The following is a 72,089-nucleotide window of genomic DNA, read 5'->3' as shown; positions in this document are numbered from 1 at the left end:
AAAGGATTAAAAGTACAAAGTAGAAAGTATAGACAGTATCTGTAAAAACTGCCAACTAATGCAGCAGGCTGTCACATGAAATCGTGAATTCTCCTATAAGACTTTTTTTTAACAGAAATTGTCTGGTCATCTTCAAAGATGCTCTAGTGGATTTTAGATTGAGCAGGAATAGCAGGGTAGGAATTTGGTAACATCTAAGATAAGATTCTATGAGTTATTCAACATAATTTCACTTTTTGTGCCTCAATTGAAAAGTAGTTTTTCCTTACAGGGCAAGATTGAAACCTAACTTATTGTAATCAGAGCTAGCTTTCTCATTTTTTCATGATTTCAGAGTCATTATAACTTCCAGGACCAATTTTGAGATATTGAGTAAACTTTGAAGCTAACTAATGCTTTAATAAAGTGTATAATGCTTAGTGAAGTGAATATGAGCCAGCAGTGTGCAGCAGTAGCCAAAACAGCTAATCCTGGGTTGTATAAATAGAGATATAGAATCAAGATCATGTGAAGTATTAGTACCACTTTATAAAACCCTAGTAAGAGCACACCTGGAATACTGTAACCAATTTTAGTCACCATGCTACAAAAAAAAATGTTGAGACTTTGGAAAAAGTTCAGAGAAGAGCAACGAAAATGATCAAAGGCCTGGAGACTAAAACATATGAAGAATGGCTGCAGAATTGGGGTTTGGCTAGTGTAAAAGAAAAGAAGAATTAGGAGTGACATGATAGCAGTATTCGAGTATTTGAGAGGCTGCACAATGAAGAGGGGGTCAAATTACTCTCTAAAGGTACCAGAAGGCAGGACAAGAAACAATGATTGGAAACTAACCAGAGAGAAGCTACCTGGAATTAAGGATAAACTTCCTAACAGTGAAGACAATAACCAGGTGAATAGCTTGCCTTCAGAAATCATAGTTTCTCCATCACCGGAAGTTTTTATGAAGAGACTACAGAGTCACTTATCTGAAATAGTATAGGTTGTCCTGCTTGAGCAGGGGACTGGACTCGAAGATCTCCAAGGTCTCTTCCAGTTCAATCTATTCTATTCTAAGTACATATCATACCAGAAACAGGAGCTGAAGAATTCAAGAAGCTGTGATATAGAGCCCAGTCAGTCCCCAGCATATAGGGATTACAATTATCATGTGGAAACCCTGGGTATAGCTCCCGGAACCACAACAAAGAGTGATGAAATATATTCCAGATTGCCAGGAGGGGGGAGTGTATTCCAGAGCACCAAGAGACAAATCAGTACAAGTAGTTTGTGTGAGAGAAAGAGGGTAAAGACAGCTCATCCCTAATAGTTCCAAGAGTGTATGCTCTATGGGAGTGTTAGTTTGTTTTAGTTTGAAACCTATGCTTTCTTTCCAGCAACCCATGGGATATCCAAAAATTGCACATTCAGTCAATCTATACTTGAAAACATTCCCAAGAAAAGACATGAAAGCAGGTAATGTGTGCTATGGTACCTCAAACTCAAAAGAGGATTGATATCAGATTTTCCATTTGCTAGAAGAGGAGAGCCACATAATATATGGTTCAGTCTAGAACATGGGTCTCCAAACTTGGCAACTTTAAGACTTGTGGACTTCAACTCTGAGAATTCCCCAGCCAGCCATCCAAGTCCATAAGTCTTTAAATTGCCAAATTTGGAGACCCCTTATCCTGAAGCATGAACCATTGACCAGAATTTAGAGAAGTACCATGCATTCTGTTGCGCCAGTAAACTGCACCGGTAAACTGACCTTTTTTACTTAGTGCCACAATTCCCAATCTAATAAATATGATGCTAATCTGGCATATACCGTATTTTTGGGAGTATAAAATACACCAGAGTATAGGATGCCCCAAAATTTTGAAGAGGCAATTTAAAAAAAAAAAAAGAAAAGGTTTTGCACTCTGCAGCCCTTCCAAACCTTCTGCGTGCCTCATTTTTTGTGAAAAATGGGGCATGCAGAGAGTTTGAGAGGCCTGCAAAGTGTTCCTGGGGGCCAGGGGAGGGGCAGAAATGAGCAAAAATGTGCCCATTTTTTGCCCCCAAAGGGGGCATGCATAGGCTTTGGGAGGCTTGTAGAGTGCTCCTTGGGGCCGGGGGCAAAAATGAGCAAAAAAAGGCCTGCTTTTCGCTCATTTTTGCCCTCCCCAGCCCTCAGGAGTAATTTGCAGGGCTCCCCAAACCTCTGCATGTTCATTTTTGTGAAGGGGGTGGGGTTTCATAAGACCAAAAATGCTGTATTCAGTGTATCCGGCACACCCAGATTTTCACCCTCTTCTTTGGGAGGGGGAAAGGTGAGTGTTATACTCTGAAAAATACAGTACTTAACCATATGAATAGGTGTTTCAGTATCACATAGCTGATAGAAGAGGAAGGTTCTGAACTTTTTGGCTTTGATTAAGGATAGAAAAGTTTAAGAGGAGCTCCAATTCTATCTATCAACTTTTTGAAACAATCTAAAAGATAACAACACCCAGTTGGAAGAGCAAGATCTGACGTCTTCAGCATCCTTTAGATTTCTCCATAAATTGTTCTATTATCCCATCTCTGTGAGAACTTTTGATTGATTATGAATCATCAAGGCAGTACCAACTCTTAGTGATCACATCAATAGATGTTTTCCTTGATATTTGGTTCCCCACCTAATCCTTTAGGTCTTCCAACAATTCACCCATTGCAATTGGAACTGAATCCACCCACCTTGCTGCTGATTATCATCTTCTTCCTTTTCCTTCTAATGCTTCCCCTCCCCAGCATTAGAGCCTTGTATAAGAGCTACAGAGGGATAAATCAATGTGTTTTGATTTTTCTCACCTTTTTAAAAAGATATTTTAATTGTTTCTAAAATAATGACAACAAAGGGAAAACAAAAATATGAAGAGAGTTACGATAAAAATACATTGTCAAAGAAAACAAAAAAATTCTCCTCCTTTAAATGTATCAAGTCGTAAATTTAGCTTAGTCTATTACAATATAATTTTGAGGATTTTTTTTTAAAGCAACTAAAATTGGTAAGGCGATAGTCTGTACATTTTTCTTTACTATTTGCACCTAATACACATAATCATATATTCAATTTCTCCAATTCATTTGATTTCATTCTTTTCACCATGATAAATATTATGTGATTACTACCCTAGTGCCATGATGGTGAACCTAACGGCATGCATGCGACAGGTGGCATGCAGAGCCCTTTCTGGGGGTACGGAGCCATCACCCCAGCCCAGCTCCACTGTACATGCATGTGTGACTTCTGCTGGCCAGCTAATTTTGTCCAGGGGTCGCATGCACATGCGTGGGATGCGGAGGGGTGCAGTGCCCCATCCCCTGCGGCCCGTTTTTGCTCCCAGGAGGCTGGGAGGTCTACTAGGCCCAAAATAGGGTGAGGGGGGTCACACGTGCATGTGCAGGGGGTGCACATACATACGCAGGGGGCGGGGCACAGGAAGGTCATGCACGCACTTTTGGCATGCAACGACAAAAAGGTTAGCCATCAGTGCCCTTGTGTATATATTTATAGGGATCGGAGTTTAGCAGGATTTGGAGAAGCATAGGTTTTATACAATAAAATTAGATAAATGTGCAGAAAAATGTGAACTACGACCATTTTTCTACTATCCCTAGGGCCAAATCTGTCACTTAAGCTTGTAACGTTTGCCTAGAATAGGCTGCAAAATCTGTGTGTGGGTGTGTGTGTGTTTGTCTCTGTAATCAAACTTTGAACAAAATCAGGTAAGCCTGTGTGATATTTGAATGTTATTTATTTATTTGGATGGATATTCCACTTTTCCATCAAAAGTATAATCGGGATGGCTCTATTTCCTCATCAGTGTCTCATTCAGCTCTGCTAGACGCTCACGTTCATTCAAAAGCAGTCACTACAATGAAAGAAAAAGTGTTCTGCATCTTCAAAAGCTCACCTGAATATGTTCATTTATTGCAAAGGGTGGGGAAGAGGGGAGGAGAGAACAGAGAAAGAAAGAGAGAAAGCAAAAAGCAAGAAAGAGGAAGAAAAAATAGAAAAAGAGAAAGAGAAAGAGAAAAAGAGAGAAGAGAGAAAGAGTGGAAAAGCAAGGAGGCAATAAAGAAAGAGAGGAAAAAAGAGAGAGAGAGAGAGAGACTGTATTTTTCGGGGTATAAGATGCACAAAGATTTTGAAGAGGCAAATTAACAAAAAGTTTTTGCACTCTACAGACCTTCCAAAAATGGCCTGTTTTTTTTGCAAAAACAGGCCAATTTTTTGTCCAAAAAAGGGCATGGATAGCCTTTAGGAGACTTGTAGAGTGCTTCTGGGGCCTAGGGGGACAAAACAAGCAAAAAATGGCCCATCTTTCACTCAATTCTGCCCTCCCCAACCCCCAGGAGCACTCTGGAAGCCTCCTAAATGTTATGCACAGCCATTTTTGCAAAGAGGGCAGGGTTTAAGGAGGCCAAACATTCCGTGTATAAGATGCACCCATATTTTCACCCTCTTTTTTTGAGGGGAAAAAGATGTGTCTTATACTCTGAAAAATATGGTAGTTCTGGAGAACTGGGCTCCAGCAATCAAAACCCATTACAATTTTGGTCATACAGCCTGCCTAATTTGGAAGAAAAACACATCCTCTCCCATCCACTCACTGTGTCCAATAGCTCTTCTGCAGTCAATTAACTAAGGACAACTGATTATTCTGAAATTGTATCTGCTTCTTTTCATAAGCAGAGGCTGTTGACGGCTGACATGACTGTACACACTGCTGTTGGCTGAAGCTCTGGGCTGTCATCAAAGCTATGCAGCTGCCAGGAGGGGGAGGCCAGGAATCTCTTCCTCTTATTGCTCTGTCCCCACCCCTTCCCTTTATATGTCGCTATACCTTCCACAGACTGCCTTTTGTCATTGCCATTGGTGGGAGCATTCAATACCAGAAGCCTCCTAAAATTGGTTGGGCGGCGTTCTTCACATGTCCACAATTGATTTGATGTTTGGAAATCAGACAACTGTTTGCCTTCCCCATGATAGGCATAAGTCTAGATAAAAAGAATGGGGGGATTGTACTAAAGCAGGGTCTCCAACCTTGGCAACTTTAAGCCTGGAGGACTTCAACTCCCAGAATTCCCCAGCCAGCTGGCTGGGGAATTCTGGGAGTTGAAGTCCTCCAGGCTTAAAGTTACCAAGGTTGGAGACCCTTGTACTAAAAATGTTTCTTGGAGGACAGGTAGGTTGGGAAGAGCAGGAAAAGTGCTGAAGTAAATTAAAAATGGAGGAATAATTTGTTCAAAATCCAAAGCTGGGATGTTCAGCTAGTTGGGATATTGAGTTCCTAGATGGAAAGGGATTTAACAGCTACAGAGGGATTGGCATCACATCTAAAAAAAAAGGATTACTTTGTTCCTCAGACATGAAACTGTGGCTCAGACATTTTTGTGGAAGTCACAATGTAGACCTTAACCCATTTCTTAATGTTTCCACAGGCGTGGAGTCTATGGTGCCTAATCCTTCATTTTGTGAGGTGGTGTTCTTTTCCAGGGCTGAGAACTGTACTAAACCTGACGATGAGGATCAGTAACAGGGGAGTGTCTTCGGTTAATCCTTGATTGTGATTTGTCCCATTGTGGGCTCTTTTCAGCAGGTTAATTTAAGGCAGGAATACTCTCAGAGGAATAAAGCATGAGCTAATCTAATTATAGGCCCTTTTCATATACAAAAATCACTTCAGATCAGGCAATGCCTTGGGAATTGCAGGATGTATTTCATTATTTTCTCTGGCTTGGATCTGATCTTATTTTAGCAGTGTTAATTCAGTAACAGAAAGGACTTGATTCCCATTTTGTTCCCTTCTTCTTGGCTTTTCTGGGATCTTTCTGCCAAAGGATCAAATCTTTCCTGTACCTTCTTGATCTACATTAGGAATGCACTTTGCCATTTGTGTTAGAGATTGGATCTGTCTGTCTGTCTGTCTGTCTGTTATCTATCTATCTATCTATCTATCTATCTATCTATCTATCTATCTATCTATCTATCTATCTATCTATCTATCTATCTATCTATCTATCTATCTATCTAGCCAGCCAGCCAGCCAGCCAGCCAGCCAGCCAGCCAGCCAGCCAGCCAGCCAGCCATCATCTAATCTAACTATCATCATCATCTATCCTCTATCTATCATCCATCTATCATCCATGTCTGTCTGTCTGTCTATCATCTATCTATCATCCATCCATCATCCACCCATCCATCATCTAATCTATCTTTATCATCATCATCTATCATGCATCTATCATCAATCTATGTCTGTCTGTCTATCATCTATCTATCTATATCTATATCTATCTATCTATCTATCTATCTATCTATCTATCTATCTATCTATCTATCTATCTATATATATATATATATATATATATATCCATCTATCCATCCATCCATCATCTAATCTAACTATATCATCATCATCTATCATCCATCTATCATCCATCTATCATCCATCTATGTCTGCCTGTCTATCATCAATCAATCAATCTATCTATCTATCTATCTATCTATCTATCTATCTATCTATCTATCTATCTATCATCCATCCATCCATCCATCCATCCATCCATCTTATCTAACTATATCATCACCATCTATCATCCATCTATCATTCATCTATGTCCGTCCATCCATCCATCCATCCATCCATCCATCCATCCATCCATCCATCCATCCATCTATCTATCTATCTATCTATCTATCTATCTATCTATCTATCTCCATTTCATTTTGGTCCTAGTTGTGACACTTGAATCTGGTAAAACATGCCTTGAGCAATGTCAACATAACCAGAACTGCTTATTATGTAGCCAATACTCAAAATTCCAATCCCCTATTAATGTAAATTGCTTCCCCCACCCCACAAACTAATTACAAGCTAGACAGACCAATTTATCATTACCTTAATGAAATGTTGAGAGATGATGGTGATATTGGCAAAGCCCTTGTAGAAAATGTCTCTATACTAGTCAGGCAGCTCTGGGAATATCTCAGGGGTCATCTCAGGCTGCTCCAATGTGTCTTAAAGAAACAGTCAGCAAAATCCTCTTGCATGGCATGTGTGGAATGTTGTGTAGCAAACACATCAATTTATTCTTTCTCAAACTAATTGTCCCTTTGGTTGTTCATGCTGCTTCAGTGTGGTAGGAGAGTGTTACAATAGCCCACGTTTGCTCCAAGCAAGGAGGTTGGCCAATCATACAGACCCAGAAGCACCAGAAAGAGAGTGGTTCTGGTTTTGCTCACATAAGAGCTTTGATTCAAGTTCACCTTGTGCAAAAGCAGAGGAACTGATTAGTCTCCCACCCCCCCACCCCTGGCAAGGAAAACCGGGTGGGTGAGATGCAGAAAGCCAGAAGGAGATTTGAGTGCAAATCCAAATGTCGATTTGTAGACATAGCGAGGAGAGCCTGCTGCTGACAGGCTGATTTATTGGATTCTTCCATTTAATCACTGCCGGCCTATGGCCAAACGGATCTCCAGCAAAGCTGAAAGGCAGCTGAGGGAAACAGGCTTATAAGCATAAAGCCGCATAATGGTGTTCAATGAAGTGTGAGACTTTTAGTTCAGTCTCACTGAGCCGGCCGCACTGCCGGAATGTCAAAGAGGGATTGTGGGTGGAAAAATTATGGATTTAAACTGCTAGCTGTAAATGAGGTCAATATGTCTGGTTCATAAACAGTCCGAGCCTATTCCAAGAATGCAGTGAGGGGGAAAATTAGCGTGAAGCCAACGCTGTAGACAAACCTCATTGAGATATAATTGCGGCTATAAATACAAGCGAAAAGCTTACTGTGTGCAATAAAACACAGACAAGCTTTTTTTTAAAAAAACCTCTCCCCCTTCCATTCCTCTCCTTTGATTCTATGAATTTGTTAAATGTTGTGCATCTATAATCAACTGCCCCCCGCCTTCCACCGACCCCCTCCTCCCATCATTCTCTTGTGACATCCAGTGTTGAAATTAATTGAGTGTTCTTGATCTCCCATTCCATTTTATTCAGAGGGGATTAGAAGAGGAGGGGGGGGAATCAAAAGAGCATGTCTGAAGCATCGACTTCCTCCCCAGCTTTTCTGTTTGAATCAAGTTGAAATGTTTCCCACCCCCACCCCACTCCTTAATAATAATTTAAAAAGGCACTGTATCTTTTTTCAAATATATTTTTTAAAAAATAGAGGTCTTTTTTTTAAAAAAAAAAAGAAAGAAAGCATGCTAGATTGTTTAAATCTCAATATGTCTCCAGAGAATGCTGTGAAATCAAAGGCAAGATTTTTGCGGAAGATCTTTCTTGTGTGATATACCTCCTCATGAAAGATTTATGGTAAAGCAAGATAGAAGGGGTGTTTCCTGTTTTTAATGAAACGCCTCCTCCCGTTCTCCCCCAATCAACTTAGGCCTCTCAGAATTGCCTGCCTGCTCTATCTTAAGCTGAAAGGGGAGGGAATGGCGAACAGATGCTAGGAACTTGGTTCATTCAGAAACCAATACAGTAATAAATTAATGATAATCACTGCAGTCAGGTGGTGTTCCCCCTCAAGTCAATTGATTTAAACAGCAGCAATTTGGCTAGTAAGGCTAGTCCTCTTTAAGTGAAAGCCATTAATATAATAGCATTGGTGTCGAAAGGAATCCATCTGGTACTAGAGCCATTCCCGGTCAGTGGTTTAATAACTGGACAGGGAAGCCCTCAATGTACAATATCCAAATAAGAAGGAATTGGTGATTACAGTCAGGACTGAAAGGGGTGTCTGTCTGTGTGTGTGTGTGTGTGTGTGTGTGTGTGTGTGTGTGTGTGTAGGAACAAGCTATTGATAGTAAAGTAATCTCTCTCCTTTGTTATAAGAACCGAGGTGGCGCAGTGGTTAGAGTGCAGTACTGCAGGCCACTTCAGCTGACTCCTAGCTGCAGTTCGACGGTTCAAATCTCACCGGCTCAAGGTTGACTCAGCCTTCCATCCTTCCGAGGTGGGTGAAATGAGGACCCAGACTGTGGGGGCGATATGCTGACTCTGCAAACCGCTTAGAGAGGACTGAAAGCCCTATGAAGCGGTATATAAGTCTAACTTGCTATTGCTATTGCTATGTTATATAGACCAGGTGTGTCCAACCTGCAGCCCACAGCCTGGACAGTTAGTAATGTGTTCCAACAAGATGATAGCACACATGGGCTTCGGGGGGTGGAGCCTGCCGCCGTCGGGAGCTCAACGGAGCTCCTCTCAGGGTTCTGGTCTGTATATCTTATAAGATCTATAGATATCTCCCCTTTCTGGCAGAAAGGGGCAGGGAGAAGGTCAGTCGTTAGGATCTCTTTGTAATTCATAGCTTTTTTTTTTGCTGTGAATGGAGAAGAGGTTCAACATTAGCTGAGCTTTTACTCCAGCCAGTTCTCCGCAGCTGCCTTTTTTGCAGCCCTAGGCAGATTGCCCCCCCCCCCCCAGGACAAAGCTAAGCTATTTAAAAACTAATCCGGGCGGGGACCATTCCTGAGGAATTTTTTTTATTACTATCTAAAATACCAGCTTCAACTTTGCAAAAGGCTCCCTTTTCTAGCTGCGTCACAAGATGGCGATCTTATAGTTTTTGTGTTTGATGTGACGTACTTAGTCAGCCCTACTCTCCTGAAGGCTTCTCCGTATTAACTGTTAAAAGATTAACTGAGGGGAGCAGAGACTTTGATTCTTGGCTAGCCTGATTGCTTGTCTTTTATTTTTATTCTGGAATGGCTCCCAAATCTAAGCAGAAGCGCTTCCTTAATAACATATCTCAAAAAACTGCTATGAAGCCGCTACCCTTGCCTCCTACGTCCTCCACTGGAGATTTGTTAACACAAGAATTTCTTCTCAAAATGCTTAATAACTTCAGACAGGAAATTAATCAACTGATATCGGATTTATATGATCAATTTGATGCTAAAATTGCTCAAGCAAAGGAGGATATGATCGGAGTAATGACAGTCATGACAGATTATATTGCTGAAACGGAGGATAAATTGGAACTTTTGGAAGAAACTAACTTTAATTTGACATCCAAAAATCAAACGTTACAACAGGAAATTGAAAATGCTCAAAAACAACTTGTCATGATAAATTATAATAAGACTGCCTTCGCAATAAGAGTTAGAGGACTGCGTGAAAACGAACAGGAGAATTTGAAACAGATCTTCTTTGAGGCTCTTAGCCGCTCGGTGGGAAGTCCGGGACTTAACTTTGATTGGCAGATTCAAAAAATTTACCGCCAGAATTCGTGGGTAGCAAAACAGCGACAGCTTCCGAGGGACATAATTATATACTTTACCACAAGGGAATCCAGAAATGTGATAATACAGAAGCTTTACAACAAGAGGTTGAGAATTGATGGACAGGACTTGATTGTTTTTAAAGAGATACCATCTCAAATATTAAGAGCAAGGAGAGATTACATTTTCTTAACTGAAGAACTCAGAAATTCTCAGATTCCATACAAATGGGAAGTCCCAGCTGGCATTACAGTTACATTTGGCAATCAAAAACACCGCATTAATTCTGTCTGTGAAGCCCGAGAATTTTATTACAAGACCCTGAAGGCGGGACTTCCTGAGTCATCCGGACCTGGAGAGAGACAAGGAGAAGGAGAAGACAAGCAGCGAGACACGTGGCTACAAGGCAGAGGGTGTTGCTTTCCTCTTCCGGAAGGGCAGAAGAGTAAAGAATAAAGACTTAGCGATGTTCTTAAAACTTTATGATTTCTGCCTGGGATAAAATGGAAAAGTTGTATATCGACGATGAGACATGGAGACTGAAAGAAGCGTTGCTGATTGTGGACACATATTGTATATAAGATTTGTTTGAACTCTAACTCAAATTGCGCATGAATTATTTTCCTAGGCGAGGAGAGCGGAGATCGCGATCTTTTTGAGTTGTGGTCTGGGACGAACGGAGTTGGGAGGCGCGTGGGAGAGGGAAGGGTAGCGAAAGCTTAACTAGACTACTTGGGGCTAGAATGCAAGCTGATGTTTGTATCAGTTGCTATTTCAATATAAGGTTAAGAAAGATTAGTCAGAGAGTCTCCAGGAAGGTGGAGTAAATATGTGAGGAGCAATGGACGCGGATAAAATATATATGTGGATATGGATAAAGGCAGGGTGGAAGGTAAAAAAAAATTTTACATGTGGATCTGGGTAAGGATAGAATGGGAGGTGTTGGAAATGAAAAATGAAAGAAGTACTTGAGTTTAATGGTTTTATAGAAAGGTTTGGATATTCGGATAAAAAAGAGATAAATTAAAGGTCTGAATAGATAGATAAAGCAATGAGACTTTTAGTTGGGGAATCCTAATTGATTAACTTACCTGGCTCTAACACTGTTTGAAACCCTGCAAGTAGTAAAATAACCGAAATTTGGAATGAGCTACATTGTTTAAGATTTATAGATGATGGGAAGCTGTGTTAATGTAGTGGGTTTATTGATCTTTCTTGTTTTTCTTTTTTTTTCTGTGTGTGTTTTTTTCTTTTCTATTTTTTACTATTCCCTTTTTTTTTTTTTTTCTTTTCTTTTTTTTAACTTTAAAGTTAGCTGGCTTTATTATACTCAAGTGCTTGTTAAAGAACTATGCCGGGTATGGGACCTGGGAAGCCGTAAGGGGGTTAGGGAGGGGGGATTATAGGGGGGAGGGGGGAGGGTGGAATTACAGTTTCAATTCTTAGAACAATAAGAATTCACTTGTATACTGCGGCTCGTTTTCTTTTTTTTCTTTTTCTCTTTTATTTTCTAAAAAATAAACTGAATAGATTAATTGTAGGGATACACCAAAGTGAGGAGAAGAGGGAAAGAAGAGGGAGAAGTAAAGAGGGAGCGAGAGGGGAATGTAAGGAGGGTGAGATGGAGGGGGGGGAGATGTCTGAGGGGGAAGGGAAGTAGAAGAGGGGAATGCTGGAGGGGAGAAATGAAAGTTGGAGGGGGAGAAGAAAGGGTGTATTGAAGTGTCATGTTGGGTTTTTTTTTTTTTATGGTGGATTTTCTCCTTTTTTTTGTTTTTTGTTTTTTGTTACACACAGTATATAAGTGATTGTATAAAATGAAAATGAAAATGAAATAAATAAAATGTTTATAGAAAAAAAAAAAGAAAAAAAAATATAAAAAAAGATGATAGCACACATGCATGTGCATGTGTGCGCGCACACACACACATCAGCAGTGGGATTCACTTACCTTCCCTACCATTTCTCAAATTTGAGTGAGCGCGCATTACATCATGGCAGGTGGGTGGAGCCTCCCGCAGCCACCGCTACCAGTTTGGCTGAACTGGAGAAAATGGGCTGAATACGATGACCCCTTCTTTCTTTCTCTCTCTCTCCCTCTCTCTCTCTCCCTCCCTCCCTCTCACTCACACACATACACACAAATTGATTGATTTATTTGTATCCCATCTTTTATTATTTTTCCAAATAACCCAAGACAGAGAACATGTCCAATACACCTCCTTCCTCCTACTATTTTCCCCACAACAACCACATTGTTAGGTAGGTTGGGCTGAGAGACAGTGACTGCTCAAAGTCACCCAGCTGACTTTCGTGGCTAAGACAGAAACTGAAATCATAATTTCCTGTTTTCTATCCTGGTGCTTTAACCACTAGACCAAACTGGCTTATATTATATATTTTATATGTGGTCCAAGACAATTCCTCTTCACTCAACATGGCCTAGATGAGCCAAAAGGTTGGACAAGCCTGATGTAGATCATGCAATGCCTCTCTTGAAATCTCATCATGAATTTCCCTTCTTTTTTCCACCTTTCACACCTTTACGCTCTTCATCCATGTATTTTGAAGCTCTCCAAGTTGCTCCCTCCATCTTTTATTTCTGTCCCCACCTGCCTAAAACCTTTACTACTTAGTTCAGTGCAGAGGGTCTATTAAAACTCTACACTAAATTTGGGACAGAAAAAAAAGTGAACAATGTCTTCAATCCTAAAGGAAAAATTGTCTAGCTGTCTGTCCCAAAGACAGAATCTGTCCTCCACTTAGCAGTGAGAGTAGTATTCTTCCCTATTCATCTCCTAACCTATTTTGCCTCAGTTTTCCACATGCTTTTCCTGCCATTCATTCATGCTGCCAAGGAGCTCTTAGACCAGGGATGGCAGCTATGGCCCCTTTATGACTTATGGACTTCAACTCCCAGAATTCCATGCTGGGAGTTGAACTCCATAGGTCATAAAGGGGCCATAGTAGCCCATCCCTGTCTTAGATGAAGCTGATCCTTAAATATCAAAGTAGCACTTCTGTTCACAAGAAAATAGTCAGCCATTTGTTTTGTTTGGAACTTCCTGCCCATACTACTTTGTTTGCTAAGTAACTGCTTAGCATTTGCTGAGGATCTCTTGAGCCCTGAAGCGGATTTTAAGGTAGGCTTTTTTCTCACATTTTCAAACTTGACCAAGTCAAGTTTGTTACACTTTGACATACTCTCTATCAAATGAAGAGTGAGTCTTCTTCCAGTGAGCAGAACAAGTACGCACTCTCCTGGCTCTGCATTGCATGAAATGCTAACTGAAGCTTTTATATTGTTCTACCCTCAAAGATGTTTACCTCTCATCGTTGATCTTCTCATAAAAGGCCCCATAGTATAAGCATGCAAGGAGTTCTGATCTTTCTTAGAACTTGGCTAGAGTTCAGATAAACAGCAAATGAGGATGTCAGGCATTCTGTGTGCAAGCCAATGTAGGATTCATCTAATAGTAGGACACAATTGTTGGTAGAGAAACAATAAACATGAGAGAATGCTAACTTTTCACTTGCAGCTTTTTCACTGCACATTTATCATGGTAAGCAGAGATCAAATCAGTCAATTCTAAAGCAAATTAACCCTGCTTGATCTTTGGAAGGACAGATACTGAAGCTGAAGCTCAAATTATTTGGCCACATAATGAGAAGAAAGGACTCATTGGAAAGGAACCTGATACTGAGAAAAATTGAAGGGAAAAGCAGAAGGGGACAGTAGAGGGGAAAGTGGTTAGATAGTATCATCAACACAATGAACACAAATTTGAGCAAACTCTGGGAGACAGGGAAGGACAGGGAAGCCTAGTGTGCTATGATCCATGAAAAGAGTCCAATACAACTTAGTCTGACTGAATAAAAACAAATCATGGTGAGTGCAGGAAGGTCACACATCACTTCCTCATATGCACTCAGTTTGGGATATTTTCTAGGGTGTGTAAAAAGTAGTACGTCCTCCCATCACATTATTTTGCCAAAACTGGACCCAGAGAAGAGAAGGGGTAATCGGACTGCCATGATTTCACCATGTCCAAACCATAGTTCAAGCTAAAATCATGGCACTAAGGAATTTATCTTTTCTGTCAGGAAACAGGGCAAATTAGTTAGGATCAGGGTACATGCAGTCACTAGAGGAAAGGGAGGCGGAGCCTCACCAGTCTCCTGAGAGAAAGGAAAGAATTTTAAATAATTTTTTTAAAATAATTAAAGCCAGGGTAGTTGCTACCAGATTTCAAGTCACAGTGGCTTGATGTCTGCTCTCAGTATTAACTAGGAGGAGGCCAGAGAACTCGGGGCCTCCTTTGCATAAGGAATTTTTCGCCTTTTAAAAGTTAAGAAAGGGTTAAAAAGCAAAAACTTTCATATGCAAAGGAGGCACTGATTCTCCCGCCTCCTGATCAGGGAGCAGCGAATCATGCCTTATGAGCACGCTTATGTTGAGCACGCTTACGTTGGGCGAACAAGAGGAGAGTTGAGAGAGTTTCCACAACAGGAAAAGGCATGTGGATTGGACGGAGGGAAGGGGGGGATTCAAATTTATTGTAATTAAATATGTAATTTTTTTATTGTGGACTGTGTGTGTGTGTGTGTGTGTGTGTGTGTGTGTGTGTGTGTTTCTTTTTTCACAGCAGTCCAGTGGGATCGGAGGAGGCGGGGGGTGAGGTGGCGGAGCGCGGAGGCGGCAGGGACGTTCTCACCGCTGTGTCCCAACAGGCCAGGCATCTCGCGTTTATGTCCGCCATAAATGTGAGACGCCTGGCCTGTGGGACACAGTGGTGGCAGGGAGAGGAATGGGCTGGGTGGGCTGGCTGGCTGGGGAGGGGGGAGCCCTTTAAAGCCCTGCTGCCATGTCTTCCCAGCAAGACTTCCTTTCGGTTCGCGGTTTCCCTTGCCTGCCTTAACTAACTTTAGAGTGCCGGCAGGCAGGGCTCAGCCTCCATTCAGCAAAACATGTTTCACTGAATGGCGGCTGAGCCCATGCCTTTAAAGTGCCGGTTTGCCTTCTGGGCCGGCTGGCGCGGAAGGCAAGCCGGCACTTTAGAGCTCGGCCGCCATTCAGTTTCGCTGAATGGCGGCCGAGCTCTAAAGTGTTGGCATGCCTTTAAGTGCCGGCTTGCCTTCCGAGTGTCCCGGCTCCATCTGAGATGCTTCTCGCCGCCGTTGCGCTCCACCGCCTTACCCCCCCGCCTCCTCCAACGAACAATCCTGCTACCCCGGCCTGCAGCCAGCCCAGCACCGAGCGGGGAGGACAAGGAGGAGGAGGAGAAGAGTGGTGAGTCCTTGTGCCAGCCGGCCAGCCAGGCAGGGAGCAGGTCGGGCGGGGGTGGGTGGGCTGGCTGGCTGCAGGCCGGGGCAGCAGGATTGTTCATTGGACGAGGCGGGGGGGCAAGGCGGTGGAGCGCAATGGCGGCGAGAAGCAACACCCCCACCGCTGTGTCCGACAGGCGTCTCACATTTATGTCCACCATAAACGCGAGACGCCTGTCGGACACAGCGGTGGGGACGTTGCTTTTTGCTGTTGCTGCAGTCTTGCCTCACCAATGGTAACCCTCACCGCACGTCACTGGTTAGGATGAAGGCATTCATGCATTTATTTGCCACAAGCATGTATTTCCCTCCTTTTCCAAGAGGCATATTTACATTTAAGTTTCAGAACAATTTTTTTTAGACATATATTAGAAGGAGAGAGAGAAACTTATCTGGATTGAAATTAGTTTTAGCATTATATATAATGAGGTCATTGCTTCACATAACCAGAATCATCTAACTGTTCCAAATATTTAATATAGTGCATGACAATGGGCAATGCAGAACTTGGACAGCCCTGGAAGGGACCATGCCAGGCCTGGAGTGAGAGGTCCTTTGGATTCAAAGGATGTTCGGCTTCCAATCCATTTCTCTATCTCCAACCTCAGAAGATATCCAGGCATTGGGTTGAGTTCAACTATGTCCTCCCATCACTTGCAGTGCAGAGAAATGCTTTCAAAATATCCAAACATTTCCCTTCCCTCACTTCTTCCCTTCAGTTCTGGTCACAACACAGAGCTCCAATGTCAAAATGTTCTGTTAACTAATTGATTTATCTTTCCAGAAACGAAAGAAAGAACTTCTGGTATTGTTGCCAAATATATGACAAAATAACCAGATCTTTCTGCACTTGAACCAAGGTGAAGAGAGTAGATTCCATTTGCTGATCTTCTCCAGAATATCTTAGCCATTCTATGAAATTGGTGGCATTCTTGCCAGAGAACATGTGGTTCTCTGGCCCTAAGGAACAATTGGCCCTCAAAAAATGCAGCTATTTGAATGCTTTAGAAAAATTTGTAAGAGTTTCAAATAAACAATCTTGGCACAAGGTAAATAGTTAAATTCAAGTTCAGTTGGTTTTATCCGGAAATCCCTAACCCTTGTAATATTAGCAACAGACCATCTTTCTCTAAATGGGAAGCAGAATAGGGTATTTTTTCCACATACCTTGGAACTGATTCAAGGTTGGCCACATGTAATATTCCCCCACTTGATTTTCTTCGGCAAGTTCTCTTCTTGCAACTCTGGAATATGGAAAGGTTCACAGAACTGAAAATTGAAACCTTCCGTGTATTTCATTTGCTTTGTATGAAATTAAATTCATGAATGATGTTTCAAAGGAAAGTCATTTTTCTTTATTTGTGTACTTCTGAATTTCTGTTGACAAAAAGCAATCTCTTGACATAGCCAATTAAAATGACTAGTTTCTTCACAATCTGCTATTCCTCTACCAAGCAACATCTCTATTTTATTTAAACAAGTTTTAAGATATATACATGAGTAGTCACCCATACAGAAACAAACACAGTTTTTACATATATATATATGTGTGCGTGTGTGTATGTGTGTGTGTGCATGCATATGCACATATAAGCCGACAGACAAGCAAATAAATATTCCATGTGCATTAATATATTCTGCACTGTGCCCTTTCATAAATATAAACTTGTGATGTAAGAAAGGGTGGCATATTTTATTTTCATGAGTAAAGAACGACTACATAACTCACAAGTGGCAAAGCACAGCTATGCCATTAATGGATTGTGTGCAGGCAGCCTTACTGAATGAAAATAAAAATCTATTATGCTGCCCATCATAACACATTATATATACACCCTGCCAGAGGGTTATGTCTGCAGAGTAACCAAAATTTTTGTTAGAGCTAGCTGAAATAATTAATACAGTTGAAGAAACAAAAAGATTTAGAGCTAGTGTTTATTTCCCACTGGCAGGTTCTAAATATGTATTTCACAGCAGTCAACATGTATGCACATTTATAATGGGGTCTGTCCTTTTTTTCTCTTGACCTGTTTCTGGGAATTACTTAGACGAAATTCAGCCATTCCTTCGATATGAAGAAATATTGGAATGTTGCTCACTTTCAACAGGATATCTTTATTGTAATTTTTTCTCCTTAATATTAAAAACATTTCTGCAAACTAGGAGCAACCCCACAAATATGACACTCAGTTAAATCTGATGTGACCCAGGTATGTGTTTTGAATGTAGAACCACAACATGAGGCAATCATTTGATTCAAACTCCAGATTTTATCATGGAAATTGGCTTCCTGGTAAGTTTATCTATCAGGAACATAGTCATAAAGTGAAGCATCATTTGCTAGGACTATACATTGTGGATTTTTCATCATTAGTTGCAGGCTCCAATAAAGAATTGTGTGCCTTTAGAGGAGAAATTATTTGATGATTTACTTGTTGAATGTATTATGTATTTGAAACCTCAAAGAGCATAACTCAATAGATGAGATTCACAAACAGAAGATAAAATTGGATGTTACTATTCTTTTCTTCAACACACACTAAATTCAGATTTATTAAGGAATGGTCAGTACCTGTAGAATGTACAATGTAGAAAAATTCACCCATAGAATTGAAACAAACTGAAGTACATAGATTGAAGCAGAGTTAACTACAACTGATTATATTTAAATCTAGCACCCATATTTATTGCACAGTGTTATGTCTTAAAATCACCTTCAGAACCAGAATCTACTTATCTTATGCTTTTATACTTTGGAAAATACACATTCATGTAATAATCAAATGTAATATAGGTAGTTCTGATCACGTGACCATAGGGACATTGTGATGGTTTTAATTGTAACAATTGTCCATAATTCACTTTTTCAGCACCATCAGTACCTCAAACGATCACTAAGTGAAATAGGCGTAAATCATGCATGCAATGAATGGATTTGTGTGTGTGCTATAATGTGATCATTTCCAGACACTTCCTAGTACCAAATGATCAAGTAACAGTGGTTACCCTCATTTTTTATGAAGTAGCATTCTACAGCCTAAATAAATGATTAGGGAACTAGAGGCTAAAACATATGAGGAACAGTTGCAGGAACTGGGTATATCTAGTTTAATGAAAAGAAGGACTAGGGGAGGCATGATAGCAGTATTCCAATATCTAAGGGGTTGCCACAAAGAAGAGGGAATCAAACTATTCTCCAAAGCACCTGAGGGTAGGACACGAAGCAATGGGTGGAAACTAATCAAGGAGAGAAGCAACTTAGAACTGAGGAGAAATTTCCTGACAGTTAGAACAATTGATCAGTGGAACAACTTCCCTCCAGAAGTTGTAAATGCTACAACACTGGAAGTTTGAAAGAAGATGTTGGATAACCATTTGTCTGAAGTGGTGTAGGGTTTCCTGCCTAGGCAGGGGGTTGGACTAGAAGATCTCCAGGGTCCTTTCCAACTCTGTTATTCTATTCTAAATAGACTACAGTACTTCTTTCCATCCCACATGCAGACACAAATAAGAGTCAATTTGTTTCCTATATTTGAAATTAAGAATTCAAAGGTCCTTCCAGCTCCATCCCTCAAAAAGTACTGGATAATAAATACATCACTAGGTGAGGCCACCATTTAATATAGTCCTTTTGCCATCGGAAATATTGTAAACAACATACTATTTGATCTTGTCACATGTGATTGCTTTCAGGTTTTTTCTGAGTGCTCCTTTGACCTCTGCCCAGTTTTCTTTGTTTGATCTATAGAATGTGTTCCAGTTATGAGTTTAAAAAGAACCCAGTTAAATTGATTTTCCAAGGGGAAGCAATGACTCTAATTTTAAATACAGTGGAATGTAGTTAAATTAAGAGGAATCAGGGTTGCTGTAATGATATTTCTGATCGGATATAAAGATCTATCTCTGTGATGTTGCAGAAGTTTTAATTAAAATGCTAGGAAAAATATACAGCAAAGCTGATGTAAAATTTGTGTAGTTGACTGAAGAGCACAAAATGTATGTAATAGGGTAGTTTAGATATCACAATAGTCTTATCACCAATGGAAGAACCAAAATGGGAAATTAAATTTCCCTCCAATGTAGATTCTGAATTCATTTGGAGGAAGTTGTAGAAAAGGAATGGAGACCAAACAAAAGACCAATAACCTAACAGTGGGTTAAGTAACAATTATACAATTATACACAGTGCCTTGGCATATAATCCTGCTGGCCACTTGACCACAAAAATGTCTTTATACAATGCTGGCTCCCCCGGGCTAAGGAATAGAGATGAGCACTATTCCTAGAGTCAGACACAACTGGACAGGGGAAACTTTTACCTTTATATAATTGTTGTAGAACATAGCCATTTTTTTCTCAATCTCAGCAACTTTAAGATGTGTGGACTTCAATTCCCAAAATTTCCCACTTGAAGTCCATGCATTTATATACACTTGATTTGAGCTAAAAAGTTCTGAAGCAAAAATGCCTTAAAGTCCTGAAGGTTAAGAAATCTTGGAACAGAATACATGTCTATTCATTGTAAGAAAAGAATCTTAATATGGTAGGGTTTTTTTACAACAGAAAATAACCTGCCACTTGCAAAATGTATTCAGCCATTTATGTTACATTCAGTCTCTTATGACAACCTGGACCAATTGCCTCAGGTAAGACATAGCAAGTTAGCAAGTACGTCAAAAAACATTTTTTGAGTAGTGGAAAGAGGTTCCCTCTGTTGTAAGAATGATGAAGATTCACAGTTTTTAATCTGAAGATTGCATTTTTATTTATATTTATCAAATCTATGATGTTTGACAGTGTACAATTTAAAAGCAGCTATTTGAAGAATACAGTAGATACCATGGCAGAGAAGACAATAACACTGCTTTAATGATGGGACCTGGAGCACACCAACTCCAGGTGGGCAAAGCAATAGGAAAAAGGTAGTCCCTAAGCTACCCAAGCTCTATGCCATGAAAGCCCCTTCCTCAGCCAAAGCTACCCCCTGCTTTTTGAGCAGGAGCTGTGACCTCCAAAATACAAACTAGATGTATTCAGAGGAGTGCTGCTGCATTCAGAACCATAGATACAAAATCCATGGTAGCCAGAAAATCGAAGCACTCAACCTTGGACTTTAAGCTAGGTGCCATATCCACATCGCAAAAGCTTCCAGATACTCAGACATCTTCAGAGATCTTGATGCTTGTGCTTGCTTCATCCAAGGTCAAGATATATAACTGGGTAACAGGATATTCATGTTACCTGACTCTGTGTCAAAGGATGACCTCTTTCAGCAGCTTCACATAGATGTCAAACAAGAGAGGCAAGAGAGTGAAGCATTACATTACTAAAATAACTTCTGGGTCCACAGGCTAATGAGGAATATGAAGGCCATTTTCACCATGTATAGGTTAAACTATTGCAGAAGCAGTTATATTGGCAGGATAGAATAGGATAGGGTAATGCATAATATAATACAATATGATACAAAATTATACAATACAATACAATACAATACATAGTCTTTGTTTCCTTGTTTCTATAAAAAAAAATAAAAAATATGACATTTTAAATTGTGGTAGACCCAATATAATTTTCATCCAACTTCTAAATAAGATTTATGCTCTCCTACCCTTTTTTATTCCCGCACTTCTATTTTCCTTATTTTTGCCTGTAAAGTATTTGCTTTGCTGACATAAGGCTGGTTTAATAAAATTGGCCTTCTTCCTAAAAGTTTACCTGTGAGAACCCTGAACATAATAAAATCAGATTATGAAGGCAATCATATTTACTAGTAATAAATCAAATCTTGCAGACATCAGTTAAGTCTCCCTTACTGCACCGAGACAATATCAAGTATGCATACATCAATACCTGAGGTGCCAGAAATATATTTCATAACTTTGGGAAGGTGGAAGCGGGAATGCTACTTGCACTAGCTGCATAATTATGGAGAGAGAATTTGTAATGCGAACATTATGAAGTACAAAGTGGCTTTGCCCTACATTTAATAAGCTCTGCATGTCAGGCCCACAAACATAATGGAATTTGGAGATGATTTCTTACCATCAAATACAGATTATTGTTTTCAAGGAGAAAGCTTCCTGGAGCTTCATCAACAAATATCTAATTTTAAACCACTACCCTCTACCTTACCAGTGCATTGCATTTCCTTTAAACTGATAATGCAACACCATATTAAAAGAAAAGCAGCGTCAAATGAAACCAGGCCATTTTTAAAAAGTGGACTTGCCTTTCAGTTAGTAAAGCCACGAACCTTTAAAGTCATGAACCTCATGAAGATGTCTTGTTTACTTGTAGAAATTGACTTCCACAGGATTTGCATGAAAAAACTCAACCAAAGCCTTTTTCTTGTATTAAAATTCCACAAACATAGAACAATACTAATGAAACAAGAATAAAAAAAGATTATACTTTTGTAAAGAAATAAAAAACAGAAAATTAATTAAAATTTAATTAAAGAATAAAACTGAAAAATATTTCAGTCACCGAGAAGAGTCCCAGAAGACCTGTAATTGACAGATTTGGAAGGAGAAAAATGGTCAGTCACAGGCCTTTCGGGACTTCCCAGATTGGAAGGAGAAATAATCATAGAGGAGGCAATTCAACATTGGTTTCCCATGAACCTTCTGGAGGACAACAGCCTCCAAATACAAGGACAGAAGAACAAACTTGGATTAGGGAATTTTATGAAAGCTATCAATCTTGCCTGGGTGTGAAAATATGGGGTTCAGGAATAACAAGCAAATTTATTTCAGAAACTGAGGTTCCATGCTGATAAATCCATGATCCAGAAATCAGAGCCAATAGCAATTTGACACCAGTCCAAAGGTTAATCAGGAAATCAGAAGTAGCACAGGTGATAGGTCCAAGGATGGAAAGTTGCTCACCAACTGTTTGCATTTCTCTTTCCTTGAACCATGTTTTAGGATACAAATGTAGCAAATAAGAATGTGTGTATATAATCTCAATGGGCCACAGGTCCATTTCTATAAGCTACAATCTAGAGAGAAGCAGGGGTAAAATTAATTTACCTTCGCTATCGGTTCGCAGATGTGAGCTCGGGTGCGGGCACACTCACTTCGCTCGCACGTGCCATCTCCGCGCATGTGCAAGACCTTACGCATATGTGCAAAGCATTAAAAATGGGACATGATTACGTCCGGGCGGGTGGGCAGAGCCTCCCGCTGCCACCGCTACCGGTTCACCCAAACCAGAAAGAACCAGCTGAATTGCATCATTGGAAAGAGGGGTCCTTGGTTGTTTTCTTGCATACCTTTCATTACCCAAACTAGATAACATCATCATTGCTAGTCTGGAGTGGAGTTTGTTAGCACTCATGATGCTACTTAGCTTGGATAATGAAATGTCTGCAAGAAAACAACCAAGCTCAGAGAGCACCAAGGATCCCTCATTTCAACCGTGAGCTACAGATATTTTCCTCTATCAGTCTATAAAGTGTACTGTAAGCTACATTAAAAATGAAGTTTAAACCCAGGAGTTTTTTTTCTCTCCCTTGTCAATGCCAAAAATAAACTGTGTCACAAAATAACATCCCACCAGACAGAATTCAACAGTAACTTCTACAAACAACCAGAAAGGGGAAAATCAATTTTCCTTCTTTTTTTACTTCCAACTGACCAGAATTAAATTGCTCAGAGCCTATCAAAACACCAATGAGATATCTCATTGTCTGCCACCCGCTAGCCTTAGACAAATATCCACACTGTTTACCAGGTGGGAAGCTACAGTACTTGTTTCTAATCATTTCAGGGCACTTCGTTTTTTTTTGAGGCGCTGAGCCCATTTATTTTATTTATTTATCAGGGTTCATTTTAGTTCTAAAGGTAAGAGAAAGATGACCATGTGAGCTTGCATCTGCTCATTTTACCAGACAACAGTATTTAATTCCTAAATTATATTTGAATCTAAACAACAGTATTGGAGTAACACACACACACACACACACACACACTGTGATATTGTGTATATACGGGCAGGAACACATAGCTATAATCTAAGTAGCTATAGTAGAATTTTACCAAAAAAATTAATTTAGGTATGAATATTATATGGTGGAATCAGAGTAACAAAGTTCATTACAAATTGACCAACATGATCAAGTCAAAATAAACTTTCAATAAAATTAAAATGAATTAATGATTCATAACAAAACTGTTCCAAACTGGGGAAAAGATTAAATTTAAATCAGCATTAGCAAACCAGATAATTTGTAATAAAAGGAACTTTTTTCTGTAATTAGAATTCAAAATGTGTTCCTAATTATTAAAGAGTAATACCTGATTAATGAAATTCAAGATAAATTTCAATTCCAGGAGCCAAGAAAGGCATCTTATCAGACAGTTTGAGAACAAAAAGGGATTTGTCATACCTATATATTAGATTCCGTTTTAATTGTGGATTGGCTATTAAAAATTTCTCAGTTTACTGCAAAAATAGCTGGTTAAGTAAGAAATTTGATTTGCTACTTGAACAATTTGACTGATACATGTCTAGTTTTGCTGCAGCCACTATTATTTGACATTTATAATGCCCTAGGTTTCATACAATGTAGGAATTGTAATGTAGTGCACTTAATCAAGTTAGAGTAAGGGGGATGAACCCCTGAATCAGGCATGGGGTAGGAAGATGTTCAGTAGGTGAAATGATCTTGATTCAAAAAATACTTTTCAGTAATTGAAAAGGTGAGAAGGAAAAGAAGCATCCAACTAAGCAGAAAAGATGAATTAATTCTTTCCCAGAAAAAAAAAATAGAAGAATAGACCAGCTTGTAGAAAAGTGCTGTTTCAGAGAGAGGAATTGGAAGTGGGATTGATGGAGAGTTATAAGAAAACAGGGCAGAAATAATTTTGGAGTCAATGTGATACTTCACAAAGGATTTAAGAAAAGTGATGATGGTATCCTAGAGATTAAAGAAACAGTGGATTTTTGCACCAGTGTAGGCACCGAAGCCAAAGCTCTGGCTTATGTAATAATGAGAATCCTACATGGGGCTAACAGAAACCCTAACACTATCTACCCATGCCAATGGATGGATGATTTTATTTGAAGAGCAGTAGGTCAGCCTAAGGATTGCAAATTGATAATTAACTGAGAGGTTTCTCAGGCAAGAAGCTATGCTGGCCCAATCTTTCCTCTTCACATTGGGTAGACCAGGACGGCCCCACGGGCTGTGCCCGACCACATTGTGGGCTGCATCTGGCCCACAGCCCTTGAGTTTGACAACTCTGGTTTAGTTGAACCTAGCATTTCCTCCTCAAATGAAACTAAAATTGGCTACCTTTATTATAGGGAAAAAATAAAGCGATCAAATATACAACCTTGCAATGGCACACATGAATAAAATTGGTATAGTAAACTTAAACAACATTTCTCTCCATCTTCTTGCCCTGGAGCTAATTAGGAACTGAACCAAAGTATAAAAATATGAAAGAAAGAAAGAAAGAAGATAGTCAAAACTAAGGCGAGAGAAATTGGTTATTGCTTTGCTTTTCTATTTTATTGCATGCTCATTAGTTAATATTGTTCCACTAAAAGACTGACATGTAAATTAAAAAGGAATCCAACTGAAAATGCATCTAAATTCATGTGAAATTATTAAATTGCAATTTATTTATTTATTTATTTTCTCTACTTTGAGCACAGTGACTATTTTAAATAATACACTTGATGTTCCTAATGAGATCGTCAAAATTATACATCAGCATTACCAGCACATTATCATTTACCTGAAAGAAAAATGTTCCTGACTTTAAGTAGATTTACCAATCTAGTCAGTCTTGGTTGCTAACTTAAACTGAAATCAATCCTAGAGTTTGTATCTTTAGATATTTGTATGTATGTGTATATCCAACAAGAATTGTGTCCTACAGAAGGTCAAGATCAAGATTTAAAACTACATTAATACTGATATAATTATTTACTGACTAAAATGAACTAATCCATTCCATTTATTAATTAAATGACCCCCTACCTAAGTATTGCATAAATTCTTTATCACAAACTCCTCACATATAGAAGCCCACTGCAAGCCCACATATTTTGTGTCCATTAAACCAAGCTATCCCATCACTTGCTAAAAACTGTGCTCTCTTTTTTCAAGCATAAAGTGTTATTCATGTTGGAAACTTGGTAATATTATTGGCTGCTTTCACATTTTTGTTTCTGATGTCACTGAACTGAAAGAGTTTTAGTTTATCAGTTAGAACTATGGGAATGCTTAAGGAAGTGAAAGTGTTAGGGATATTCTATTTAGATTAGACTAAATTCAACTGTGTGATGGCTCAGCAATTAAAGATGCTCAGCTTGTCAGTGGAGAACTGACACTCCGGGTTCGAGACCTGAGCTCTTCAAAATGGGGTGAGCTACCATTACTTGCCCCAGCACCTGCCCACCTAGCAGTTTGAAAGCCTGCAAATGCAAGTAGATTAATAGGTACCACTTCAGCATTCTGTGCACCTTTGGCATATAGCCATGGTAGCCACATGGCGACAGAAATGTTCGGATAACATTGGCTCCCTCAGTCAAAAAACAGAGATGAGCACTATGCCCTTGAATCAGACATGACTGACAGGGATCGTGTTTTCCCAAAAATAAGACAGGGTCTTATTTTCTTTTGACCCCCAAAATAAGCGCTTGGCCTGATTTTCAGGGAGGTCTTATTATTTTTGAGGTACAGGAAGCCCCTTAACTTCAGCCTGCAGCCCGTGGATCAGCTGATCCAGGCAGGGCCAGAGGTTCTGTTTCTGGCACACTCTTGTGAGCCCTAGAATTGCTGTGCCTGCTGCTCTTTTTGCGGCCACCACTAAGAGAAGGAGCACAGTAGCTAGGATTTGTGAGAGTGGCCTCTGCGAGGCTGTTCCGTGTGAATGGCAGGTGCATGTGGGGTGTGTGGGGCATGACCCCCCAGCTGTGCATGCAGTTAAATATTTTTGGGGAGGGATTATTTTGGGGGGAGGGATTATTTTAACACATGCGCTCAAAAGCCCTATTAGGCTTATTATCTGGAAAGGTCTGATTTTCAGGGAAACAGGGTATTTTTAATTTCTATTTAGAACTTAGAATAGACACAGCAATGTACCTGCAGAAATGCACAAAATCAGAATAAAACCAAATGCATTGACACCTCTTCAGGGTTCTTTCAGTTATAGAATGAAAACCAGTTCTATTAAATAAAACAAAACAAAATCTTTAGTGTTTACATCAATTTCTGCTTTATAGCTGGTTGTTAAATTAATATTCACTGACTAACTAGAAGGCCCCAAAATCTCAAGTTGTTTTCAGCTCCAGAAGCATAATTTATAGGTTTTACCAGAATGCCATTTTTTTTCCTATTTGTCTAAGCTTTGACTAATACGTCTTGACTTCACACAAGCAATTGAATCAAGCGATGATTCACCTTCTTTATAGCGGAAGCATTAAAAAAACCCAACATTTCTGATGAATAGGTTATTTTTATTTTCTCCTATTAAAGTTAACAATGATATAATAGACCTGTTAAGTTGTATTCTCGCATTTAAAACAAAACTACTCCAGAGAATATGAAAGGAAGTATGTAACGTTATCACAAAGGGGGAGGGAATTAAAATTTCAAGAATTACACAGTTTGAATCATTTTTCATGATCACCACATCATGATATTCCTATTTATTTGCTCATGTAATAGGCAAAATCAGGTTGGATAACACAATGGGGGAAATGGAGAAAAAAGAAAATGGACATCAATTGTCCTTACCAAAGGTCTTGATCTTTGGTCCAAATCTTCAAGGCCATTTGAAATATCAATAAGACAAACCCTGTTCAAATATGGTAGGGAACCTCATTCCAGAGGTTCCTCTTTACATGAATTTCCTAAAATACTTCTGATTCCCATCCTACATTCAAGAGTTAGATGAGGGGTGTCAAACTCATGGGCTGTAGGCCGGATGCTGACCGCACTCATGCCTATTGTGGCCCGCCAGCAGCCAGCGGAGCTGGCAGCAGAGTCGGACATGGAGAAGTTTGGGGAGGAACATGGCCAGTCCTGGAGGCTGGGGAAGGCTCGGACGAGGACTAGCAATAGCAATAGCAATAGCAATAGCAGTAGACTTATATACCGCTTCATAGGCCTTTCAGGCCTCTCTAAGCGGTTTACAGAGAGTCAGCATATTGCCCCCAACAATCTGGGTCCTCATTTTACCCACCTCGGAAGGATGGAAGGCTGAGTCAACCCTGAGCCGGTGAGATTTGAACCGCTGACCTGCTGATCTAGCAGTAGCCTGCAGTGCTGCATTTAACCACTGCGCCACCTTGGCTCTTTTGACTCTGCATCAAAGGCAGAGATGGGGCCAAGGCTGTCTGACAGTTCTCAGCTGCCTTTGGAGGTAGACAGCAGTGAGGCAGAGAAACATCTGGAGCCTGTTCCCAGTGTGCGCATGCGCAGAGCTGCCAGAAGAAAAGAACAGCTAAGAAATGAGGGTTGATTTGGGAGTAAAGCCACAGGTGGATGGTGAATGGCCCCTCCCATAGGAAATAAAAGAGACACAAAAGGGGAGTGGGGTTTTGCAGGAATCAATTTGTTCATTCGTTCGTTTCAAGAGTGTGAAGATCTGCCCATAAATCTCTTTAGGATTGGGCACCATCCTGATCTTTTAGCACTGCCTTATCTCCATAAATGCTCCGAGCTTTCTATACTATTACATTATAATAAGCATAACCAGGGTTGATGGACATGACCCCAAAAATGAGAATAACTTTTTAATTAAATGGACTATTCTGCTTTGATTATTATGCATATTTGGATGTGTCTTCATTATAAAGTACACATTACTTTATCTATATAGTGACAAATACATCTGAACTAAACTCTGCCATCTCTTACATCAAAAATATTCCTGGTCGAAAGCACATCATCCAAACTCCTATACTGTTTTTTTCCTTTAAAAATGCTATTTTGCTGAAAAAATGTTTTAACTATTCTGTAGTTATTTTGTCTAAAACTTCCATTTTGGACACTACATATTCTATGTATCTTAGAAGCAAAATATTTATGTGTTCTTGTCCAAAAATATTCCATTGTGACAGGGATAATCGATACATTTCCCACATTTCTTATGCTTCTGAGGCCCTTTTCAATCTGATGTCTTACTTAGGGAAACCCATCTAGAAGTAAAAAGACAAGTTTTTTTGGCTTCCTTCTTCCTTTTTTCCTCCAAAGTTCCTGTTTATTAATAAGAAGCCAGCAGAGCCCCTGTTGCTTGATCCTACATATTGAAATCAAATCCTCGGAGTGCCATCCACCAGCCGCCTAATGTTGGAACCTAACCTTTATATTATAAAGCTAGAGATTACCAAATGAAATTTGACTGAGCTTCTTGGGAAGGAATCCTATGACATAAAACTGTCCTTTCCCTAATCAAAATATCACCTGAATGAAGTCATCATGTTTAGCCTGATTACATTTTTCCCCTCCATATATGTGCAGCTGCATTTGCCTCTCCCGAAATGTCATTTGATTATGAGAAAATAAACAGGAAGGGACTCAGAGGGAGTCGGTACAGGGCCTGCTTGTTTACCTGCCGCAGCTTTCTTTGCCGAAGAACAAATGTCATGTAAATGGTGCGCTGGCAATCAGCTGCCAATCACCCAGGCTTGGCATTCTTGATGATTTGCTAAATCATTTAAAGAGACATGCTTTACTAAATGAAAAAATATCAGCAGCAAGGGTCTGTGTTTAAACACGGGGCTGAGTTATTATCCCAATAGGCCAAAATGAAATGAAGACATCTTCCAATTAAAGCTTGCAGATGAACCAAGACAGTCCCTTCTCTCTCCTCCTCCTCCTCCTCCTCCTCCTCTCCCCCCCATTTTTTTCATAAAGACAGGCAGATTATGATTGGAAGAGAACAGCGGCGAAGACTTTCATTACAAGCTGATTATGGTGATATAATTCCCAGTGCTGTGTGTCTGCGGGCCCAACTTCACATTTGAAGGTTTTTAATATAATTTCCTTAGGGTGAAATGCTGAAGATTTATTAAACTTTATGAAGGGCTTACAGATCCAATTTAAGAGGACATATCATGGGGCAAAACTGACAGATGATAAAATACATTGCAAGGGCTTTTTAAAATATATATAGGTGGTTTTTTTTAAAGAAAGGAAGGAGAACTTTAAGTAGGAAAGTGTTTTTGAAATAATTGCTTATTTTTTTTTCAAGTTTGGTGAACTCGGAGTTTAACACATTCATCATTTGCCCCATGTATTTTCAAATGGTTTTGTTACATTGAGAAAAAGGTCTGGAGCTTATTGAAAACTATTTGATATCTTGAATTATCTTATTACAAGAGAGTTAAGAATAAGCCAGGCATAGTATGATGAAACCAGAATTGTTTCTGTTGGGCTTTGTGGATATTGAAGAAGAAAAGAAATGTGAGAAATTAATACTATATATGGTAACTGCGGCAAGATTAGTGTATGCACAAAGATGGAAGAGTATTAAATACTCACAGTGGAAGACTGGATTATAGAATTGATGGAATTTACTGAAATGGTGAAACCAATCCGGTTGGTCAGGAAGAAATAGTAAAGACCTTTTTAAAGAAAATACTGGAAAACTTATATGGACTTTTGTTGCAAGAAAAAAAGATTGAATAGATGATTTATGGATTTGGTGTCTAAAATGGTTAAGGGAATTACAAAGTAAGAAAAAAAGAAAAAAGGAAGGGAAAAGAGTAAGATGGTAACTCTTCATTGGAAAGAAGGACAAAAGTCATATTTCTGAATTTTCTTTCTTTATTCTTTTCCTTAGCTTTGCTTTGAATCTTTATACTATTATTGTATTTAAAATTCTAATAAAATAAGTAAAAATGAACTAAGTAGCCCTACAGGAGCCATATTTCTCAGCTTTATGGGTGTTATAGAATCATTCTTAAGAGTGGCGTAGTGGCCTACTGGTGAAGGCACTTGCTTCCCACTTGGAATGTTGAAAGTTCAATCCTTGGTAGCAGCAGATGTTTCTTTTTCAGGGCACAAAGAGAAACCTCTGCTACGAACTGAAGGTAGGCATCAGAAAGGGTACCTGGCCAGTAAATGCTTAGTTCACATATCACCAACTAGGAGTATAATGACATACCCAAGATACAAATGTAAGTATATAAGATCAATAGGAACATATTTAAAAAGACAAAAAAGCAAAAGTACCTTTATCAAATCCATATTAGACACTTTCAGATGAGCTAAAGGTGAGAATTAGTGCTAGTTCCTATCATAATCAAAGTAATTTTGACTTTTGTTGGAACCATTTGGGAACTAAACATAGAAAAGTTCCAGATACTCAATTACTGCTGATGATCAAATCAAAATCAGATCCACAAATGAAGAGTTAATTCACTGTTTTATTGTTCATGCCCATAACACACGGATCTTCTCAGACTAGTAGTTCACTAGTGTAGATAAGATTCTAGGTGAATCTAGATAAACCAGACTAGATAGGTTTCAAAGGCATTTAAGGGGGAACTGGACTTTACTCTCTTGTGCCTATGTAGTGATTCCAGACTGATTCCTTGCTTGACTCTTCCTCCTGATTCAGCCAGTCTCTCTCTGACAAATAAATAATATAAGCTCTATTCATGGATTTAATCAAGTGTGGGAAGTTAAAACTTGCCCATTTCCCTCCTAGTTTTCATGCAATCATTAGAAAGCCTGAACAAAAGGAAATGTTTTCTTGAATGGGATAATAATGCAGGAAATTGCTTTATTAGAGAACAGGCTTGCCAAGAGTGCTATGCTTACATTTTGCTTCTTTTGGTATATTTTACTTGACATTTGGGTAAAATAAGAGGCAGAATGGATCAGATACAAGGATAACAGTCATAGCCCGATCCTCTGCTCCAGTTCAAGTCACTGATACATGGAAACTAATGTCTGAACAGAGGTGATTTTTTGTTTTCAAGGAATTAGAAGGAAGATGAGGTTTTACTTAGCATTTTTGGAGCGCTCAAGCCAGCATGGTATTCTTTTTATGGCTCCAATGGAAATTATCATGGGGAACCACAAATAAGTCTGGAATTCTTTACATACCTTGCTGGAATTTAGAACTTGTACTAAATTAATATAGTACTATTTCTATATGCTTCTCAAAATGATATCTGCCTTTAAGTAAATCAGAATTTATCTTTCTCTTCCTTATATTTTGCAGTTACTCTTGCTTCTCATATGTGTACATAGTGCAAACTCTCTTCTTAAGATAATATTTAAAAATGCAAGATTCCAGCAACACTAACCTTGTAGGTGGTTTCAATTAATGTAATAACAGTATTAAGTCTACCTTAAAAAGAAATATTAGCTTACAACATGAGGGTTTAACAAAATTGGTTTGCCTAGGTTGTACACACATAAAACCCAAATATCTAGCTGTTAAAGTGAATATTTAAAAAGTGGCAAATGATCATTATTGTAATCTTACTCCAGTTTTCTTGAAGTACTTGTCAAGAAAATGGCAAATCAGAAACAATACAACTAATCTGACATAAATTTCTCAACTGATCCAAGTTTATATACAACACTAGAAATACTTTGGCATCACATTATTAATCTGCAGGACTCATACATTTATTATGACTTCAGAAGCAGTATGTGATTAGCAGCACTATTGTTAAAATATCTGATTTTCTTTTCCCGTGCATACAATTGAATGGAACATAGAGGTTTATTTAAAAGATGAAAAAAAAACCTTAGGAAAAAAAGAAGTCATATACATTTTATACTACTTTAAGACTTATGCTTCAATTGGCATAAGAAATGATCACAAAAGGCTTTCACATGAATATTATATTATTAATATGGTCTTTCCAGATTAATATTAGAAAACACTGCATCAGAATTATGCAGATCAGTGAAAGATATTTATATCCAGTAACCATGTGGAAAGGGGGGGGTTAAGATCAGTGGTGGGTTGCCAATTTTTTAACTACCGGTTCAGGCGCATTCCTGCGTGGAAGCGTCCGGGTGGGTGGGTGGATGGGTGGAGCCTCCGCTACTTCGATTTGCCCAATTCAGATCGAATCAGGAACAACCCACCTCTGGTTAAGACTTAAAAAAGCACAAAATATTGGACAGAATACAGTAATATATAATATCTGTAATACATATTCAGTTAGCTTTAGTCTAATTCTTTGGGAAGGAATGACAGAACATGGGGTGGAGTGAAAAGAGGGATCAGCCTAGAGTCCCTATATAGCCACAAGCAAACTATGTCCAGCCCTCCTTGAGTGCCCTTATCTAAATCTAAGCAGGTGCTGATCATCGGTTGAGAAGATTATTGCGCATAGGCTTTTCGCAATAAATCAGTTTAATTGAACCTTCACATGCTGGCCTGGTCTTTCATGCCTGACAAATTCCTAGTAATGAAAAACCACCTTACTTTTTTTGGGGGGGAGGGGTGATTCCAGGCCATTTAGAGTTATAATTTAGTTATAATTAAATACTATTTTAACTATAAATAAATTATTGCAAGTAACTTAGTGATCTGTTGTAATAATAGAATTTTCCTCCCCCCCGCCATGTAGCCCAATAATCTTCCTGGCTTAATATGTTTAATCTGAAACAATAAAATTAGCAAGTTTAATTCCAAGGACATCCAGGTTTCTCCACATGTTCTATATAAAGTATTGATTTCAATGGTTCCCCCCCCCAGAGATAAAAATTACACTTTTTGAGAGGGAAGGGAGGTTCTAATGAATATTGTACCCAGGATCATTCAGAATAGGTCAGACCTCCATAATGGAACGCAATATATTGGCCTAGGCTTCATCTTGATATCTTGTTCTTCTTTGGAATAAGTTGATCAACATCTTGGGATCTTTGGTTCCATGGTTACACAGAAGCTTTGTTTTGTTTTCCTATCGTCCTGCAGTCTTCCAAAAACTAGAAGCTGGATTGGATTATTCTTCACAATGTTACTTCTTTCATAACCAATTGATAGGATCAAACTGGTCTTGTATTTGTGAGCTAATCAGGGCAGTAGTAGGTTGCTCCTGGTTTGGCCCTGTTCAACCGAACCAGTAGTAGCAGCAGTGGGAGGCCCTCCCCACCCGCCCGGATGCTTCTGCTCATGTGCAGAAGCGTTGTACACTAGCGCACACAGGCAGCATGCCCGAACCGGTAGTAAAATTATTTGCAAACCATTACTGATTCATGGGGTGTACAGCCATACAAGAACCTCTAAGATGATGACATGAGTTATTCCAGCTGCTCCTCTATCAAAGTGTGAAGAAATTGGCTGCACATTTAATGCAAACTTGTACAATGCGGGAGGCAATTATCTAGTAATAATGATTAACTGATTGTTTTACATCACAATGATTCCTCTGATAGTTAACAGCTGAATTAAAACATCAACAATAAACCAACTTCACTCATATAATATCAACAAGATAAAAATGAAAACTACATCAAAACAATAAAGCAAAGGAACTAATATTTGCACTATTCTGAATTTTGCAGTGGCTGTTTTAAACTGTGCCTATAAAAATCTGCACATTACAGAATATGCATATGCATATGCTGTACATATATACTTACATACATACATACACACACAAACATGTGTGTGTGTGTGTGTGTGTGTGTGTAGATTTTCACAGGTGTAGATATGCTGGTCTTGTTGTATTTGGGTCTTTTCCTGTGTAAGATTGATATATAATCGGAGCTGCCATCTTATAAAACTTGGTGGGTGGGTGTGGAGTGCTGACTTTGTTTCAGTAAGTGGAATGATGGTTGTGTGGTTGTATCATGATTGGTAGTTTGGTGCTAATCGGTGCTGGCTGTGTGTCTATTGTTGTTTTGTGTTGTAATGGCCTGTGTGGTGGGTGGGGCTCGTTTGTTGATTAGGGCTGGTTTCCAGATGTCTGGTAGGCAGGAGGTATCGCCACGTTTATTCATCTTGTGGGGGTGTTTCTCTATTTCGATAGCTTCCATAATTATTCTCTTGTTGAAGTGTTCTGCTTTGGAGATTAATCTGGTTCCTTCAAAATTAATTTCATGTCCTGTAGTTTTAAGGTGCTGGAAAAGGGAGGAAGTGTTTTTTTTTTCTTACTGCATTCTTGTGTTCTGTGATGCTTGCATTTATTCTCCTATTCGTTTGTCCTATGTATGTGGCAGGGCAGATTTTGCATGGTATTTCGTAGACTCCTTGGTTTTTTAGTTGAATTTCGTCTTTGGGGTTTCTTAAGATGTTGACTATTTTTTGGTCAGTGTTGAAGGCTGTCTTGATATTGTGTTTGTGGAGAATTTTGCTGATTTTATCTGTGGTGCCTTTGATGTAAGGGAGGAGGGCAATGCCGTAGTCTTGTTCTGTGTCTTGGTTCTTGGGGGGAGTCTCCCTTTGGGTTAGGTTGGTAATTGTTTTTCTTTGGAATCCGTTGGCAATTAATACACTCTCATAAACATATTAATCTCCAATGGATTCCAAAGAAAAACAATTACCAACCTAATTCAAAGAGAGATTCCCCCAAGAACCGAGATACAGAACAGGACAACGGCATCACCCTCCTCCCTTACATCAAAGGCACCACAGATAAAATCAGCAAAATTCTCCACAAACACAATATCAAGACAGCCTTCAACACTGACCAAAAAAATGGAAAAGACCTGAATACAACAAGACCAGCACACAGACAGACAGACAGACAGACAGACAGACAGACAGACACACACACACACACACACACACACACACACACACACACATATATATATATATGTATATATATATATATATATGTGTGTATATATATATATATATATATATATATATATATGTATGTATATATATATATATATATATATATATATATATATATATACATACATACATACATACATACATATAATGCTATATATAATATGTATGCATATCAATATGCATATTATTAAAAACAGTATAAAGTACAGTATTACTTCCAAAACAGGGAGGACAGCATTTATTCTGAATGAATTCAAATAATAGACATCCTGTTTGAAGCTGGTGGCTGCTTTCACAAAACACATTACCATTATAATAATTTATACCTTAATATCTTTGTGTGATATGTGAACCCAGTCACTGTAGTTCACAAGATACGGTTTATGATTTAACTTTGTGCATGAATCAATTTTCTTTTATTCAGTGACCATGATTAAACAATCCCCCCTGGATCCAGACCTCCAATTTTCATCTGCGTCTTCATTTTTTTCAAACCCCATACAGATGGAAAGCTCACCTAACATCCTGCTTTTTTCTTTTCCTGCCTCTTTGGCTAAATTCTTAGCTCGGCACTATATCTGCTTCCTGACCTCTTAGCGTTTACAAGGTCTGTACACTGTAGGCTTAGACTGTTTTACAAGATCTATTTTATTGCCAAAGTGATCTTGTAAAGACCATTTATTTACACGTACAGAAGGACCTGAAAAGGCAGCTGTGCAAAAACAAACAGAATCCTATTGCTTCAGGGCACCATCTGATTTCCAGTAAGAATCAAACAGAAATACATTTAAGGGCAGAGAGGGGATGGCTAAAGTATATATTTTTTAAAAAAATGATTTTCTTCATTTCTCTGAGAAGTATAGCTCTGCAGGTCTCTCCCATCCCACCTGTAATGACCTGGGACAAGGCACCAAGGTCACACAGCTATCTGAGAGTTCAACCTCACCTTTAATGCTTCAAATTTTCCCCCAAATACTTCTGCATTTTGGCAAGTCCCAGAGCAAAGGGCGCACACACCACAGTCTTGCTGCCCACAATCCAGCAAAACAAAGGAACAATGAGTCCATGCAACAAGGAACAAACAAGGAGTCCATGAAACAAGGAACAAACAAAGTCAAGAACAAGGCACTGAGTCCACAAAGGAAGGAAGAAACAACCTGTCCTGCAAATTCCAAATATCTGTAGCAGCACACCAAGCTCTATCAATCCCGACAAACACCCCTCCCCACAGCATCTCCTTGAATCTCAGTTCCCAGGTATGCCTTGTGAAGAATGGCGGGGCAATTTCCTCCTGAGTCATTGGGTTGGCCTGTGCTGCTCCCATCTTATCTTTACTCTCTGTGCTCGGGGATCAGGAGGGGGTGATCCTTGCTCATCACCTGAGCTCTGTTGCTCCTTATGTCCACTGCTTGCCCTCTATCGGTCATCTTGCCCCCGTTCCTCCCTGCTAATAAGCTGTCCCAATCCTCTGGAGCCCTGGGCTGCTCCTCCCCACATTCCTCTGACACCAATGAAGCCACCCCCTTGATCTCTGTTGTCTCTGGCTCATCCTCCACAGATTTAGGCTCCGACGGGGGCATGACACTACCTTTTCAAACAAGTTCTGGCTTCAGATGGGCCCGGGTCCTGCAAATGAACTTTTGGAAGGGTAATACACATTGATAAGTACTCCTGCCAAAGATAAAGTGGCTTGTATTAAACAGTAGCATCTTTGGAAGCAAGCTTACGTTGATTGCTTTATTCTTTTTGGAGGCTGCTGGAATATGTTCTGAGTCCCAACTTTTATCCTTGACCACAGAGGAAGAAGGATCTAATCAAAGAAACTTTGCATAAAGCATGTACAGGGAGCAGGGTGCTTGTAGATGATAGCTGATGATGATTGCGGTGTGACTGAACCTAGCTATCAAATGAGAAGTAATTTACTTTTCACATTAGGAAGACTGGCAGCCAAGTGAGCTCAAAAGAACTGTTCACGAGCTCTTAGTCACAGGCAGCTGAGCTTCATCTTTCCCAATCTTTGGCAAGTAAGAAAAATGATAAATCTAAGTCCCTATGGCCTGATCTATAGATATAAACATATTGTCTAGGGAGGGGCGGGGAGATTTGAAATGGATTTCTGCTCCCATGGTCATTAATTTTAAAGCTGCAATGTGAAGTTCAGGTCATGAAAAGCTTTGCTTTAAGGCAAAAGCTCTGATATGATGATTCTGAGTTATCTGTAAGACTAAATTATTAAGAACATGTTTTTGCCCTGGGCAAAGATAGCTGAAATGAATAAAACTATACGTATCTCATATCAAACAAGGGCATGTTTGCCAATATATATATATGTGGCAGAAAGAGAAAGAATACCACTTTGCTGTTGTTTCTTTTGTATTTTTATCTTTAATCACAGTATGTGATGTTCAATAGAAACTTGTCTTTCCATATCTTTAATGGAAGCTAAATTATGTTCCATCTACATATGGCTTTTGGTTCATTGTTTATAAGTTATGAACATTTTGTCTATAAATATCAAGTTCACCAATACATAGGACATCTTTTCAATTTGAAATAAACATAATTTTACCTCGAAGCTAAAAATTCTTATTTCTGCTGAACTCAATGGTTAATCAGTGAATTTGAAAGGATTTAATTTTGACTGGATTATGCCTCTAGAAATCTGAAGAAGGAATTATTCTGGATTGATAGCAATTCTGTGGAAAAAATCACAATCTGAAATCTGATAAATTATTGCAATCCAGGAAAAAGTTACTCCCTTTCCCCTTATTTTACAGGTCATATTCTGATGTAAGATTTATGATTTAAGATTTATGACTAATATTTTGTTGCCAGAATATTTTATTAGGTTTTTTTTAAATGCTTCCAGTCTTTGAACTCTATTAAGTTTATATTATATTTTCCAAGGAGGGCAATTAATTACTAGGGAGCTAAGTACCAATGCAGTGGAAAAAGTTATAATTAAATTGACCCTACTCATTATTGGCACAATCATTTCATATTATCAAAAGAAAAGATGGAGTGCTGATTAAAGAACCAAGAATTAAAACCTTTTCATTCTTGTAAAAGATAACAAACTAAAACGAGTGGAATAAAGTTCAGAATAATCCTGTTGAATCACCCCAATTGTCTATTTGAATGTTTTTGTTCTTCAAGAAACCTAGCAAAGCAGGATATGAGCACATATGAACACAATAGCATTTTCCATCAGTTGATATAAATTGCACAGGGTCTAATAAGTATAACCATTCTCATTAATGGTTATTAATGGCTGTATACTCCATCAATTGATCAAACCCCTCCCATACCTCATCTTTGACTTCCTTAATTTCACTGTTATATGAAGAAACAATATCCTTTGTCCATTTTAAATTTCCCACTGTTTAGCTGCATTGGGTGACCATAGATTTTAGCATTTTGAGATAGGACTTTCTTTTTTCTATCATATTCATCCTTTTTACTCTCCTCTCCTCTTAATCAATTAAAAAACTCTGGATTCTGTAACTTTTCTACACAGAAAAGCTACTTTAGCCACACAATCCTTTGGGTTGCACTTCTCTGCATCCTTTCCTAATCTCCAATATTATTTTACTAAAGCTGAATCGAGTAGTTGAAATGGGGTCATAGCATATTGACATTATTTTCATTTTCAAATTGTCTTTTTTACCTCCACTATTCAGATATTTTGACTGAGTTACCTAAGAAAATTCCAAAATTATTTCCATGGTTAGCCAGTTCCACATCTACTTTATTGCATTTAAAGACATTTTGTTGATATTCTTATTAATAATTGCAATCTCCACCTATTTTTGTATTTATACTTTAAATATCTACTTGCATATCTTTTGTTCAAATCTGTAATCTTTTTGGGGAGGGAAGAAGTGGAGACGGAATTAAAAGCATTTTAACCCTAACTCCAATTTAATACACAGCAAAATATTGCCAGTAATTTTAATATTTGTGACAGGACTACACTTAAATGTGATATGCTAAATATTCTTTCTCTTTCCTGTGTATATTATTTGCTTACTGGGTATAAAATCTTTTTGCTTTCACATAAATTAGAGATTTCATAATTATGTAACTTAGTATATCTGCTTGTAAGAACACAACAACAGAGCCAGGTTGGTGTAGGCTAGAAATCCAAAGACGGGGTGAAATGCTACCAGTTTGGACCATTTTGCCCAAACTAGGAGTAAAAAATGCTACTGGTTTGGGCGAACCGGTATTTCCAACGATCAGCTGTGACGCATGATTTATATTAGCTAGAATCGTTGGATTTCCTGCTTTCTAGCTAATCTGAATCGCGTGACACAGTGGATTCCACCATGCCTCACTGTTCTACTTACCTTTGCAGGTTCGGAAGGCTTCAAAATGTTCCTTTTTTAGCACTGCATGGATGTGTTCAGTAGGAGACTCACCAAACCAGTAGCAGACTTTGGGGCATTTCACCGCTGATCCCACCATCGGCACAAAAAGCCAACTGAATGACCCTAGTCCAGTCACTGTCTCTCAGCCCTAGAAAGGAAACAATGAAAAGCTACTTCTGAAAGACCTCTAAAGAGAGTCAGTTCAATAGAATGGTTAAGGCATCAGGCTAGAAACAGGAGACTATGAGTTCTAGTCTGCCTTAGACATGAAGACAGGTGGGTGACCTTGGGCCCTCTATCTCAGCTCTTGGGAGATGGTAACAGCAAACCACTTCTGAAATCCTGTCAAGAAAACTGCAAGGGTTAGTCCAGGCAGTCACTATGAGTTGACTATGCACATAGACACACACACATAAAACCTCTATCCTGGGTACTTACAAGACAAACTACTGCTTATAAAATATGCCTGACAATATAAACTAGCAGAAAACTCATGCTGTGAGTTTCTACCTTCTAGAGAAGCTAGTGAAAAGGATCCTTTTCTAAGTGAAGTGAACCTTTTCTGGTATAGCCTCTACTCTATGGAACATTTTGTATCCCAAAATGAGAAAGTTCCCTTTTTGCTAACACTTTAAAACACTTCTGTTCTACAGAGGCTTTGGGGGAACAAATGTTTCCCTCACGTTCTGAACTACAATTGTGTCATCTGGTGTTCATTATGGGAGTCTTCTTGTTGCAATGGTTTTCCCACTGATGCTGAGATTTAGCTATGCTTGAGATGAGAATGACTGAATTCTGCCTTATTTAGAGTTATGCTATTGACCTAGTTGTAAGCCACCTGGAGTCTACCATCGAGACAGCCTACACATTTTGTAAAATAAATACATTAGATGATAATAACGTACTCAAAATTCCTCAGATGTTTCAACACTTAAGATAACATTCCAATGTAACAGAATACTCTGTGTTCTCAGTGTGAATAGATAGTAAATAAGCTTTGGTCTCCCAAAAGGCAAAAATCAGACAAGAAGCAGACATCATAAAGATAAACTTTGCTGAATACCAAGAAGGTATTTGGTTGTGTTGTGCTGAAGCCCGAGAGTATAATTTGGATGTTTTATCCCCTCCTCCTTAATCCAGATAAAAACAAATGAGTAATGTAATTGACAATTTGGGATGGACAACTCTGCCTCTTTCCCTTCTGATTGGCAGATGGTTCTACTACTTATAGATAAGGCAATAGCATCCTTTAGGAACAAAGGTAAGGTTAGGAGTGAAGCAGAGATTCTGAGAGCTGGCTACAACTGACAGGCATTGAGTAAATAAAGAAAACTGAAGAACACTGAAGCTTCTAAGTGATTAAGGAAAGAAGACTTCAAACTCTCATGATTAAAGAAGGATGAGATGCTCATAGGGCATCTAAGCTGTATTGTTCTTAAAACTAGACCCTGTGGGTTTAATGTTGTTGACTGTAATTTCTGTAATTGTTGGATCATCAGTGACAGACCTTAAAACTATGAGCCAAAATAGTTAAACTTCCTGCCATTAGCCTGAAGACACTTATCACACATATGGTACTTCTAACCCAGTTGTATCATTATTAGGACATGACTCCAAGTGGTGTGTGCTGACATGGAAAAAAAAGGAGGGGGACTGTATATTTTATTTTATCTTCTATAGACTGAATTGAGAAGTCACTGTTTAATCTAATCAAGCAATTCAACTTCCTAGTGTGTTTAACTATCATTTTATGGATTAACCTTCTATTCTGCATTGTATCAAAAAGCATTTTCTAAAATCCAAGTAAAATAGATCCTTAGCTTTTCTTCCTTCAAGCCTTCTAGATACTTATTCAAACAATTCTTTCAGTTAATGTTAAGCATGGCCGTGGTGCCTGCATTTTTGTGGATTTATGTTTAATTAAGTCAAACACTCCATGATATGCTCTCATAGTTCCCTTCCTGTTCTTAAAAGTCTTTTAAAAGTAGCCCCCAACTCATTTCGCCGTAAACAAGTAGTTTTATACTGAGCAAAATTTAGAGGAAATCTTCTCTGGCATTACTACATTAGCTAGTATTGTTGAAGTGTCCCCTGGATTTTTGATTATTAGCTTTTCTGTTGACCACAAAATATTGAATTTGTAGGGACTGAAAATTCTGAGCACAAGGCATTTTGCTACTTGAACATAGGATAAGAGAACATCTCTGCTTCTCCTTCTACCTAAAGAACCTGGCAGGCTTGACCAATGAATATTGTTTCAACACAGGAAATGTGGCCAGGTTCTTGAGGGATCCAGTAAAAGGAACAACCAGATGCTCAGAAAGAATGACCAAAGAATTCACCATCGTATATGTTCCTATACAGGTATACTGTCAGTAGTATCTGTACCCCTTCCTCCAGTTATTGGGAATCTTCTAGTTCTGGAATAAAGTACTATATGTATTGGGGAAGATCTGCTGAGTATTTACCTCCTTCTGACTTTTGTTTGATAATTAGGTTGTGAAATGTGGCAAGTCCTTGTTGAAATCTGCTAACTTTAATCTCTTTGCATCACTCTTGTACAAAACAGAGAGATTTACTAATAAATTTTCAACATGGAAATAATGGAAAGCAAATGCCAGAGGCTTTAGAATCATCACTCTATATACTGGTCACTTAAAATGATAGGTTCAGCTTTTTTGAGACCTAATCTGAGTATGGCTTCTAGGTTGAAGGTCTTCCTTTTAAAGATAAATGTGGAGCAGTAGTGGAAGCTTCATTCAGGGATGATGTCCTGCATTTTATCAAGTCTCCATCTGACCCCAAATTTCACCAGCTTGTACACTCAATATATTGTAGACAAGGATATCAAGAATCTTCATGCATGATGGTGTGTGACTTGAGAATATCTTCAGGGAAGCCATACTTTTCTTTTATTCCACAATTTTGCCTTATATTTTCTTTCTAGCTATGAGTTTAAGAAATCACACATTGTTAATATTTCTTTGTCAACTGCTACTCTAATTATGTTGCTGGCTATTACTTTTGTCATTGTTCTGACCCAAGTTATGAGGGCAAAGCAGAGGTTAAGGAGGGTCTGTTTATTGCTCATTTATCACAATGACAAACAACCCACCAATGGTGCTGGTGAAGTTCCATCCCAGCCCTCAGTTTTCCTTCAGTCTGAATACATAAACTAAGTCCCAGCCAACCCACAAGGCAAGAGGGAAGTAATAATAGCAACAAGAGTTTCAGCAACCAAAACACAGTCCAAAAGTACAGAGAGCCAAGTCCAAGTCTACAAGAGTCCAAAAACATGTTCAAGGAACAGGATCCAGGGAAGCTGGGAAGGAGCACATTAAAAGGAGCAGGTGTTCCCAACAAATCACCCTTTCCAAGTGTTCCTTGAGAGGAGGGGTGAGTTTCTTCCTCAAAAGCAGCTTCATTGACCTCCTCTGTGCCTCTCTCTGCTCTGCTCTTCTTGTCCACAAATTGGGTTGGTGGTTTGGAACCAGTCATCTCTGCTGGCTCCCTGCAGCTGCTCCACTCTTGTAGGCAGCTGTCCATCTGGTTGCCCCCCCATCCATTGCCAGACAGCCCTCAGACTGCCTCGTCCTCAGCCCCTGGACTCTTCACTTGTTTGGAGAGGACTATGTCCTCCCTATTGAATGGTCCTGGTTCCAACTCAGTCCTCCTCCTCTGAACCAGGATCCAATGAAGCCATGACAGTTATGGTTTTCTACTGCTGTACCCTCAAGCCATATTTCCAGCTATGTCCCCATTTATGCAGGGGTGAAATTCTACCAGTTCGGGCTGGTTCGCTTGAACTGGTAGTAAAAATGCTACCGGTTTGCCCAATCCAGTAGTAGAAAAAATGAAAGCAGTTTGGGAAAGCCAGTTTTTCCAACGATCAGCTGTAACACATGATTTATATTAGCTAGAAAGCAGGATTTCCTGCTTTCTAGCTAATCTAAATTACGTGGCATAGTGGATTCCCCCTCCTCTCGCTGTTTGCTTACCTTTGCAGGTGCTCCGTAGCAGGCTCCGCCCACCCACCCAGACGTCAATACGTCCATTTTTGATGCTCTGCATATGCACTCACATTGCTACTGAACTGGCAGCAAAGACAAGTGGATTTCACCCTTGCATCTCTGGTCTCATTTTGCTGCATATTTGAAGAGGTTTCCTGCTGATAAACAGAGTATTTGCCTCATTTGTTTATTTTCTATTCAATATTTTATTGGATTGGGAAGAATAAGTATAGTGATTAGAAGTCAGTAGACCAAAGGATATCTCTCTTTAGCTTGGTACAACTCTTGTGGTCATGACCTTTAACTGGGTGAAACAATTCATCATGGAACAATAATTTTTGAATCAAGGTACCTCAAATGGGCTAACTTATACAATGAGTACAAAATATTGGACCTAAGACGCTTGAAGAAATGAAATTTGGGGAAAGTGTGGTTGTTTCAATGCTACTGACTACTTGAACTTTCATGACAGTTGCCCAGCGAGTCTTGCAATCCTTTTCTCCCCCAGAAGTGGCTACTACCTGCTAAAAAGGGTAGGAAAGGCAAGGAAAACGAAGGGGGAGAAACACAGAGGAAAGGAAGAAAAGAAGATTTCTGATGTTCCCTTCCAGCTTCTTACAAGATAATTCAATGGGGACATTGGAAGGAAACTGGAGGTCATTCCCACTACCATTGCTTTTTTGCCTACCCATTGTCATTCTATATTTAGAGAAGGAAACCTATAATTTGCTAAGAAAATATCTCTGAAACAATGGCCATAGGGGCACAACTTGTCTACTTTTAATTAAATATGCCTGGTACAAATTTAAACGCCAGTTTAAAACAATGTTTTCAGAATTGTTAGTATACCTTTAATCAATGTTCCCTCTATTTTTTTTTTCAGTGTGAGTGGAAAAGTATAGTGTTTGAGCGGCACATTTTCATCCCTGAGCACCTGATTTTTTTTCACAGATGTTTCACAGAGCAATTGATTTATAGGATCCAAATTGGAATGAAGAAAAATGGTTTCTCGTGTGTGTGTGTGTGTGTGTGTGTGTGTGTGTGTGTGTGTGTGTTTGAGTGAGCGAGGGATCCAGTAAGGGAACTGCACCTATTTAGAAAAGAAGGTAAATTATTGCAAACATGATCAGTCAAAGATAAGTATGGGGACAGGTTGGATGGTAGAGAGAAAGTGATAAAAGAGTAAGAGAGAGGAAGAGAGGAAGAAAAAAGAGGGAAGAGAGACAGAAAGAGACAGAGAAGGAGAGAGAAAGTGGCAGAAGAGTGGGAAAGAAGGAGAGAGAAAGAGAGACAAAGAGAAAGAGGGTGAGAGAGACAGAAAGAGAGAAAGAGGAGAGAGAAGGGAGAAGGAGAAAGAAAGTGATGGAAGAATAAAAAGGAGAGAGAAAGAGAAGAAAGACAAAGAAGGATGAGAGAGACAGAGAAAGAAGAGAGGAAGAGGAAAGAAGAAGAGAGAACAACTCATTTCAACCCTGCGGTGCAAATAGTCTCTTTGATTGGTAATTTTATTTGTCCATTTACTATCCAATACTCTCATTTCTCCTTAAGTTCATCAAGAATTCCCTTCTTTTTATTGAATTTATCACAATACCTTGACGACAACTTTTTCAGCATAGCTTTACAGCTATTTAAAATATATAGTAATTTAGGTCAGGTTTTCAGAACATTAGTCTATTTATAAGTCACTAAGTGCAAAGAAACAGAATTCAGAAAGTTGGCTTCCCTTTTTGTAATTGCCTATTGCCTGCTTAATTTTCTGCCTACATTTTTGATAAGTGATATTCACTGTTGACCCAAGAAGCCCATCGTAGAAAGAAACCCTCCCTATGATCTTTGTTGGGTTTCCATGGAATGAAGTTTGATCTTTTTCTCAACCATACAGTAGCATATTCTTTCTAAGGAGGATATAATCAAGATAGTCCGTAATTGCCCATCAATCTAACAGTATGACAATTGACAATCTCTTTATATTCCAACTCTAACTCTTTCAGTCTTAGAGGTTTGGTGAGGAGAAATCAGAAAATTCTTTTAAAGAGGAAAAAAATGCTTGCACAATTGCACCCATGGAGACATGTAGACAACACACAGAGATACAAACTTAACAAAGTTCTAAGTCCGCCCACCAACTAACTAACTCTCTCTCTCTCTCTCTCTCTCTCTCTCTCTCACACACACACACACACACACACACACACACACACATAGAGAGAGAGGGGGGGGATATGAATGACCCGGCTTGGCTCCTGCTTTCGATCTGCCGCCCAACAACCAAACGGAGAAGCGAAGAGGCAGGAGAGATGAAGCAGGAGAGACAAAGCAGGAGCCAAGCTGGGTCATTCCTTCCAAGAGGCAACTTTCCCATCAAATGACTCGCTGCCCTAGACTCGAGGTGACCCTTTGCAGTCCTTCTTGTGTGGCTGGGATGCCAGCGAGAGTGTTGGGCTGAAGGAAGGAGGGATACTCTCTCTCCCTCTCCCTCCCTCCCTCCCTCCCTCCCCCCCTCTCTCTCTGGCAAATAGCAAATCTGAGCAGCTGCTACTGGGAGGCCGTCCCATGCCTTTTCCCAACCCCCACACCCCTTCTCTCAGCAACTTTCTGCCTTGTGGACCTAGAACTGATTGCTGTCTGCAAGCTGCCTCTCCTCTCCTATTATCATGAAGGCGTCTCACAAAAACCATGGTGTGGCAGTTGGAAACTGCTGCACAGTGTTTTGTTGCCATGTGCGTGGCCGTGCAGCAACGCATCTTAGAGGGAACATTGCCTTTAATACTGGGTGTGAGAGAGATTAAAACACTTTGTAGATATTCATCAACTTCTTTTTATTCTTCCCACCCCAATGAGATCTTTCCCCACTTCTTATGGGGAAAGTAATAAGGTAGGGGCTCAGAATGTTGATAACTGCTCCATTTCCTCTTCCTTCTTCCATGTGTGCAGTTCACTCTTTGCTTCTCCAATTGTGTATACAGATACAAACAGACACAACACAAGGGGAAAGCAGTAGAACACTTATAAACAAATAGAGACCTTTTATTATTTCGTTACACAAAGGGAAATATAGATGCTTCCTGTGCCCACTGCTAGAAAGAGGTGGAGGGAATCCCAGAAGCTGCACTTTGCATGCTCTTTCTTCCTTGTTTTTCTAAAGAGCTACAGAAAGGCTGAAATGGACCATGGTCAGTCCCAGACATTTCCACTCAATATCCATTTAATTTTAGATTGTAAGGTTAATTGGGGTGTGGTAGATCTTTTTAGATCTGTGTCATTGGATCCAAAACTAAGGATCTCTTTTATCTTATTGCCACATATTGAGTGGCTTTGAATGTAAAATTAGAATTACACCATTTTTCAGATTATGAAATGCACCAAGATTTTGAAGAGACAAATTTAAAAAAAAGTTTTTGCACTCTGCAGACCTCGCAAAAATGGCCCATTTTTGTCAAAAAAAAGAGGCATGCATAGCCTTTAGGAGGCTTATAGAGTGCTCCTGGATGCTGGGGAGGGGGCAAAATTGAGCAAAAAAATGGCCCATTTTCTGCTCATTTCTGCCTTCCCCAGCCACCAGGAGCACTCTGGAAGCCTTCTAAAGGCTATGCACAGCCATTTTAGTGAAGGGGATGGGGTTTCGGAAGGCCAAAAATGCTGTATTCAGTGTATAAGACACACCCAGATTTTCACCCTCTTTTTTGAGGGAAAAAGTGTGTCTTATACTCCGAAAAATACTGATACCCATTAATTATAATATGCATTAGATGATTACTTTTTGGGTCTATCTACACCATTTAACTTTCAAGATTTTTGAGCCTATGATTTTTATTTCTTAAACCTTTCCATTTTATCCTACCAATAGGCTGCCCTAGGCAGTTTAACTAGTATTATTTCTGCTATTGCATTTAACAAGTTTTCAATAGCATACAGAGTGGATCCAGACTGAATGTTCCTATACATTAAAAGATGCTTGTCCTGCATTTAAGATCAGATATTCCATTTTATGAAACCTCTGAGTCACTTTCCTAATTGCTCTGTTAGTCAGCAAGCTGTATTCTTGCAAAAACAAATTAAGCACTTCCAAGTTGTCTCCGAGAATGGATATTCCTTTGATCTTTTTTGTTTTGTTTTGTTTTGTTTTTTGATTGCATACATCTGGAGTGATCCCAAACCTGCTTCGGGATTGCGGTGGCATACTGCTGAGACACTACAGCAGATGTTAGCTCTTTCGTTTACATTTAATTCCACCAAGTGCTTAACCACATTTGGAACTTTAATCACCTAAATTGTTCCAGTGAAACAGCGCAGGTAATTGTTTCCTATTCTTGGCTTTCTTTTGGAATGAAAACTGGCATTAAGATTAGCACCACCGCTAACTCCTACCTGCTCTGGGTTTTTTTTCCCAAAGGCCAATTATGATCACTTCTACTGAGTCAGGACTCCTTTACTTTGGATGATTTTCCTGTGAACTGATTCATTTTTGGTTTATAATGGACAAATAAATCCAGCCATGGTAAATTCCCAGGCACCCACTTGCCTTATTTTGCTCTTTTGGGACTCTCGATTTAGTTTACATGTTTCCCTGTGTTGAAGTCCCCATTACCTCTTGCAAAGCATCCAGCAAACATCACCACCCATGCTGATTAATAGCAAAATCATTTAATAATACCTACAGAAAGAGAGTTATAAGAAACAATAAAGGCAATGTCTCCCTCGAGACCAACTTAGTATTGAGTGACTAGGTAGATATGCCCATGTTTGCTTAGGAACATTATGGGAGGGTTTGTTCCACCTGTGTAGAACAATTTCAGCAGCCATTTCAGCTTCATATTGTGAATCAGGAACTGTATACACAAACACACCGATATGTACAAATGCAGGAAGCTTCTGCCTTCTCCATTGAACTCACAACATCCAAGCAATCTAGGTAAAAAAACAAACCCATTAAAACTACCTAATCCTGCTCTTTGATGTGCCAATTTGCAGCCAACGCTGATTCTCTGGAAGGTACATATTCCTTTGATGACCAATAATTACAATTTTATCAGTGCAATTAAGAGTTCTGTATGTTCTAGCTTTAGTTTCAAGAAAGGTGGGTGGTGGTAATGTTTCATGCTGCAACATATTAGAGGTCCTAGAAGATCATAAGCAGGTCCTGAATTGTTGCTTGGCTATACATATAGGATTTCCAATCCTGCATTATCTATTGATCTAGAAATCTGTGCAGACAGGCTTCCTTTTGTATCAAGGTGAACTTGCTTTTTTTAAAAAAAGCAACATGTGAATTTGCCTTTGTCTGAGCATTGCATAATGATGAGGAGGAAGAAAACAATTCTGGGAAAAGACGAGACAAAAAAATAACTTACTTATTCCGGTCAATAAGTGGAATGACTGATAACACATCAGTTCAGAGAGGAAACCAAAGATAATTGAATTTAAATCCATTACTAATCAGGATTCATTTAGGTCAGGGTTTTCTTAGCCAGGTTTCAAGGCCATGATTTTTGTAAGGTAAAGGTAAAGGTCCCCCTCACACATATGTGCTAGTCATTCCCAACTCTAGGCTGGTGTTCATCTCCGTTTCAAAGCCGAAGAGCCAATGCTGTCTGAAGACATCTCCGTGGTCATGTGGCCAGCATGACTAAATGCCGAAGGTGCATGGAGCGCTGTTACCTAAAAAGGTGTTCCCTGTTTTTCTACTTGCATTTTTACATGCTTTTGAACTGCTAGGTTGGCAGAAGCTGGAACAAGTAACAGGAACTCACTCCATTATGCGGTGCTAGGGATTCGAACCACCAAACTGCCAACCTTTCTGATCGACAAGCTCAGTGTTTTAGCCACTGAGCCTCCACATCCCTATGATCTTTGTAGAGTTGCTTATAATATATAGTAATGCTCTTCTGTAAAATAATGACTATATTCTATTTCCAGCATGTTTGCTGATCAATTCCTTAAGGAAGCATTCAGTATTTGGGGAGGGGACGGCAGCACAGAGGGGCTGATGTTCTGGGATGGTTGAACTGCTTCTTCTTTGATTGATATTCTTAATAATCATTTCCAGATCCATCACTTAAAGGGATCTTCCTTCTTTCATGCCATTTGCAACCTTACATTACGATTAATTGCTTAACCAATCTGATGTTTGCTGTCACTGAAGTTAGGATTCCTCCAGAGTCCATTCCAGAAAGGTTCTAGGCATATTTTTGGGGAGAATAAAATCCAAATCACTACAATTGCCTTAGTAAAAGATAAATTTGTTCTTCAAAAGCTTATTCTTTATAATTAGTTTTCTAGTATGTTACTTCTCTGCATCTACTCCTGATGATGCATGGAAGCAAAATTATCCATTAAATGCATGTATTCACTGCCAATGGTAAATTTACCAGGCATGCTGATAGACATCATCTTTGTCTCCTGAATATTAACTTTGACCTAGATTTTTTTTTTCAATTCGATTTTTTACTTTCATTTACTTTTCCATCTCATTTGCTTTTGGCTAACGAAGTGGTGTTGACTAGACATCTCAAATTGTCAAGCGTTTTAACAATTTTAGCTTGGACAGCTATTTTAGGTTATTATCTCTCTCAGTCCTGTTATACCTATTGTATTGTTGGAGTGAGAGCTAGGGATTCTCAGGCAAGATACCGTGCTGATGTTAACCGCCTCAAGGTCACCAGGTACCATGGAGGGAGTCCAATAATTAATAGGAAGGATGGGTAGAAAGAATAACAAAACCACGGATGGCATAAAAGTCATTTGTACCTTCACTAGCTGCAGGCAATCAGTGGTTTCATTCCTATTTGCAATACAGATTCTTATCTATTCATGGTGTGTCTGTGTGACTGCTGCCAACTCAAAAAGCTGAGCCAGGTCATGTAATATGAGTCACTAATAAATTAAGCAGGTTTGAACGCAATATCCATCTCTGTCTTTCTTATTTACTTCCCTGTTCTGAATTACTCTGTTACTCAGTTCTTACAGTAACTCCTTTGTCACTATAAAGAATAATATGTGACATAGCCACTGCCTTCATAAACTTTTCATTCTGGCATGATCTGTAATCAATTAATAAAGCCAAAGTAAATTTTCTTCTTGTTCTTTCCAGTATCTGATATTGTGTCCCTCTCCCTTTTCTGTAACCTGCTTATTTATTAGTCATTTCTGTTTCTCTGCTCTTCATTATTAGAAGTTAAGCAGAAATGTTTGCATTGAGAATTAGTGCAATGGTAAAACAATTCGTACATTCTTCACATTTCCTTTAGTGTGTGTGCCAATCTTTTCTAATATCTCAGTCATAAAGCTGTTCCATAAATTCCACATCCATAATCTTATTTTTATAGGATTTCAGTATTGATTTTCCATTTTCTTTTAACTTCATTTACCTCTATTAGATCTTTGTCATGATTATTCTTGAGTAGTTTTATCTTGGTTATACATTTTCCTGAAAAAGTTACTTACTTACTTATATAATGCTGCATTCCAGAAGGAATCCTGGTCGTATAAAATCGGAAACCAAACTTATAATTATTGTTGTTACCTGCTATTTAACTGTTATATTAAAGCTGTTGGGAAAAGCCATATATTCTTTCATTATGATAGAGTAATGTAATTATGCTAATGAAACCCAAATATACAGCTCTTGAGCAAGGTGCCAACAGTACACTGCCTTGCCCTTCCAGGGGCTGGATCTCCAGGGTTAGCCCCCCTCCCCCCCTGGCCGATTTGACCTCAGCAGAGATCCAAAACAAAGATGGGGGGAGTGCTGAATTCTTGACCCGTATTAGTGCAGCAGCCCTCCGAGGCTTCTTCCTATTGGATGGAGCAGGAGGCAGAGTCGCCAAAGCAACAGGAGCATGGTGAGGATGAAATGGGCTTTGGGAGGATCAGATCAAGATCCTCGTCGTCAGGGATCTCATCCAGGTGGTAGCCGTCCTGCAGCAACTGCCAGCTGAGATCCTGGTTGACCTCGGCCGAGGAGTAACCAGAGGAATATCTCGATTCCAGGTCATCGCTATCAGAATCAAGAGCCACCAAAGTTTCATCGGAGGTCTGGCTCAGCGTCGTGTAGTCCTTGTTGAATTTCACCGTCCTCACAGCTCCCGGTTTGGGCTGTTGCCGGATTGCTCCTGAAAGCACTCCCTTCTTCCGTAACATTGCCTTCGCCATCTCTTTCATAGCTGAAAAGTAAATCCTAACAAGATTGAATTACCATTTGTCTAAAAATAATTTACTTCCATTTCTTTGTTCCAGTGCTAATTCTGGAGGGTGTAGGCCTTTCCCAAAAGATCAGGTTTGAAACTTGGAGATCCTCCTTGATTTATGGCTTCTGCTGGACAAGAAGATTGAGATCACGGCTAGCAGGTTGGAGCCATGACTGTACTCTTTCCCAGACAAGTAGATCCTGGCAACATGATCATGCCCTTGGCATTTCCTGGTTAGATAAGTACAATATGTTCTGCATGGAACAAACTTTGAGATCTATTTGGAACCTACGTAGGTCCAGAATGTAGCAGTCTGCTTGGTGGTGAGTTGCTATTTACTTTTATTTAAAAGAGCCATAGTGGCACAGTTGTTAGAATGCAGTATTGCAAGCTAATTCTGCCGACTGCCAGCAGTTCAATCCTGATCGACTTAGGGTAGACTCGCCCTTCCATCCTTCCAGGATTGGTGAAATGAGGACCCAAATTGTTGAAGGAAATATGCTGACATTTGTAAGCCATTTAGAGGGGGTTGTAAAACACTACGAAGCAGTATATTGCTATTGTTACTAAATAATACTTTTTATAACACTAATGTTGCCAGCTGTGCATTTGGTGACAACAGGCTTCTGGGTACAATTCAAAGTTCTGTTTTTGATCTTTAAAGCTTTCCATGCCATCTTGTACCCTTAGGACCATATTCTTCAAGTAGATCCTACTCATTCAGTGTATACATCTCAGGTTGGGAAGCTGAAGTTCTTCTTGTATATGACAAAAAGTTGGAACCAGAAATATCTTGTTCCTCAGTAATGGCTCCCATCCAGATGGAACACACTGCCATCTGAAATACACCTGGCTTCATTACTCTTGACATTTAGAAAAACCCTAAAAGTTGACTTATTCAGAAAATCAGTTATTGACTTAACAGTCCCTTTAATGACCATATTATTACTTTTATTTTTGGGTGTAATTTAGGAAAGGTTTGACCGATTATTTCTCTATCATTCTGTTTTTGTAAGATTATCTGATCGCTTAAAAAGCTTATCTCATTTGTTGACATTCTTGATTGAAATGTTTTATTTGACCTTTCTTGCTTGAAAAAGATTTTCTTCAGTTTGCATTCAGTCAGCATCTATTCTTCTTGGGGCCCAAGATTTCACCTTTGTATTTCCATAGCTATTGTGATAGCCTGTTCACAAAGATCTTTTCTTCTCTCAAACTTTAGGGTTTTGTTATTTTTTCCTCCTTAGTTTTTCACAATATCTCTCTTATCACCTTCCGTAAGTCTACAGGTTGTTTTTCACGTAGGTTAAGTGTGAATCTATTCTTTACATTTATCTTATATTCTAGCTGAAGACACACCAACTCTACTTAGTTTTCATAAGTTTAACCTGGATGTTTGACCCAAAAATTCATGGTGTATTTGACAATCTGTACCTTAAAATATCCTGGTTGGAGTAGACTCCAACTTCTGTATTGTCTATCCAGTGATGTTAAGCTGCAGAAGTTCACTTCTATGGTGCTTGAGGCAATGAACAAATTCTCTTCACAAAACTCAAGTTTCAATTGAACAGACATTGTGACAATTGACAGACTAACACTGATACGATTACTTAGTTTGGATAATGAAATGTCTGCAAGAAAACAACCAAGTTAAGAGCGCACCATGCACCCTTCTAAGCCTTGAAGTTTCCAACTGGATTTTTCAGTGTCTTTCAGCTTTACAACATGCCCTGCTGTGCATTTGCGTAACACTGGTTACCAAATAGCCACCTATTGTAAAAGCTATGGTCACATCGTTCACTGAACTGTACCCAAACTTAAACTTTGCATCTCCTTTTTTAGGGTCTTGTCTGCTTCAGTTCTACACAGGTTGTCAATACCTGAATTCAACCACCAGTAAAATAGTCAACTTACTAGGTTTCATTTCTGCTTTCACAGTTTAGAGTTCTTATTTCATGCTTCTCACAATGTTTCTTATATGTATATGTCCTTACAAAATAAGGAAGTCTTCCTTTACATTTGGCACATCAGGCACCAGAGTTCCTTGAACTTTACCCTAGCCATGCCCTCACGTCCATATCCATTCTTAAAAGTTCAACATTCTTTTCCAGCAAAATCCTGGCACTCATCATTTGGTACCCACAGCATACACAGGGAAGAGAGGGTTAGGGGTAAATGTCAAATCAAAACATGACCTGTCATAGTGTCTCTCCAATTGCAATTGAAGCTCTACCCCTTTGTTCATTTATAGATGTTAAAAAGGAGGTGGCTGCCATCATAGTTCAGATACTTCTCTCTGGCACTAAATAGTGCAGCCATTACCATTCAGTTTTCTTGCCAACAGGACAGAATTGTTTTGCCACCACATTCTTGAGATTTTGATTCTGGAGTTCCTTCTCCTACATGGATTGATTTCCTTCCCAATCCCAATTTCGGACTACTTTTAATTCATCCATCCCCTTTTGACTTAACTGTCAAGTATGACTCTACCAAAAGCTCCCTTACAAACAGTGTTCTGTGGGTTACTGAAGCTGTTAGATCGAATTTATATTTAGCTTTGTTTGGGAAACATAATTGTGCAATAGTTCAGTAATATGTGCCTTGACCTCTATCTTCTTGTTCTAGAGTAAGTATGCATGTTAGTCTTTTTTTTTTAGGCCATGCATTCTTATTTCACATGATATGCATTTCATTCATTCAATTTATAATTTATATTTTTATGCCAAAGGTTAACATCTGTTGGGATTTTCTAATTTGGCTTCCTGCATTGAGGAGGAGGCAATGGCTTGTCTTTCAAACTCTAAAATTCTAGGAAACATAAGTATAAAAAGCCTGCACTTAGGAAATGTATGCAACAAAGCTCGTGATTTAGAAAATATAGATTTAAAAAATGATTGCTCGGGGAGCTTACATTAAAAATTATTCACAGGAGAAATGGTGTTCAACAGCTCCATACATTAGGGAAAACTGAAAACCAACATGGATGTGGGGTTTTTTAGAATGGATTTTTTTTTAAAAAAAATGTGAAAATGGAATTGCCTGTCTCACAGAGATAATCAATGACAGAATTAATATCTTTCCACAGATCCTTTATTTAATGCAAAAAGAGTTTTATTTAAGATCAAAACAGAATATGTGAATTAACAAACACCCCAAGAACACCCTCTTTAAATTAGGGGTGTCCAATCTTGGCAATGTTAAGACTTGCAGACTTCAACTCCTAGAATTCATGGCTTGCTGGGGAATTCTGGGCGTTGAAGTCCATGGGTCTTAAAGTTGCCAAGTTTGTACACCGCTGCTTTAATCCTTTGAGCTGACCAACATATATATTGTGCTGTGCAAAATTACTTAGGCAGACATAAGCTTCAGTCTGTTCAACAGTATTTACACACTTTGGCTTTGTAATGCAGGAGCAGATTATAAAGATGTTTGAAACTATTATTTCTTATCCCTAAAAATGTAATTATTGATAAGTTTATATTTTTAAACTTGCACATGCAGCACGAAACTTGCTCCTGTGGCAAAATTTGACTTCTTCAAAATATTGACACTTTAATGAGAACCAGATCTAGAGAACACAATGCAGTGCAATAAATCATTTGATGCCTTTTTATTGTTTAGCTTAGAGAAGACAAAGGCAAGATTTGCCTGGAATCAAGTAAATAGGATTTAGCCAGTAAAAATTCACCTTGTCTCTATATTGTCCTAGTCCTAGGAGAGACAATCTCATTTACATTTATTAGAAGTAATGATGTAGTGTCCTGTAGATAATTAACACAATAAAATGCTGCTAATTTCACAGTGTCATTATAAAATTTGCCAGTTTAAATTAGAAAGTGATTAACCCTCAGAGTGAGGCAATGACATTTTCATTTCCCAGCCTGTGAATTAAATTTGCTTGGAGTCTTTTCATTCCTCCCCCCCCCCCTGAAAAAAATATTCAGTTTTATAGCCCCTGTCAATGTCCTTTAATTTTATATGTTCTCCAACAATAAGGGGCGATGGGAAGGAAGACGGAATCCCAGCTGTAGGATCAAAATCCGTGACTATTTCAGATATTAAATCAGATTCTTATTAAGTGTGTACACCTTGGTTATCAGAGAATAGGGGCATGAATTTAGAGGACAGAATTACGATTCAAGATAGCTCAGGTTCCTGAGACAATGAACTTTTTCTTGGTGTATTATTGGGCAGGAGGTTTTTCCTATTAATGTGGGTCTCCCAAGGTGAATATCCTTAAGGACAGCAAATCTCTAACCTTCCAAGTTGGTCACTGCTTTATCCATTTACTATATCCATCTCTCCCCTAGCCAATTTTAATTAACACCTTTAAAAATGGGAATAAACTCATTAAAAAGGTAGATTGATTGCATAGTAATTTAAAGACTCTAACTCAAGTAAAATCCTTTTCAAGAATGTTTAATGAGGGAATGATACCACAAAAGCTTAAGGTAATGATAGAATGGGACAAACTGTTAAACTAGCTATTAATTTAATACCACTAATGCATCGATTTACAATGCTGCTAAAACTATTCTTAATCACTCTTCTCCAGTCTCCTGTTTCGCAATTACAGGGTTGTTGGTGCACACATTTGGCATTCCAGGATAATTACGGCAATGAATGACTCCATGCATAGCCGGTATTTAGTCTGTGGTACATTGATCATATTGTTTAATCCAGCCCTGAGACTCAACACACAGAGAATGAAAGGTCATTCTCTAAACAGAAAATAAAGTAGATTATAATAGTGTTTGCATGATGCGATTGGCTAATGCTACCATTCCCTTGATTAATTCATGCATCACCGTGCATAGTAGTCAACCTGGGACTAGCAAATTTCTGGCTATTATAAGTAGATTAGCCATCAGAAAAGAAGCTGGATGGCTGGCATATTGTGCCCATTGCTTTTCCTCCCTTCTGGAACTCCAGAAAGAAACTGAAAAGCTGCAGTGGTCCCAGATTCAATGCAAGTAGTCCTTAACATATGGCCACAATTGAACCCAAAATTACTAAGTGACACATTTGTTAAGTGAGGTTTGCTTCATTTTACAGCACGCTCTTTCTTAGCACAGTTGTCAAGTGAATCATTGCAGTTGATAAGTTAGAAACATGCTTGTAAGTGAATCCAGCTTCCCCCCTTCACTTTGCTTGTCAAAAGTTCGCAAAAGATAATCATGTGACCCCAGGACACTGCAACCGACATAAATATGAGCCAGTTGTCAAACATCTGTATTTTGGTCATGTGACCACGGGGATGCTGCAATGGTCATAAGTGTGAAAAATGGTCATAAGTCACTTTTTCAATGCCGTTGTAACTTTGAACAGTCACTAAATGAACTGTTGTAAGTTGAGGACAACCTGTAATAAAATAGCAAAGCACTTAGACTTATAGGGCTGCTTTTGCAGCCCTCTCAAAGCACTTTACAGAGTCAGCATATTGTCCCCAACAATCTGGGTCCTCATTTTACCCACCTGGGAAGGATGGAAGACTCAGTCAACCTTCAGCCTAGTGGGATTTGAATTGCCAAACTGCAGCTAGCAATCAGCTGAAGTAGCCTGCAGTACTGCACTCTAACCACTGTGGTACCTTTGGGTATATACTGTAGCTTTGGCTTATGTTACCAAACAGGTGGTGAAAACTGTTGCTTTTATTTTTAAAGGAGACAGAACGCAAGAATGTCTAGAGAAGCTCCGTTTTTATGGGATATTGCTAGATCTTACAGTTTCAGAAGCTGAGCAAGAGGATTAAAGCTCTATTAACCTATTAAGCCCAGGCTTAGGAGACTCAAGGTATTCTCATGCCACTTTGGTCACCCTCTTAGAGAAACAGGTTGTGGTGTGTGACGTTATACCATATATCACCAGGGCCGGATTTAGATGAAAAGAGGCCCTAGGCTATTCCACTTATGAGGCCCTTTCACCTCCCATTTTTAAGTTTGTAAATTACATGAGAGACAATAAAATACATCATTACTGTGATATATCAATATATATCAATATATATAGCTGGCCTCCCGACAGAGGGTGGCTCTGCTCTGCGGCAAAGGCAGCGAGGCCAGCCGCCTTCCCTGTTGCGCTCAGCTGCCCGGCTCGGCCCCCTCGCCCTCACCTGCCTGGCTGCTGGTGGGCTCCGCGTCGACAGGGTGGCTACTGGGAGCGGCCGCTCCTCTCACCCGACTGCCGGTGCCGGGAACGTGGGTGGGCTCCCCAACTGCCACGGCGCTGGAACGATCTTAACCAATACATTTTTATGTTTGTTTATTAGTCATATGCGTAGAATTTCTCCTTATTTTCAGTTCAGTGTTTTAGTGTTCACTGTTTTTAGAATAGTGTAATTTTAATTTTGCTAACAATTTGAATGTAGGCCCCTCTTGATCTTGAGGCCCTAGGCTGAAGCCTAGTTAGCCTATAGGAAAATCCAGCCCTGTATATCACGTATGATGACTTTTGACAGTAGGTCTCGGGGCATGTATAAACCATTAGGGCTCTAGCAAAAGCTGTATCATCCTAATAGTGCATGTCATCAAGTAGAGTTCAAATCAAGTAGCGTTCAAATTGTCACACTTGTAAAAATAAAATAACAAAGGGAAAATTCAAAATTTATTTATCTTACGGGGACCCCATGGGATGGGAAAGTAGACCCAAGGTCTGAAGAGACCTCAAGGAGTGGGAAGCAGAGTCTGGGATGCCTCGGGGATGATGAAGGCTGTGGAATACCTAGGCCAGGTGCCACCTAATGACCACACTGGGAAGAGCAAGGATGGGAATTGAAAAGCAAAGCAATCAGATGGGGGCCTCACTTAATGACTGTTACAATTTGCAGCCATAGTGGGCAGGTTCCATTACTGTTGTAAGACAAGGACCACCTGCATTGAATATTGAACTATTAAATCTCAGCTATTCCTTTTGTTTTGTTGTTTTATATTAACTTTATAATCACATCAATCACATGGCTGTGAAAAACCATCACAAAAATCCATAAAACACAATACATCATGACCATCCGCCATCAAAAGCCCCCCAGAACAATTCTTTTTTCTCTGCTCTCTGGAAAGCTTATACTGGAAGGGACAACCAAGCACATAGAAAAAGTCTACTCTAGAGAATTAGTGCCATTATGGAGAAGTATCACCTCCTCGTCTCACTCCTTCTGAGTTTGTGAAAATCCTGGGGAAGCTAAAGCCACTCTCTGCTTGATTGTATTAGAAAGATTATGGCTGAAGAAGGTGGTTGTGGGGATATCTGAATGCCAAGCCATGTAGGGCTTTGTAGGTGAAAACCAGCACTTTGAATTGTATTTAGAAGCCTATCAGCAGACTTCAGAAACCCCCTAATTGCAGATATAATGCACTGCTGATTATTAATATTTGCCACCATTCTGCACTAACTGAAGCTACAGGTGGTTTTCAAAGGCGCACCCTTATAATACACATTGAAATAGTTCAGGTGTATAGTAATAAGAGCATGAGTCACTGTAACAAAGTCCTACTGCCACAGAAGGGCCAAAATTGGTATATCAGGCACACCTGACACAAGATCCTTGGGCACAGCTTCTATCTCCCTGTTAACTGGAGCCATGAATGGTGGAGAACCTCCACATCATTCATTTGCTCTATTAAGGACAGTGCATCTCCCTCAAGTGATATTATTGGGATTAATCAAGTTCCTCAATGGAGAGTTAGTAAGTCTGTCTTCTAGCCTTTTCTAATGGCATTTAGATCCTAAGAACTTCCAAACATTGGGAGAAGAAGACTTCCATGGTATTATCAGTATGGCTCAGAGTGGTGATATAAAGCTAGATATCATCAATATATTAGGGACACGGTGGCTAAGTGACAAAGACGCTGAGCTTGTCGATCAGAAAGGTCAGCAGTTCAGCTGTTCGAATCCGTAGGACCGCGTAATGGAGTGAGCTCCCATTACTTGCAGTTCAAAAGCATGGGAAAATGCAAGTAGAAAAATAGGGACTATGTTTGGTGGGAAGGTAACAGCACTCCGTGCACCTTTGCCATTTAGTCATGCTGGCCACATGACCATGGAGACGTCTTCAGACAACTCTGGCTCTTTGGCTTTGAAACGGAGATAAGCACCTCCCCCTAGAGTCAGGAATGACTAGCACAAATGTGCCTGAGGAACCTTTACCTTTATCATCAATATATTGCTGATATTGTACCTGGCCAATGATTTCTCCTAGTGAGTTCAAATATATGTTACATAATAGGAGGGAGAGAATCAGTGTCTGTGTTTTGAACTTCTAGTAAGATAGCTCTCTAAGATAATATTATTTTTCTTAGGTCCTTGGCTACGAAAGAAAAACATGAAAATGAAAAAAGGCCCCGATCACAGTAAGATTGTCAATGATATAAAGAACACAGAGGTGGGTTCCTACCAGTTCGCACCTATTCGGTAGAACCGGTTCGTCAAATCTACCGAACCGGTTAGAAGAGGTTCCACCAATGGACCCGGAAAGCAGGCCACACCTACAGAAGAGGTTCCAAATAATTTTTGAAACCCACCACTGGTCCTTGGATATGATTATTCTACACTATCATGCTCATATTTATAAAACTCAGTGCCTCTGTGAAAGGTAAGGATGACTACTGCGTTTGTGGTGCAATCAGAACATTGCGTGTGTTGAAGTTGTTTTAACCCAAACCAAAGATGCCTTTTAAAAAACAAGTTTACATCATATTTTTATGCATGCCAGTGCTGTGTGTGAGGTAATTTAAAGTGGTTCTGACAAGTGTCGTTGGCATTTTCATATCCGGTCACATGGGCGGCAAGCCACTCCCATCTGGTCACATGGGTGGCAAGCCACTCCCACAAAGGAGGCCACACCCACAGAGTAGGTTCGAACAGTTTTTGAAACCCACCACTGAAAGAACAGCAGAAATAGACCCATAAACAAATAAGACAATAAATAAAAAAATTCAAATGCAAATTCAAGTCATGTTAAAAGCAGAAGAAAAGTCCAACATATGTAGAGCACTTGTCAAAATCAAGAAATGTAGGAAGTGGCCAGTACTAAATACAGTTGGCACAATTAGTAATGTAGGTACCTTTTATGACAGTGTTATGTGATATTTGAATGGGACACTGGATAACAGTGAAGTGCAGCTTCTAGGTTCTCTTTAAGACAGATCCACCACAAATTTAATATTGTAATCTACCCCTAAAGGAATACCAAAGCATGGATTATATAAACTAAGCCATCTGCTAGAAGAGGTTGTGTCTGAATGCAAGTCTCCATTCAAGGGCATTTAAAAGAACAGAGCAACATATGCAGGTAGTCCTCAACTTACGACCACAAATGAGCCCAAATTTCTGTTGCTGAGACAAGTGTTGAGTGAGCTTTGCCTCATTGTACAAGCTTTCCTGCTATGGTTGTTAAGTGAATACACTGCAGTTGTTGAGTTAGTAACATGATTTTAAAGTGAATCTGGCTTCCCATTGACTTTGCTTGTCAGGAGGTCACAAAAGTTGATCACATGACCCCAGGACATTGCAATCATCATAAATATGAATCAGTCGCCAAGCATCTGAATTTTGATACATGACCATGGAGATGCTGCAATTGTTATAAGTGTGAAAAATGGTCATACAGTAAGTCACTTTTTTAGTGCCGTTGTAACTTTGAACAGTGACTAAATGAACTGTTGTAAGTTAAGGACTACCTGTATTTTAAAACAACATAAAAATAACATTCAACATATTATTAATCTTATATGTTTCAATACTATCAAAATAATGTAAGGTTAGTCACACTTTTTAAATGCTGTGTACATATATTTCAGACGGATTTCATGTAGCTACTTTGATTATAGTGTTTTGGCTTCAGTGCTAAATGGGAGTGGACAGAAGAATAATCCCTTCTATGAGAACCCCCCAGCGGTGGGTTCTGCCACCCCTGGGGGGGGGTTCTGGTTTTACTGCTGGTTTTCTCGTTTGCATGCTGCACATGTGCACATTTGATGCTCGCTATGTGCTCATGTGCAGTGCAATAAAAATTGTTCTGCACATGCGCAGAAGCAAAAAACAAGATGGCAGCACCTATGGTGCCGCCCGGGGAACTGGTTTGGGGGCGTGGCAGGCCTGGGTCCCTGCCGGTTCCAGCAACCCAGGCTGTCAAACCACTACCAGTTTAGCCAAACCGGTCCAAACTGGTAGGAACCCACCACTTCGAACCCCTCTCCTTCTAGATAAATTCCAAACTATAGCTTAGATTTGTGCTTCAAATGGAGCAGAAACATATTGAAGCATCACAGTTATCATGAGATAATTGAGAATTGGAAACTCCTCAAGACTGTTCCTCTTACTGCCATTCCCCATAGTAATTGCAAGAGGAAACATTGTATTTAAATCTGGCAACCTTGAAATGAATGTAAAGTGTCTTTTTTTTCCCTTCATAAAATTTTATAACACTTGACCAAATTGTTTCATGCCAGGAAAGAAAAAAAAAAGCAAGTTTGTAAATCTAGCTTGCCAGCTTGCAAATCAGAAATTAGGACTCAATGTAGCATGTGCAGATGGCTCCAAGGCCGAGGGGAAATGCAGTTCAGTGTCTCGGCTAGAATGTGGCTTACTTCTCTAATCAATTTTCAGTGTTTCTAACATATGTTTCCTTTGGGAGGAGAATGGGTTGAGTGCGGCAGGAAGGTAGCAAAGGAGGTTGAGGAGCAAAGAAAGAACTGAACTGCTTAACTGTTCAGTTAGGTACCAATAGAAGAGAATATTTGTTGCTCAATGTTGAAATGAGCTTGGTACTCGCTGAGCTTGATAGTTTTCTTGCAGACATTTCATTTTAAAATTACAAAATAATGGGTATAATAACAAAATCTACTTCTGAAGGATTACATCAAAGAAAGCAAGGAATGGTTAACATTTAAAGAAGGAGAGGTCCTTGTGCTCTCTGAGCTTGCTCGTTTTCATGCAGACATTTCATTACCCAAACTAGGTAAAATCATTGGTGCTAGTAATGCAGGGGTATCAAACTGGCAGCTCGTGGACCAGATGTGTCATGCATAGGCCACGCCCACCCCAGCTCCGCAAAGGGGGGAAACATTGCAAAATGTCATGTGACATCAACGTAACATGGCAAGTTTGACACCTGTGTAGTAAGGAATGGGGTATATACAGGAATTCAGCCAGTTCGGACTGGTTCAGGTAGTTCTGGCGATCATTTGACCCTGCCCGCCCGCCTCTGCGATAGTCTGTCCTATATTTCCTTTGTTTGAAATCCAGCTGATAGGCACGGCAAAGTGCCTCAGCTGTTTTGCTTACAGGGGCTATAGTAGAAGGTAAGTTTTAGAGCCATTTTCAAAAGCACTGCACATGCAGAGAGTATGTGTTTGGAACGCAAAGTGTGCATGCGCACATAAAGCCTGCGCTCAGTGGACCAGTTGTTATACCAGTTGAATCCCACCACTGGGTATATAGGAAGACCATTCCTTACTCCCACTGATGAAGTTATCCAATTTAAGTAATGAAATGTCTTCAAGAAAACAACCAAGCTCAGACTGCACCAAGGACCCGTCCTTTCAACCCTGAGCTACAAATATTTTCCTTTATCAAAGAAGGAGGGATAATCAAAGGACTTTGTATGGATTTTTTTTTAAAAAAAAAACATGTTCTTAAAGTAACTGAGAATAGCTAAACAAGAATATTTTTTTCATGGAATGTGTTAGGAAACTGTGCAGCCAGTGTCTAAATGAAGTCAGTGACATTGGCACAAATTTGCAGTTTTATAAATAAATAAATATATTTTACAACTATACGCACAGCAAACTAGATAATCAGGCAAACGGGGCATCATCAGGTAAATCAACACAGCAGGAACATCATGAGGTAAATTACAGAACACCCAGAATACACACAGAAAAAAAAGTAGGGGAAAAGTGGGAAACTTCCTTCCACACCTTTAGCAATCAATCACAGCACAGATTATTTCACGCAGGGGCCAGCAATCTACAATCGATCAACCACAATTTTGTGTTCTGGCTCACCTCACAACCCCACTGTTCCAGTTACTAAATTTAAATTTCTGAAGAGAATGGAATTAAAAATAAAAGTTATTAAATTATCTGCAGCAAAACCAAAATGGGAAGGAATATTTTAGAAATCTGAATTATCTGAGTGATATGCCATTGCATGGAACTGAAATGAGGTGTTAATAAATTATACTTTTTATCAAGATATTTACAAATGGTAAGGCTGAAAATACAGGAGAATGTCTTGAACCTGATGAGTTGGAAATTGCAGTTGTCCCCGAGTGGGATAGTCTAACTGCTGATATTAATAGATTATTTCAGCCGCATAGCATCTTTGCTGTGGTTATTTCACAGGTATAACAGTAGGTTTATGGGTTTACTTCAAAGTGTCATTTTTACCCTACTAGACTTGGGTCTCACTTACTTCAGGACTGATTCTTCTGAAACAATTGGTCCATTTGGGGGAGAAAGTGGAAAGAAGTTGACAAGCAACAGGGAGAAAGCAGAACTATTTAGCTCATGTTTTGCATCTGTCTTTACACAAAGGAAAAAAACAGTCCAACCTATCAAAAACAGCACCCCAAAAAACAGATTAGGAACATAAGTTAAAATAGGGAACAAAATGGTAAGTGAGCACCTGTCTACCCTAGACAAGTTCAAATCACCAGGATTGGATGGATTACACCCCAGGGTCTGAAGGAATTGGCAGACGAGTTTTCAGAACCACTGAACTATATCTTTCAGAGATCCTGGAGCACTGGGGAACTGCCAGAAGACTGGAAAAGAACTGATGTGATCTTCAAAAAAGGAAAAAAAAATAGATCCAGGAAACTACAGACCTGTCAGCCTGACTTCAATACTAGGGAAGATTCTGGAAAAGATAATCAAGCAACAAATTAGTGAACACCTAGAAGTAAACAAAGTAATAACCAAAAGCCAACATGGGTTTGTCAAAAACAGATGATGACAGACTAATCTTATTGCATTCTTTGACAAAGTGACAAAATTAGTGGACCAGATTTCAGCAAGGCATTTGATAAAATAAACCATAACCTACTACTAGATAAAATAGAAAAAATGTGGGTTAGATAGCATCACCACCAGATTGATTCATAACTGGCTGACCTACCAGACTCAACACGTAGTCCTCAAAGGAACTGCATTTACATGGAGGGATGTATGTCGTGGAGTACCCCAAAGCTCTGTTTTAGGCCCAGTACTCTTCAACACCTTCATCAATTATTTGGATGAGAGGATAAATGGGAACTCATCAAATTTGCAGGTGACACCAAGCTGGCAGGAACAGCCAACGCTCCAGAAGATAGGCTTAAGAAGGATCTTGACAAACTTGAATATTGGACACTATCTAACAAAATGAAATTCAATGGTGAAAAAGTAAGGTTCTATATTTAGGCAAGAAAAACAAAATGCACAGGTACAGTATATGTAATGCCTTGCTCAGCAGTAGTAACTGTGAGAGGAATCCTGGAATCCTAGTGGACAACCATTTAAATATGAGCCAGCAGTGTGCAGCAGCTGCCAAAAAACCCAACACTGTTCTAGGCTGTGTAAACAGAGGGATAGAATCAAGATCACATGAAGTGTTAATACCACTTTATAATGCCTTAGTAAGACCACACTTGGAATACTGCATTCAGTTTTGGTTGCCATGATGTAAAAAAGATGTGGAGACTCTAGAAAGAGTGCAGAGAACAGCAACAAAGATGATTAGGGGACTGAAGGCTAAAACATATGAAGAACAGTTGCAGGAACTGGATACATCTAGTTTAATGAAAAGAAGGACTAGGGGACACACGATAGTAGTGTTCCAATATCTTTAGGGGTTGCCACAAAGAAGGGAGAGTCAAACTATTCTCCAAAGCACCTGAGGATAGAACAAGAAGCAATGGGTAGAAACTAATCAAGGAAAAAAGCAACTTAGAACTGAGGAGGAATTTCCTGGAAGTGAGAACAATTAATCAGTGGAACAACTTGCCTCCAAGGTGGCGCAGTGGTTAAAGCAACTTAGAACTGAGGAGGAATTTCCTGGAAGTGAGAACAATTAATCAGTGGAACAACTAAGAGCCAAGGTGGCGCAGTGGTTAAATGCAGCACTGCAGGCTACTGCTAGATCAGCAGGTCAGCGGTTCAAATCTCACCGGCTCAGGGTTGACTCAGCCTTCCATCCTTCCGAGGTGGGTAAAATGAGGACCCAGATTGTTGGGGGCAATATGCTGACTCTCTGTAAACCGCTTAGAGAGGCCTGAAAGGCCTATGAAGCGGTATATAAGTCTACTGCTATTGCTATTGCTATTGCTATTGCTCCAGAAGTTGTGAATGCTCCAACAGTGGAAGTTTTTAAGAAGAAATTGGATAACCATTTGTCTGAAATGGTATAGGGTTTCCTGCCTAGACAGGAGGTTGAACAAGAAGACCTCCAAGGTTCCTTCTAATTCTGTTATTCTAATCTATCCTGAAAGGATTCAGGACATTCTGTGAAGATCTTCCCAAAAAGAGATATTTAGAATCCCAAACCTATGCAAAGTTAAGGCAGTAGGGACTCCAACCCTTGGCAATTCTTCTCAATAGCAGTGCAAATGGTATGGGATAAATTTCACCCTGACAGTGATATCCCAGTGGAATTGAAATAAATGCTGTAAAACCTAGAATTTAAAAATAAATAAAAACAAGTAATGTGCATTGGGAATAATGTAAAATAGTAATGCTGTAAGTGTAGATGGTAACTCAAGAAATGATACTATAAGCTGTTTAACCTGTTTAACAGGAATGTTAGACTAATTCTTTGTGTGATGATTTTTTTTAAAAAAAGTGTTCCTGCATACAAAGGAAATATAGCAAGCATGTATGTAAAAAAAAAAAAAACCCACCAAAGGCTTAGTGTGTATTGTTTTCTTGGCAAGGTATTTGAAATGGTACAAGAGGTGACAATGAACAATATTTGTTGAATTGAATTGAACAGCTGCAGTGTGACTGTTTTCCAGGCAGTTAGCTCAGGTCATATTTGTTTGCTCTTCATCAAGGCATTGAGATAGGCATGAATGTGAGAAAAAAATGTTTATTGTACTTTTGTTGATTTAAGGAAAGCATACACTAAAGTGAATAGGCTTAAATTGTGCTTTGAATGAATATGGAGTTGAAACTTGCTTGCTGAATGTGATAAGAATGGCACACGATGGAAGCAAAGCATGCATGCAAATATGGGGAATATGTAGCAAATAATTGAAGAGCAGTAAGACAAAGATGTGCGGTCTCTGCTTATTTGTTTAATGTATTTATGGGTAAATGAAAGCGGGTGGTAACATTAGAGACGTGTTGGCTGGGGACATGAATATCTGTGCATGCAAATCATGCTGTGTTGTTTGCTTAGAACCTGAAGGATTTGCTTCAAATGGGAGATGGGCTATATAACATGCAGTGAGGAGTGTGAATCTGAAAATTAATATCGAACATTGTAGTAATTTGACAAGGAAAAAGGAGTAGTGGACAATTGCAAAGTATGCATAAATGGCAATTTATTTTTAAAAAGTGAATGAATATCTATACCTTCGTAGACTGTTAAATTTAAAATGGGAAACAAATGAAGACATTTTAATAAATGCCAATACTGTTTTTAAAAAAAGCAGTTGGAGGCAGATGGTTTGTTGTGAAGTATCAAAGAGGGAAAATGGTTGTGTAAAAGAGTTTGCTTCTGCCTACTTTGATATAGGGAAACAAATTTGGGTACCTAATAAAGTGAGACTGAGAAATGTGAAAAGTGAGTTTGATACAAGAAAAAAGAGGTAGAGTCTTAAATGTATAGGTGCTGACTAATAACCATAGAGTACCAAAGAAATTGATCAGTGTGAAAGGAATATATTAAGGTGGTGTGTTCATCTAGAGGCAATGAATGAATGAGGATTTAATCATAAAACAAATACATGAAGAGCAGAAGGGGAGACGGTTTATGAGAAGGTTATAGTTGGATTGAGCCAATGAGAAAAGAGAAAAGGAAGAATTTTGAAAAATAAAGTAATAAATGAATTGATAGAAGCAAGAACCATTTGCAAGATTTTGTTGTGGTTTGCCAGCAGCCTGCGGAACTGGCAGCAGAGTTGGACAGTGATGAGGTTGGGGAGGAACATGGGCCAGTCCTGGACTCTGGGAAAGGTTTGGATGAAAGCTCTGTGTTGGAGGCAGAGAGGGGGTGAGGCCATCTGGTAATTATTTGCTGCCTCCAGAGCCTCCAGAGTCTGACATCAGCGAGGCAGAAGAACAGTGGGAGCCTGTTCCCAGTGTGTGCATGCGCAGAGCTGCCAGAAGGGAAGAATAAGTAAGAAAATAGGGTCGACTCAGGAGTAAGGCTCGGGAATGGCCCCTCTAATAGAAGAGGAGCAAATGGGATGTGAGCATTTGCAGGAAGCAATTAGTTCATCTGGTTGGTTCAAGCTTTGAAAAGTTATGTTTGACTGTTATGTTTGGCCTTGCTCTGCATTTGGCAATTAGGTCTCTGGCAGCATTCCAAGGAAGATAAGTTTGGTGTTTATCAACATTCTTCTGAAAGACTGTGGACACTCGAGCAGACATCTGTTGGAATCTTCCCAGACTGTTTGTGAAGCATTGCGGACTGTGAATGGCCATAATTCACAGCTGTATAAATAAAAGAGGGTTTTTGAGACTAAGATTGTGATTTATGCTTTCTCAAGAAGCCTAGGTCAGAATAGGTTTAGAAAGTGTGGAGAGATAGAGTGAACAATGTTGACATAGTTCTAGCTATTTTTTTTTTGTCTTTCTTAACCCATGCCAATAAATAAAAATAATTCTGAAAAGAATAGCATAATAGATATTTACACATGTATGTTTTAAAAGGAAATATCAAAGCAGCAAACTTGTTAAATTTAATGAGCTTATCCCTAAGGAAGTATGCATAAGACTGTGTTATTTAGACATTCAAAATCCACACCAAAATGAAAGCAGATCTTATTAATCCTTTCAGGACTTTTATTTTGAATGGTGATATTAATGCTTTACAGAATTATTGATTAATGTCATTTAGAACCAAATCAGGATTGTTAATTATTTTCATAAAGCACACACATTGTTTTTAGGAAGATCTATTAGAGCAGACAAGGTAAAGGGAATTTTTTAAAACTCAGCAGTTCACCATAAAATACAAATGAATCTTTTTTCCCCCAGAAATTCAGAAAAACATTAGCATTATATAAGGTAGTATCGATGGTTTAATTAAAACCAACGCATCCACTAGGAGACAAAAATCCATCCAGAACAATAAACATAAATAACACTTTTTGACTTCTGCCACCAAATCAAATAACTTGTTAATTACAAGAAGATGAACAACTGCTGAGATAGTTTTAAATATAGACTATCAATAGAATGTGATAACATCCAATATAATCAAGAAATGTTTTAGATGAGCCCAGGTTCACACACAGGAATACTGTCAGAGGATTTTAAAAGACTGACTGACTGACTGACTTACTCATTTACTTACTTACTTACTTACTTACTTTCCTCCCTCTCTCACTCTGGAGTAAATTGAAAAACCCATAAAAATTTAGTAAAGAATTAATCTTATAATCAAAAGCACCAGCATTTTATATCACTTTCATATCAAGGTTTTCAGTCCAGATTGTGGTATCATTTCTAAAATAAGAGTGGTGGGTCCATCACATGTGAAAGGTCGTATTTGCTTTGGAAGCCTCTTTATTTGGCCAATTTTGGTGGACCAATTGTCTTTATGAAGAGATATTTGGGTTACCAAGGTTTTCGATTATAACATAGGAAGAACCGTTAATTTTTGCTGACTTTTAAATTAATGGATGCCAGGTGCTATGAGATGGGGAAGAGAGAGTGGGCAATAGAGTTTGGCCAGAGAACAAACATTAAAATAGTAACAGGCAGAGTGTGCTATGGTCAGAGGCTATAGCATGACTATTACATGGAGAGGAAGCTTGCTGTGATTGGCTTCCCTTCGTTTAAGTTATAATCTAACTATGGGAATTTAGGTATCAATGAAGATGGCCTAGTCATCCTAAAGGTTCACTTTTTTAAATGCCAAATTAATTGCAAGTTAAAAACTCTAATATCCATGGCTGTTTCTGGTTGAAATTATTGAGCTGGCATGTATTGCAAATATCTACATGAGAGAAGAGGGAGGAATTAACCAATGGAGCTTTGTCCATTGTTGGCCTGGCTGTAATTTCTGGGAAGTCTATCCCATTGACCAAAAAAACAGTCCAACAGTCTGACAGTTTTGACCGATGGTTGCTGTATTTGGGTGACAGAGACAGCATATGAATAATGCTAATCTACTCCATTTTCCAAACAAGCCTTTTTGAGTTAGTGTAAATTCTGGCAAATCAATGGATCATCCTAGACTTCTTGTCACAGAAAATGTCATTGTTCATGCAGAAGGTTCCCAAGTCTAATGTCTACCATGACAGCTATGGACCTATTTTACTTGGTATCCGTCCCCCGATATTTGTGTGGTAGGGCAAATGTAATGTTAGTTTTGGTGTTAGCGATTTGAAAGTGGAGATTTCTGTACATTTGTTGCCATGGACAAACTCCCAAACTAGTTTTAACTAGCAGCTCCTATACCCTTTGCAAGGTTGGAAGACTAGTTAAAATAATCTCAAAGGATCCTCATAGTTTTCTGAATGGTCTTGGAAAATTACTGCCTACTCTGTCACTACCACTACCGTGCTGGCTCATGAATTCTGAGAGTTGAATTCCACAGATTGTAAAGTTGCAATAGTTGCCCATCTCTGGGTTAAGTCCTGGCTGATTAGTGAAAAATGAAAATGGCTCAGGTAATTGTGCTATTGTTCTTTCTATTCTCCCTGACAGAGCTGAGGTAAACCCAGGTTCTTGGTTTATCAGGTAACTGAGGGCTGTCAAGCAGTGAGGTAGAAGTTGGAAACATAAATGGAGGAACCTCCATCATGATCCAAAACAAACATGGAGGCAGATCTCTCTTGCATGTCCATTTAAATTGGTACTCTGCCAGTGAGTGCCACAAAAAGAGCTCATTTTTCTCTTATTATATACACTGTTAAAATATCTGATATAATATCAGAACATGTCAATGATGCCTTCCTATATTGTGCTGCATCCTTCTTGATACATTGAGTGAAGGTAGCTGGAATCATCAGAGGCTTGCTGTGAACAATTTTCATTATTCTCTGCATTCTGATTTAGATATCAGTGTTGGAGCAACTGCTTGTCAAATTCATATGGAGTTTTTTCCCACTCTTGTGAATCTTGAGGATGCAGATAGGGGATGCATCAAAATGAGGGCTACCATTTGGTTGCTCAATCTCTGCTCTTTCTGATTGATTAAATTGCCTAGTTTGTGAGTGGGCCCATGGTTAATGGAGATACGATCAATGCCTCCCTGAGTCCTGGATGTTTTCCTCTCTGCTTAAAGGAGGTAGTTGTAAGAACTTTATTGAAAAAAATATTTCTCTTGACCTGGAAGATATTTTAAATTATAGGGGAGTTTTAAATATTTCATTCTAGGATCAGTACATCAGTACATCAGTACATGTCCAGTTAGATCTGAATGAACCTGATTTTCTGGATACATTTTAATCAGGATTTCACTTGGAATATGATATTGAGACTGCTTTGGTCAAATTGGTAAAACATCTATGTTGGCCACCAAATGCCCCTGCTACCATAGTTTTCTTGGATTTTTCACACTTTCACTATAAAGACCACAGTAGTGGGTCACCTGGATGAGGTAGGCCCTGGGAACACTGATGCGCAGTGGTACTTATGAAGACTATGGCTAGAAACTGGAATTGAGACATCACTGATCAACAACTAGATAACTAGTGTCATTAATCTATGAGGTTACTTTTTTTCTAGGCTGTTTCCATGAAATGTTGGCGAAGGTCATTTAGAATTTTGGAATACAATCAGTCTGCAGCAAGGATCTGAATGAGGAAGAACGAAAGTAAAGCCTGACAAGCTACTGTTGGTGAGGATAAAGCAGCACTCTGAAACTGATATAAAGTGTGTTCTGGTTTAATGTGTATTTTCCCCAGAATGAATTTGTTCACTGCTTTAGAGTGATCTTGACCAGTTACACATCAATGGATTGCCAGGTAGGAGGATTAAGAGAAAGTGTGTACAGTCATGGCTACCTATGAGAAGAAGTAAGATTGATTAATACTACATCCATCCATCTAGAGGGGA

The 72,089-nt window shown here is 39.2% G+C and overlaps 1 protein-coding gene across 1 annotated transcript; it reads right to left on the bottom strand.

Moving 5' to 3' along the window:
- Positions 1-51,433: 51,433 nt before the first annotated feature.
- On the bottom strand, positions 51,434-51,841 carry LOC116505322 (protein FAM219B-like). The gene has a single exon (XM_032212489.1). It carries the CDS (start codon positions 51,839-51,841, stop codon positions 51,485-51,487), a length of 357 nt encoding a protein of 118 aa, XP_032068380.1. The 3' UTR covers positions 51,434-51,484.
- Positions 51,842-72,089: the final 20,248 nt, after the last annotated feature.

This window comes from Thamnophis elegans, chromosome 3 (genome assembly GCF_009769535.1).
Source record: "Thamnophis elegans isolate rThaEle1 chromosome 3, rThaEle1.pri, whole genome shotgun sequence".
NCBI lineage: Eukaryota > Metazoa > Chordata > Lepidosauria > Squamata > Colubridae > Thamnophis > Thamnophis elegans.
The sequence above is the reverse complement of the archived record's forward strand: the minus strand, read 5'-3'. Positions and strand labels throughout refer to the sequence as shown.

What these genes read in the sequence shown, in the direction of transcription:
- LOC116505322 (XM_032212489.1), bottom strand. Translation starts at nt 51,841, where the DNA reads ATGGCGAAGGCAATGTTACGGAAGAAGGGAGTGCTTTCAGGAGCAATC.